At 43.0% G+C, this 63,866-nt stretch overlaps 1 protein-coding gene and 1 long non-coding RNA gene across 2 annotated transcripts; one reads left to right on the top strand and one right to left on the bottom strand.

The window, feature by feature from the left end:
- The first annotated feature begins 3,166 nt into the window (after positions 1–3,166).
- On the top strand, positions 3,167–37,027 carry MINDY4B (MINDY family member 4B). Its single transcript, XM_057737799.1, has 12 exons — positions 3,167–3,279; positions 3,517–3,544; positions 5,191–5,358; positions 12,869–12,988; positions 13,695–13,786; positions 16,011–16,176; positions 17,056–17,121; positions 21,560–21,630; positions 23,232–23,304; positions 23,882–24,043; positions 34,771–34,951; positions 36,885–37,027. The coding sequence occupies exons 1-12, from the start codon at positions 3,167–3,169 to the stop codon at positions 37,025–37,027; spliced, it is 1,383 nt and encodes a 460-aa protein (XP_057593782.1).
- A 23,178-nt stretch (positions 37,028–60,205) lies between these two features.
- LOC130855902 (uncharacterized) lies at positions 60,206–63,549 on the bottom strand. Its single transcript, XR_009054390.1, has 3 exons — positions 63,354–63,549; positions 62,769–62,875; positions 60,206–60,576 (listed from the first exon to the last, which is right to left on the bottom strand). It is a non-coding gene; the product is annotated as an uncharacterized LOC130855902 (long non-coding RNA).
- Between the last annotated feature and the right edge of the window lie 317 nt (positions 63,550–63,866).

Below are 63,866 nucleotides of genomic sequence, written 5' to 3'. Positions count from 1 at the left end.
TAACTTAATCCTAAGGAAGAGCTTTCCAGTGGTAAGGTTAATTAAACACTAACAAAATTTTATTTAAGGAAGAAAAATCAAAAGGCTCTAAAATTCTGCTTCCAGATTTCTGTCTGTAAAGTCTCATATAAAAACAGCAAGAAGAAAGGTTGCGGATAATTTTACAAGCTGGTCAAAATGCTTGCAAGCCCAAGATTTTCAAGTTTGACCATAAGGATGAACTGAGTAAATACTGTAAAGATCAGTCATAGTTTTCTTGGAAACTATAGCAAATGTTAATAACATTAAATGTTTACATGTTAATTTCCAAGTTTGGAATAAAAACTAGTTTTTCTCATAAATTCATTGGTATTACTTTTCAAAATTATCAACAAAGACAGCAAACGGATTCAGGCACAGGTTTCTGCACTTACATAGTGTATTTCCTTTACAGGTGAAGGATTTCAGACCCTCCACCATCCCCCCTAACCCCCTGCCCCACTGCAGGACTGCAAAACTTCCCCCCTCCCCCATGGCCCCTGCTGTGTACCCTTTCCTTTTGCTGCTGCAGATCTATTGCTGCATGAGACCCTGTATTCAGCCCCAATCTTTTGATGCATCAGGGGCAGTCTTGGACTTCAGGTGCCATGGGGTGGCGGCAAAGCTATTAAAAAGTCGGGGGACAACCACAAATTCTACATATTTCTGTACCCCTCTCCCGCCCTATCTCTCCAGATCTGGCCCAAGATCCCCCAATCCCATCTTTTCTTTCCACCCTACTTCTTACACCTGGCTCCTGCTCTAAGTTTTTTGACAAAATGCCCAAGAGACTGGTGGCTTCCTCTGGATGTAGCTCAATCACATTCTTAACTACTGGTGTAGTCCAGAGACCAGCCCTTTCCATTTATAGAACTCTTATCAACATTTAACTGAAAAGACAGAGAAAGGAAGGGAAGTAAAGACAGCACTTTCTTGATTGAAAAGAATGGGACCATGAATTCCAATTTAGGAATAAAAGGAGCGAGAGGGGCTGGGCAAGGGACGCTCACAAACAATGATAAAATCTGGCAATATGTAGCAAAAGTCTTTAAAATAACCATATCATTTGATTCAGCTTTCTACTTTTAAGGGTTAAACAATGGAAAGATAAATAAGATCTACATGATTAGAGTGATATACCATTTTCATAGATTAGAAGTCTCAATATGGTAAAGATATGAAACTATCCCCATTTCACAGATGAATAAACTGAGCACAGAGAGGTTAAATAACTTGTCCGAGGCCACACAGCTAGTAAGTGGTGAAACCATGATTCAAAACTACGCAATTGGGGCCCAGAGGCCATGCCCTTTACCACTCTGCTCTCCTACCTGCCCCCTGTGCTCCCGCAGCCCCAAGCCACTGTTCTCGCAGCATTTCCCCCTCCCTATGTGCCTGTTTCCTCTGCTGCAAAAAGCAAGAACCACATCTTATTCACCTTGACATCTCCAGGTACCTGGCACACAGGAAATACTCAAAATATTTTTACCGAACCCAACAGAATGGTGTATTGGTAAGTTGTCTAGTCGATGGGGCTTAAGCTTCTACATTTACAGAATTCTCTGTAAACCAGGACACAGACATAGCCTCAGATATACAGACTTAATGATTCTTAAGAAAAATAATTTCCTCAGCTACTCCTCTTTCTTGGTTTGGGGTTGTTAAATTATTTAAATGGTAGATCCAGAATTAATTTTTTAATATGACTTTCTAAATAGGAAATTCCAAGACGTTTCTCACCTTTATATGATTTGAGAGCAAGGATCAAGTATTTTTTTTATTGTTTTCCTATAGTTGGGGTTAGGGGGCGCCCAATAAATATTAAATACTGATGCTACCATTAAAACTATAACATTATAAAGAGGAAAGCAGAAGAAAGCTTTTTTTTTTTCTTTTTAAGGAGGATGTATGGTTAGAGGAGGGAAATAAGAAAGGACTTCTTTATCCCTCTTATATTTACAATAAAAATACTGAACTTGATGGAAATTTATGGGACATGTGAAAATGAAATGGTTAAACAATCACCAAAAGTTAAAGAAACTGGAGGTAGAGCATTCCCAAGCAAAACTGTGGACATTAAATCCACCTCTGGTTGATGTGGTGACTTGCTGTGTTTCAATACATAACCAGTCCCCTGACTACTCTAGTCATAATAAATTCACATAGCCTCTTTGCTTTGACCTCTTAGCATTTCCAAGATTTTACAAAACTTAGGATCAGAAATGTCATAGAGAAAGTGACCTCCTGCTGAAGTCCAATTTAGGTCAGAAAAGATAGGAACCCTTTTCTGGTAACCAGTATTTGTTTTTGATAAAACCATTGTACTTCTCAGGGTTCTCCAGAGAAACAGAACCAACAGGATAAATGTGCATCTCCCTCTCTCTCTGTATATATACACACACACACACACACACACACACACACACACACACGCACACTGGGTACCATAGGTACTAGGTACTAAAACCTAGCAAGTTGACACATAAAATTAACTGTCACAACCATCAATATTCTTTATTACGCCAGTTATTGCAGCTGTAATTCATTCAGCTAACAGGAAGAGACATACTTTTAAATTTCTCCCCAAAGCAAATCAAACTAGTCTTTCTTCAAATCATGTAAGATTTCTGTGTACTAAAATCTATATCAAATATCTGATGGCCAGTTTCTTCCTTGGCCTACATATCATCCAATAGTAGCTGATATCACTTTTCGATATCAACATGATGGCTTTTATCCTCTTTGACTATGTATTTCCAAGGAGGCACCACAGAATAAGGTGCTATCACATTCCACAAGCATGATATCTCTCATCAATTAAATTATCCCAGTTGCTTTGATACAGATAAGTAATTGCAGTCCCTTTGTTTATAAATCTGTATCTTGGATTAAACATTCATGGCATCATCTACACACTGAAGAAAAACACAAAAGTATCCCACCTCTAATGAAAGTTTAATAGTGATCTGATAGCAGGGGCTTACAAAGAGCCCAGAGCCGCACCTGTGTGGCAGGATCGCCTCGCTGGTCAGAAAGTAGGGGTTGCACACACTTCACCTGGGGATCTGTGCCAGCCATCTTGCTTCACTGCCAGCCCCCTCTCTCCCATCTGAACAACTTCCTTCTCCCAATTCCTTACATTACCTAAATGGCTATGGAGACCTCGGACCAGGAACAAAGCTCCCAAGAGCTGGATTTAGAGGAGATAACTAGGAAGATTTCATTCCTGGACAAATGGAGGCAAATCTTTAGTTCTCACCGGTAAGACGTTCTCATTTTCTCATTCCTCTAGAACCAGAGGGATTTTGGGTGTTTAAGTAACCAGCTTTTACGCTTGCCATGTGAGAGGTCTCTGTTACAGAATTACATTTAAAATGCTTTAGGTATAATTGTTTGCAGAAAAAGCCATCCCTAGCAAGGTTGAGGTTGAGGAGGTTTGAGGGTGTAAGGGTTGAACAGAATGAGTCATTTTCTTGATGTCTTCTCTTTCATTCATAGGTTGGGAACGAATAATACAACTTCTCAGGTAATTACTTTTCTCAAAGCCAGTGTGTCTTCCTCTACTTGCTTCTTCAAACAATCACATAAACAGCATAATCTGCATTTATTCTGTTCACATAATGTCACTCAGGCACTAGGCATTTAGTGTGTGAAAACACAAAACTAGAAGCCCTATTCAAGATCTTTCCTTGTGCTTTCTTTTTTCATAAAAATCTCTTCCTACTCGTAAGAGCTACTTTTCATCATTAAAAGCACCATATGGTTATTATTTTAGAAAAAAATAATATGAGAATCTAGAGTTCCTACACTTGTGAAATAATGCTAGATTCTGACATCCAAGTGCTTCAGTGATCCTGAAGAAAAGTAGTTCTGAAAATAGTTATCACTGTGGTTCAGCTTCTGAAAAATTGTTTTCCTTCACCATCTTCAAATAAGGGAAAGATGACTGAATTCAGGTGTTAAAAGGTATTTTTAAATCTGTTATACAACATAAGATGAAAGATGGTTTTCTCTCATGTCACCTGAAAAGGTTAGAAGATAATGGACTTTGTATTTCAGATATTAATTCAATCACTGAACAAACAGCACAAAATATTAAGGTGATTTTCCTGGCCAATATATGATACAATCAAACAACTGAATTATTAATATTTTAACTATAACACTAACGCACCTTGCTCCAAATAATCTGTGATCAAAAGCCTTATTATTTTTGTTGAAACTCTCTTACCCAGTCTACATCAGATTCAGGGAGATAATACTTCTATTTATATAGTCCTGAAAGTATTAAATGGAGCTAGCTATCATTTGGGGGAATAGAATAGTCAAAAGATAAAACAATCTTTGCAAGGAAAATAAATTAAAAAATGTCAAGTTATGCTTTACACAAGGTGGGGGAAACCCCCTGCCACAAATGTAAAGGTTTTCCATGTGACTTACAAAATGCATCTTATCCCATCAGTAGTCTATGACTTAGATGCTGTGTTTCTGAGATAAGAAACCATCTTAGCCTCTAGGAATCCAGAAAAACTAGGAAGGCAGTTTCCTTCATGTTTCAGCTACCAATTGGTCTGATTTGTTTCATGACATTAGAAGTTAAGTAAATTGCAAGAAGAATTGATACTAACATATTTAAATGCTGTAAGAATCAGTTAAAAAAAGTAAAAACAGATTTTTTTTTTTCTTAAAGGTAGGGGGTGGATTTTTTAAGGAAGAAAATTATTATACTCACTTGCTAGGGAACAGGAATCTGAGAGAATTAAAAGGAGGTAACCTGACTTTGTTTATTGGCCCTTTAACAACATAATGAGAAATACCTCGTATAGACTGGAAAGATTCACTTATTGTTTATAAAATGTTGTCTTCTTAAAACAAGAGACAGTGACATTTACATTCTTCTATAAACATAATTTCAAGTCAAGGTCTTGATAGCATTAATTATGTTTCCATAGTTACACTTAACCTCTCTGAGTCACATAAAATTTAGGCGAAACCCCTTTGACACAGACACTGGGATTTTTCTGCCTCTTTTATTGCTATTTATGACAATTTTTAGATATCTTTAAAAGGGAGACAACATTTTTTGAACACATATTTCAGAGGGAGAGAAAAGAAAAAAAGGTCATCACCAGCTCTGTTTGCTTTGTTTTTTGGTGGTGGCACTTTACACAGAATCATGAAGGCAACCATGTATCTGCCAGTGAAACTGAAGATGGAACAGGAATACCTCAGCCAAAAGGACAAGGACATTTGCCATCAAGTAGCCTTTGTTCTATTCCCAAACCCTCTATCATCTCTTCAAAATCGGGCAGCTTTCCTATCTCCCTAGCAATGGCCATGGTAAGTATAGCTTGTCAATTAAACATGAAACGAAACGTAATCTTCCCCAAACAAAAAGGCTGGGGAATCTTATCTGCTGTCATGTGAAAGTATTATGGTGGATAAGACTACATACGATTGTTATTGGTAAAAGGAGAATATAATTAAAATGACTTATTTACGGTATTTTTCAAGGACACCGGTGATGTTATAGTCTTTTCCTCCCAAACCCTGAGAATCTCTGTTTATTTACTCCCTCAATTTTACAGTTAAATGTGAACGTGTGAAAGAGTTAAATTCAAATAATTCACCATATAAGGTAGGACAGGGCCAATGGTGAGGACTGCAAAGGTGAAAGACGAGGCAGATGTGGGAGAGAGAACCCTGCCCCTGTGTGGGCAGGAGGGAGAGAGATTGGGGTGGGAGGTGGGGGGGCGGGGTGGAGACCTTTCCAGGCTCAGTCCAGGGGCAAAGAGATGATCTCAAAAGAGAAACATTTTCTGGGGCTGCCCACTAATAGGCAGATTTGAAAAGCACCTGATGTTTGAGAATCCAAGTGGATCTGGAAGCTACTGTTCCCAGGGGCCATTTCCTCCATTCAAAACTCGACCAGGGCAGGGGCGAGGGGCTGAGGCAGAGACCCAGCCGCACCTCATTGCCTGGGCTGGGGGCAACGCCTTGGCAGATGGCCAAAGGACCAGCTGTCATGGTCAAAGAGGCATGGTCAGGAACTAGGGAAGCGAAGCCAGGGGTTGGCTGAGGCAGGGAAAAAGCACCAGCAAGGGTGAGAGATCCTTCCAGTAGGACTGTCCTCCAACGTAGCCCATTCAATCATAGTGAAAATCAGGGCTCCTCGGGACCATTGCTTCACATTCACCCCATTCCATCAACGTCCAGACTGCATTCTAGAGACTTAGGCAGAGACCTCTCCTTGGGGCCCTAAGAACAAAAGTCGGAAGAAGCACTTCCTTCCTAAGGACATGCTGCCCTGCAGCTGGGGACACTCGCAGAACCCACCCAGGACCAGCCCGGTCATCTGGGCAAAGACCAACATGGCCTGCAGTCAGGTCTGCCATGGACATAAAGCTCTGCAGTCTGTGCCCTGCAGGCAGGGTCCCGGCTGAGAGGGAGGAGTGGGGGCTGGACCCCCTTCTGGGGAAACCTCGCAGTCTCCACCTGCTTTTTGAGCCCAGGGGCCAGACTGGCCCTGACTACAGTATCTCCAACCCTCAATGGAGCCGTTCCTGAGGCTCCCCAGATGGGACACCACCACACCCAGGGACTACAGCCCCGTGGTCTTTTTCATCATGCATGTCCTCACAGGCTTCGTGAAGCAACTCTCTCTACCGCCGCAGTTGTGGTACAAATGTTCTGGGAGGCCCACATGCTCTTTCTCATGGTCACAGATCTTTCTGCCTCAATCCACCTTTCCTCTTGTGCTCAGTGCCAGATGCCACAGGAAGACAGGCCAGCAGGGCTCTCATGAGATGCTGCACCTCGTTCACTGGCTTCACAGCCCCCGATGGTACCTTGTGTCTTAGGTGTCTAGTTGATCACTCTCCTTTTGACTAATGAAGGCAGGTGATGTGTAATCCTGTTAAGTCTCCAGCCTCGGTGGTTATTCTCCCTACACTGTGCTACAGAAACAGTAGTTAGAGCAACTAAAGTTGTCCCTCAAAATCCTTGGGAGATTGGTTTCAGGAGCCCCTGAGGAAACCAAAATCCTCTGATGCTCAAGTCCCCTATGTAAAATGGCCTAGTACCATATCCGCAAATACAGAGGGCCAAGTGCATCTGTAATTTACTGTACAAGGTTTTTAATGAACAATCTTCAATAAACAAGTATTAGCCATTAATGAATTTCTATGGAGAATGTCACTTTAAAATTTACACATATCAGGAAACAGGCTACCTTTTGTATGGAAAACAGAGAAAACTATGATTCTACACTGGTACTGTATTTGCCTGTATAGACACACAGAAATTCCAGAAGACTTCCTAAAATATAACAGTGCGGGGAGGGAGATGGGTAGGAGTCCTGGGTCGGGGAGTCTTCTCAGCATAGCTTTTTCTGCTCTCTGGATTTTGAACCACGTGAATGGACAACCTATTTCTAAAAACACCATTATGCATTTTAAAAACAGGGGGGAAAAGGCATTCACAGATGTTTCCAAAGTCTCCTAGTTTCTCTCTATACTGTGGAGGCAGGAGAGTCCGGGTCTGAATTATCCCACTTGTCTGCAATCACAGATGTGATGCAACTGGAGACCTCTTAGGTGACTTTTCCCAGGTAATTCTCTCCCTTTGGAAAAGGCTGGGAGACAAAAGAATCAGACTTGATGGAGTGTTAAGGAAGTCCCAGAAGCAGAGAGAATTGATTTTTCTCTCAAAAAAATGGATTCTGACATATTCCCATTATGGGGACCAGATGATAGGGTGTCCTTTAAATAGCAGTAGCATTAATTAAACACACCCTGGGATTTCAAGATGATGAGCCTTGGGATTCTGAATACATGTGTCCAGGGAGGCAGTTTGGAAGCTTGACCAATTCTAACTGACATTTCAGCAGTGCAGCCGTCTGGCAAATTACCAGAGCGATAGGATCCTAGTACTCATGTGAGAGTGCCTTTCGCTGTCATTCTGCTGTTCTCATCTCCCCCCTCCATCTGGAACTGGGATGCATGGGATTTCCTGACACGGGCATACACTTCTTGCTGAGAATCTGCTGAGAAAGAAAGGGGTGGGCGAAGCATCCAGTGCCCCTTTGCTTTCCCCAGCTCTCCTGTCTCTCGCCTTTTGTTACCCTATTTCCAAGACCACAGCCTTCTTCCTTCCCCTGGCCTCACATCCCATAGTCTGTGTGGTGTAATGAATGGTGGGCAAGGCTGCTGGCTCAGGTGAGATGGCTGGAGAAGGGGAGAATCCTCTTCTGGACTCTTCCACAGCGATCCCCGCCCAGCTGCCGTTCCTCCCACCCGTGGCAGTGTCCCATCCTCCTCCACAGGCAGGCCCTTCTGCCAGACCCAGCCTGGAACACATTCCTGTAGCCTCTTTTATCGGCAGCCAATAAACAAATGCCTAGTGTATTTGCAATACCACCCAGCAGGATCATATTAAAACTGTAGTACTGGGAGATCGAAATATTCTGGGTGAGACCCAGAAGAATGACGCTCTAATACAAGGTAAACAAGCAATGGGCTGGCTTTAGGGGAGCAGGAAGCACAGCCTGGTAACCCCAGCATAGGTCTGGCTGATAGATGGTCCTCAGCAGATGCTTATTTAATTAATTCACTGCCTCTGGACGATCCCCAAGAAAGGCATCTCAGTTCAGGGTAGCGGGTGTCACTCGTGTGCCCCTTCGGAAGCACACTCTACCCCTCTCCACCCTGCTTTCTGCCCTGCAGCCTGAGCTGTACTCACTCCATCAATAGGGCTGCCTCCTCTGACCTCCTGTTAAGTTTGACCAATGATAGCCCTGGAGGGAGCCTGGAGAGAAGCAAGGGAATGAAGTCAGGTTGTGCAAATCCTGCTGAATCCCTCTCCTCAGAAGGCAGTACTCTTCCGGGACTCTTCTTCCTTCTGCCCCTCCAGGTCTAGGGGACATAACGACTTCTCAATCTTGCAAGCCTGGGACTCTGCATTAGCCATTGTGGTTTCCCCACATGCAGCCCACATCTTTCTAAATAGTCCCTGAATTAAACTTTCCTCAAATTAATCAACCTGACTCGAGTGCCATCTGTTTCCTGCTGGGACCTTGACTGGTACCAGTCGAAAGGCTTGCATTTGAAACCTGGAACTCCCATTTACTAGATACGTGACCTTGGGCATACCGCTTCACTGCTTTGGGCCCCAAGTCCTTTAACTATAAAATGAAAGGGCTGAAATAGACATTTAAAAATTCAACAAATACTTCTTGTGAGCCTACCATGTACCAGGTACTGTGCCAGATGCTGAGACACTGATGGTGAACGTGACCAGTCAAGAGACCACCACTCTACCTGACGGGCTAGTTTAGAAATGTCTTCTTAGGACTAATTCTAAACTTTGTGATTCCATGATGGTCCAGTAATTTCTAAAGCAGGAAAAGATTTAGGGAAGGAGTCTCAAAAGAGAATTATTCTACTTCAAGCTGTGGGGGTGGCGGGGAGGATGTGGGAGAGGACTGAATGGGGACAGGTGGTCACAGGGAAACTCTAAGCCCAGGGACAAGGGACAAGGCAGTCAGGGTAAGGAAATGAAATCTGCTGGGAAGAATGATCCAGGACGTATGTGTGTGTGCGTGTGTGCATGCGTGTGTGCGTGCGTGCATGCGTGTGTGCGTGCGTGCATGAGAGAGCACGCAAGAGTGTGATCATCCTCATCAGAGCAATCAAGAAAGGGGTATTCTTGGGAAACTAACAAAGAGAAAAAAACTACCACCGTGCTTGACTGTGTTAAATAACAACAATCATTACAGTCATTTATTGGGACCATTTACCATTTGTGTCTAGGTACCAGGCAGCACAACTTACATGTATCACTGACTATGTGTCAGGTTAATCTTGTTATAAGTTATATTGATATAAAAGTCAGTGTGGCGGGGAGGGACAAACTGGGAGGTTGGGATTGACGTATACAAACTACTGTGTGTATGTGTATGTGTAAAATAGATAACTAATGAGGACCTACTGTATAGCAGAGGGAACTCTACTCAGTATTCTGTAATGGCCTTTATGGCAAAAGAATCTAAAAAAGACTGGATATATGTATACATATAACTGAATCGCTTTGCTGTACACCTGAAACTAACACAACATGGTAAATCAACTATACTCAAATAAAAATTTTTAAGAAAAGAAAGTCAGTGTTACATCGTTAAGGTGAGTCATCTTTGTCGCCACGCTGGCCAGTGGGGGTTGGCTGGAGAGGCCTGCAGCCCCTCTGCTCTAGGCCTCCCCGAGGGGCATCTGGACGGCAGCGCTCCCTAAGTTGGAGGGGGCAGCTGGCAATAGAAAGGAGAGTTTGATTTGCCTTACTGAATTTTTTTTAATTGAATTTGAATTCTAAGCTTTCTTAGTCTCAACGGTCTTAGTCTGTCACATTATCCACAGCTTCTCCTCCCTTATTCCTGCCAGTCTCTGGTCTTTTTCCATCTGGGACTTTCTTCCACGCAGCATAAGACGTTCCAGCATAGACAGGCTGTGTTTTCACAAAGGTAGTAATAGCACTTACGCTTCCCACAGTCCTTTCCATACGTCTTCTCTTACAGTGATAGCTTTCCATTTCAGTGATGGGGACAGAGCAGGGGTTACCCCCATTTCAGGATAAGCAAAGAAAGTCTTAGAGAGATTTGGCAATCTGTCCCAGTTCACGTGGTCAGCAAGGAGCAGAACTGGGACTTCTCAACCCTGGAGTCATAAGTGAGCAGTTTTTCTTCTGTGTTGCGCAGTCTTGATGTCAGGGAAACACTTTCCGTCCATATTCAGTCCTCTGCTGGGGATGTCCTGGGCTGGTGGCCGTCTTTGGTTACAGTGCACACCGAGACCGTGTCTCCCAAGAGCAGCCTTTGTGCCTTCTGCTCCCTCTCCTTGACAGAAGCGGGACAGATAATTTTCCTTCAAGTGCAATTCCAGGCTCTTGCTCACTCTGAAATGCACCTGCCTCTATTTCTTTGTAGAGACAATCTTTTCTTTTGAGGGTGGGAGCAGAGGGGCCAGGAAATAAACTCCAGCCATGGAACCAGAGCCTGGTCTGACACGGGGAAGACTGTTCCAGATACATGCTTCTGTCCTTCTTGGAAACCATTAGAGCCTGCTCTGCGCACAGATGCGAAGAGATACTCTGGCTCTGGACCAGTTGGACTCTATGTTCCTTTTATCTGCACTCTTCAACTAGCTCCAAATACCCAAGTGTGATATTCAAAGTCCTCCAGGATCAGACCCAAGGTATTTTCCAGTCTGAGCTTCCCCTGACTTCCTGCCATGTGGCCCCGGAACACACACACACACACACAAACACACACACACAGAGTTCTGGTCCCACTGAACTACTCACTGTCCCTGGATACCACGATACTATGTGTGTGCGTTTGTAGATCTTTCTCTCTGCCCAGCCTTCCCTCCTTTACAAGCAATGGGCCACTGTGTGGTCTGTCATGGAGCGTGGGATGTGTGCCTGTGCTGGAGCATGGGGTGCTTTGCAGTATGGCAGTCACATTGAATAGCACTGAGTTCCCTCCTGGGAAAGTCACCCCTTTCTCCACTTGGCAGGCCAGGGAGAAGATCAGGTAAGGGGCAGCACACATTCGCACCTCTTTAACACCTCTTATCTCCCTTTCTAATTAAAAAGAGGGCAGGGCTCAGTCAGAGCTTTCACAGGCAACAGTTTCTAGCATAATTCAATAACATCATTTTATTTCTATTATATTTTTTATTATGGCAAGTGATTTTGATTCCCATTTAAGGACGTTGTGTAAAGTGTCCTTTAAAATAAATAAAGAAATGTTTTCTAAATTGTAAAAGAGCGGCCCAAGCTAATGAGAAATATTAATTCAATAATGATGGCACACAAAAGTGACAGCAGTCATAAGGATGGCACATGCAGGATTAAAGCTGGGGCGGCGGATCAGTGGTGTTCAGATGGATGCAAACCCCAGCTCTGCTTCAACTGGCTGGGTGACCTTAGGCAAATACTTTCCTGTAAAAGGAGGATAATAACGGTCCATTTCTTAAAGAATTAACATAGTGAATGCAAAGCACTTAGCCCAGTGCCTGGCACGTAGAAAATACTCAATAAATGCTAGATGCCATTTGCCAGCCTAGTTTAAATGCCACCTCTTCCACGAAGTGTTCCAGAGTACTTCAGTCAGAAGTTCCCTCTCCGTATCTATATCCCACACAGGACCTGGCACTTGCTTAATGATTAATATGCCTCTGATTATAAAGGGCTTCCCTTTTTGTCATGTGTTTGGTTCACAAAGGCTTGTACCCAATTTTCTGGGATTTTCTAAAAGACCCTCTCCAATCTTAACATGCTACAGAGTACCCAGAAGAAAACTTAAAGATTCTAGGGCAAAAAAACTGAGGCTGCTTGTTTCATACCATTTACACCACTACTGCACTCAGACTGGAATCAGAGTCCTGCCTATTCCTTTTGTCTGGAGCAAGAGAGAAAGCCCCAAAGATGGGAGAGCTAGGGGTTACAGAGTCATGGATAGAGGAGTGAGAGGCAAAAAGAGAGAGCAGCCACCATCATGGACCGTAAGGGGGCACAGGGAAGAAGGCTGGCAATGGAAAGTGAGACAGACACAGAGACAAAATTCGAATGGGGACAAGATACAGAGTTGACACTCTCGAGACTTCAGGATGAAATGTCCTACGTGAACCTGACACAACCTTTCGCACCGGCCTGGACAGTTACAATCAGAGAATAGACTCTAGGAAGGGGAGAGGCCCTCCTCCATGATTTCACCACCTTGCTTAAGGCTGTTTGCTGAGGGCTGTGTGTAGGAAGAATTCTCTTTGTTTGAACCATTTATTTCCCCTCTTATCAGAAACTGCGCCAGAGCCTCTTTGGAAATACAGTCCAGGTCTTCAGCTCTGACTGGACAAAGGCCTATTTCCGGTTTCATGATCCGTTTTCTGACCTGGCTTTTGCCTTGGAAGTGGGAAAGGTAATAGCAGTGATAATTTTTTAAAGTCCTAATCCCATGCTCCCTGTCTGTTTCCTTCCATCCTCCTCCATACGAACGCATGTTTTCCCTATCATCATACGTAGAAACACCTTGATAATTTAAAATTTAACCTTAAGTGATAAACTATTGAAAATTATAACACGCTATCCAGGATGTCACAAAGTCTCACACTCCTTCCCACTCTCTTCCAAATTCTCATTTTCCTGGCTATTCTCTCCAAGTCCTAAGCATCCCTAAGAATTTAGAGGCTGCGGAAGAGATCTAGGAATTTCTTTCTGACTTGTTTAAAACCTCAATAATTCATATCACTGATCACAGAATTTCAAGAGCTAGCCGACTAGTTCCTTACCTCCTGTAAATCTAACAGCTGGATATGAGACAGGGGCCCAGTGAAGGTAGGTTGGAAGAAGACAGACATCCCGGGGTGCCAGTCTACAGGGCTCTTCAGAGTAGCTAGTCACTGCAGATTCTAGCCTGGCCACAGCCCACGGGGAGGGACAGCACATGTAGAGAACAATGTCCCTTTGCTAAGCCTAGGGGCTGCTGCACACCAGAAGGGAAAAGGCTGCCGAGAAAAATAAATGGTGACATCCATTTCTGAGACTTCTCCTTTATAACGTGGGCCCTGAGGGTTCCACTACCATTGTAAAGCTCTGCTCCTAACTATTCACCCTCCTTATTTCAGGGAGGTGCCTCGAGCATTCAGATGGCTGTACAAGGATCCATCATTAAATACTTGTTGTTTACAAGGAAGGGAAAAGACGGCAACTTTCACAGGTAAGAGACCTATGAGAAGTATTTGGAAAGAATTACCAATTTCATGCGAACATTTATAGGCTAAATAATCAGCAAGGAGGATCCCTTGGGTCGTCTCAGGAGGGGGATTTGCCTCATAAGAGAGAAACGGCGCTGGCTCTCCCAGAGGGACGGAATTTCGTGACTGGGGAGGGCTCTTCCAGAGTCCCTGTCAATGTGCAGTTGCAGGAATAGCGCCGACAGGTTTCATGCTCCACTGCAGGCCACCCTGACCGGGAAAACGAAGCCCCCGGCCTCCAGGGGGGCTTGCTTGACAACTTTTGATAGGAAGCCCCAACCTAGCAGTTCCAGAGAGAGCAAGAAAGGGATGATGAAAAACCTAATGAACAAAGGATTCATCCTCCTACTTAATCGGGCTGACAAAGTACAGTGTTTGGTAGTTGCCTATTTAAAAAATCAGTTCAAATTATTTTGTTCTGAGATGCTAATAAACCCCTATCATGTGCAAAGCTCTATGGTTGATATTAGAGGAAACAGAAATAATTAAAAGGCATCTACCTACCCTCAGGCAGGATAACGTATCACCCAAAACAGGACCTGAATGTCTAATCTATTCTAAGATCATGAATTGCCAGTTTCCTTAGAAGCAGAGCCAGAGATGGTAATTCTTTATGCAGGTGATTTATGAAGGGGATGAATGCCCTCAGGAGAAACGCGTAAGAGCGCAGGGAAGCAGGCTAGGGAAGGAGCAGACGCAGCGGAGGCATGTGTCTGCCGGCGATTCGAGCCCCCGCCTGACCCACGGGAGCTCTGGGAGGCGACCGCCCCATCTTCAGATAAGGTGGTGTGGCCTCGTCACCTCCCACCCCTGTGAGGCATCCGCTCTGTGCCCTCCTGTGGAAAGGTGACATGAGTCCTAGGGGCTCCAATTCTTCAGAGACAGTTGAGAAGTACCAGCCACTAGCAGCAGCACCCAAAGCAACCGGGAGACATGTCCACCAACTGAGAAAAACGGATCTCAAGGAATCTAGGTGGAACACACACAACGTTTGCTACACAAACAGAAAGCATTCAGCACAGCGCCTGGCATGTGGCAGGTATTAAATAAATGGTAATGAGTAACTGCTATTATCGACCTGCTCCATGAAGCCTTCCTGAACCTTCCCGATCACGAGCTCTCTCTGCTTCCTCTCTCGTCTCCCAGCACTTTGTTTTATTCTCATTCTACCTTGGACGAGGGGTTTGGAGTGTGAGGCTCTTGCTGCTCATTTCTGTGTCACCACAGAGCTAGGTGGATCCTATAAATCATGGCTGAGTTCACTCACTAACCTCCATCATGTGTTTCTTCATCAGGACAACAGTTGTCCGGGGTAAACCCTGAGAAAATGAGCATAGGAAAGGTCTGGGACGTAAAGACTGGCTCCCGTTTCCAGGGAAGTCTGATGCACTGGGATGACTCAGTGTAATCGAATGGTTAAGAACAATCTAATGTTTACGTCAGGATGCACACTGCCTGCATTCAAATCACTGCTCTACTGCTTTAAAGGTGAATGACCAGGGGCAGATTACTCAACCTCCCTGTCTTACTTTCCTCATGTCTGCAAATGGGACTAGTAATATCGATAGTACCCACCTCACAGGCTGTCATAAGGATTAAATGAGGTAATATGTATTAGGTGCTTAGAATAATTCTGAGCCCAGTGAATGCCAGGTGAGTGTAAACTACAAGTTAGTAAGGGTAACCTGAAGTCTGCCTCGAATGATTCATAGCATGTGATCAGGCAGGAAGGACAGACAGGATGTGCCTACTAAAGGCAGATGTGTACATGAAAAAAAGCATGGAGGTGGAATGCAGAAAATATGTCCAGGGGACTGGTCCATCTGGGGCAGAGGGTTTGCAAAATGAAAATCTGGGAGACAAAACTGGGAGGATTATTTGGACCGTGCTTGGGAAGGGCCTATGTTATCTGGTTAGAGTTTGGATGGAGCCCGGCTGGAGTTCGGGAGAGAGGACAGTGTTGAGATTCAGCGGGGGTGGTGTCGCACAGGGTGGGACTGGCGGAGAAACAAGAGGATGAATGCTCTGGGGTGAGGACGAGGCCCTCCACGATGTTCTCACCGTGTAGGCTGATGAAGGAACCAAACAGAACTCCCATAGTCAGAAGGGTTCATGAAAGCGGAGGCCCGGGCCCTCAGCCGGGTGGCGTTCATCGCCATGTGTTCCTACCCTCCTCGTTCGCTGAAGGTTGCGCTCGGTAAGCCAACAGGAGCAGCAGCGCGCACTGGCCGCCGTGCTCGCGGGCATCCTCTGGGCCGCAGGAGCAGCTCAGAAGGCCACCGTCTGCCTCGTCACCGAGGACACTCACGTTGCCCCGACTCCCGACTACACCGGGGATGGTTTCACTGAAAGGGTGAGTGCACTCCTGCCCGCGCGGCCAGACAAAGGGTGATGAAGCCTGCGTGAGTGCTAGACTCACCATGGACATGGAGGTGGAAGCCCATCGATGCTCCTGGGTGGACCTCCATGGCGTAAGCATCTGATGTGGCCAAAAGGACCTGCCAAAGAGGCAAGGATCGAGGGTACAGGTAATTCAAGCAGCCAAACAGAGATGCCTGCCGTGAATTTCTCCTTCCGGGATGCACCATGATCAAGAATATTCCATACCCCACAGAAAAGAAGCAGATTCACAGACGCAGAGAACCAAGTAGTAGTTACCCGTGGGGAGCAGGAAGGGGGAGGGGCCACATGGGGTGGAGGATTAAGAGGTGCGCACTATTCTGTATAAAGTAAGCTGCCAGGTACATTGCACAACACCGGGAACACAGCCAATATCTTACAATAGCTACAAGTGAAGTGTTACCGTTAAAAACTGTGAATCACTATATTGTACACCTGTAACGTATATAACATTGTATATTAACCATACGTCAATGAAAAAAATTTTAATTTTTTATCCCATGCCTGAAATCATCATAAACTGCATTTCCACAACCACTCTTTTACACTTGACTAAATTCTACCTATTCGGGAAAAAACAATCTGTTTATGGTGTTCCTCCTCAAGATACCATATTGGTTTAAAACTGAGGAAAGTGAAAGTGAGGCCAGTAGCCACCCAATTTTACCATGTATGTTTTACATGACCTTGTGTAAGATAATGTGTCAGTTCTTAGCAACATGATTTTACCGTGAAACAAAGAACTCGCTTGAGGTAATAACAGTGAGTTGACATCTTCTAGATGTAACTTTCATCTTCCTTTTCATTTTTATCTTCTATTTCTGATTTATAGCTCCAGCTGTTTGAACTTTTAGAGAAAGAGGCCACTGAGAAATTCATCTATGATCATTTACAATGTGTAAGTGTTTAAGTGTTGAGATAATTCCTTTATGTTGAACTGATCTTACAGGAATCTTCTTCCTTTTATAAAGTGTATTTCTAATGATGCTTGTTAAGAAAACCAGGTCATTCTGAGGACTAAGAGAGGGCAGAATGAGAGAAAGAGAAGCCCGCCTCTCCCTCCCCACAATCTAGAAAGAGGCCAGATCACACACAGGCCCACTCACAAATGCCTCTTTCTCCTTGGCTAATCAAACCCAGAGAATAATACTACAGTGGGCATATACAGCAAGCCTGCTTTTATGGGAAGAGAAAATGTTATAGCAGCCTTGCCTCATCTAAGAACACAAAAATGGTAGTCTAAACTGCCAAAATGCTCATTCGCATTGGCTCAAAAAAATGACTTTCATCTGAAAAAGCTGGTTCCCTTTCGCCTCTTCTATCAGCACCTTCCATGCAATGCCCTCCCCGGCAATGACTCTTCCCCAGCCTGTGTAGGAAGGACACAAAGTAGGGGACAGTGATGGTGGAAAACGGAAGGTGCTTTTTTAAGATTACTCTATGGAGAAAGAAATGAGACTTGATTTTCTGAAGAATCGGAACCTTACAATGTAGCAGAGCACAATTAGCAGAGTACCCGTGAAGCCATATAAAGGTGGCCTCTATGGAAAGGGGAAATGTGACTCATGAAACTCACAGCTCCATTCCTTTCAAAAGGTCACATGGATGGAAAACTTGGGCACACACTAGCTACTGAATATATGATCTTGGTTAAACTAGTTACCCCAGACTTACTTCCCCCACCATCTCTCAGGTCTATGTTGTAGGCAGAAGAATGACCCCCTGAAAGGTGTCCGTACCCTACCCACTGGAACCTGTGAACATCTCATTATACAGTAAAGTGGAATTAAGGTTGCTAATTAGCTGACTCTAACATAGGAAGATTATCCTGGACCACCCGGGTGAGCCCAGTGTAATCTCAAAGGACCTTAAGTGTGGATGAGGAAGGCAGAAGAGAGGGGAAGAGTGACGTGATATGGAAAGAGTACCACCCACTGTTTCTGGCTTTGAAGATGGAAGATGGGAGCCATAAACCAAGGAAGGCGGGCAAGGCTGCTAGAAGCTGGAAAGGGCAAGAACAAAGATTCTACCCGAGAGCCTCCAGAAGGAATGCAGGGCTGCTGATATCTTGATTTTAGGACAGTAAGACCCATTTCAGTCTTCTGAGCTCCAGAATTGTTAAGATAATAAATCTATATTATTTAAGCTACTAAATTTACGGTAATTTGTTACAGCAGCAATATGAAACTAATAAAAGCTGCATGATAGATGTTTAAATACCTGACATTAATGTTAAACTAGAAGCCTGCTTAGGGACCTATGTTGTAGAGGGAGATGCTTCATGGGGCTACACAGGGAGGAGCTGTGTAAGAAATGACCCTGCCAGCAAACAGAGGCAAACCCTTCCCTCTCTGTCTTCCATCTCTTCAACTGAGACCTGGGAGAGTCTGATTCAATAAGAAAGTCTTTCACATCTGCAAGGGCTTCTTAAGTGTAGCCAGAGTTGCAAATAAGATGATTAGAGCTAGAGCTATACATAGGTTTTGCCCCTCAAGGACTAAGAGCTGATAATGGGGACATACTGTATAGCACAGGGAAGGCTACACAATACTCTGTAAAGACCTATATGGGAAAAGGATCTTGAAAAGAGTGGATATACGTGTATGTATACCTAATTCACTTTGCTGTACAGTAGAAAGTAACATAACATTGTAAGTCAACTATACTTTATCTTTTTAAATTAATTTTTAATTAATAAAAATTTTTAAAAAGTTAAAACAAGAGTAAGAGTTGAGCTGGAATACGTAATAAACAGAAGCAGAATCAGACTGCATGGTGCAGGGCTTGGCACAAGAGCTACCCACGGCACACAGACCCAAGCCGACCGTTGCCACAGCCATGCTGGGGAAGGGTTGGCACCATTTCCTGAGTGGGGGTGGATCTTGCTGCATCGATATTCCTCTGAAGGGCGTTCCTGAACCAGGGGCTGCATGTGTGATTAGCCCTCATCCAGACCTTTACCAAACGCCATTCACTATCAAAATGCAGCAGTTCTGTGCCCCGTCTTGAGGCAGCGATCACAAGCAGAGGTCTGAGGGTTACATGTGGGCAGTAGGCCTGTTGTTATTATGGGTTGAATTGTGCCCACCCCCCCAAAAAAAAGGATATGTTTAAGTTCTAACCCCCAGTACCTGTGAAAGTGTTCTTATTTGGAAATAGGGTCTTTGCAGGTGTAATCATGTTAAGATCAGGCCATGCCGGATTAGGCTGGGCCTTAATCCAATGACTGGTATCTTCATAAGGAAGGAGAAATTTGGTCATAGACATCGACACATGCAGGGGAACACCATGTGGTAATGGAGGCAGAGACTGGAGGGATGCGTCTCCCAAACCGAGGACACCAAGGATTGCCAGCAGCTGCCAGAAGCCAGGAAGGTACAAGGAAGGATCCTCCCCTAGGGCCTTCGGAGAGAGCATGGCCCTCCTCTGATTTCAGACTTCTAGCTTCCAGAACTGTTTCAAGCCATTCAAATTTTTGGACATTTGTAGGGCAGGGCTAAGAAACTAATACATCTGTCATATAGGATCTACAGCATTAGCTCATATGGTATTGTATTTTTAAAAATTTGAATCAGTGAACTTCAAAAATAATCAGTCAGTGAACGTAAAAAGCTAAATGTTTAGGAATTCCCTGGCGGTCCAATGGTTAGGACTCCATGCTTTTGCTGCCAAGGGCACAGGTTCAATCCTTGGTCGGGGAACTAAGGTGCCGCAAGCCGCCCCTCAACCCGCACAGAGCAGCAAAACAACACAAAACAAAAAAACCGAAATGTTTAGGTCCTGCCCCCACTACCCCAAATTAGAAAATCTGACCACACTAGGCCTTCTTTCTAGCACGTCTTCAATTAGCTGCTATAGGGAGCAGTGACTCCCATTAGACAAGTCGTGATAGACTGAACGATGTTACCTAACTGGTAAAAAGGACTCTGCAGATGTGATTAAGTTCACGATCTCAGGTGGGAAGATTATTCTGAACTTTTCTGGTGGGCCCAATTAATCATAAGGGTTTTATAAGAGAAAGAGGATGGCAGGAGAGATAGAAAAAGGGATGTGATGAGGGCAGAGAACAGGCTACATGATGTGGGGTCACAAGCAAGGAATAAGGACAGCTTCCAGAAGCTGGAAAAGGCCAGGAGACATCATCTCCCAGAAGGAACACGGCGGCCAGCAGCTTCAGTCGAGCCCAGTGACAGCAGGGCTGGGTATCTCACCTCCAGAACTGAGACGATGGACTCCTATTGTTTTAAGCCAACGCATCTGTGATCATCTGTTAAGGCAGCAACAGAAAACTAACACACGAGTGCGTCTCCCGTGCCTCAGCCCCTCTCCCCATCTCCCTCATGCCCTGCAGTACAGCCATTTGGGTTCCCGTCTGGCTCCTGTGGGCACTGAAATTTCTTCTTCCTGAGGGTTCAGCCCCACCAGGGCACAGATAGTGAAGGGGACAAATTAACCCACAAAAGGAAAAGCACATGCATTTTAGCAGAAGCCTTCCTGACACAATGCTTTTGAAGAAGAGGCTTTAACCCTGGGCACCTTAAAAGTCAGACAAGGAGCTTCTTTTCCACGAGTAGAGTATTGACACAAAGCTAAGATAAGGCCAACCAATGAGAGGCCCTGAATGAGGATGGATTTTATCCTGGAGCTCACCTTCAAAAAGTTCAGAGCAGAAAAATAACCTGGCCAAGAAAAGAGACAGGGAGATGTGCATTAAAGAGGGACAGATAGTAATTTCGCTGTGGTTCTAGTACATTCTAAGAACTAAGGTAGGTACTGTGCATTGTTTCATTTAACTTTTGCAACAATCCTAGGAAAACGGTATTTTTATCTGCAATTGCAGATGAGATTGAAATGCAAAGTAAGTTGGAGTTAGTATGTAGAACTGGTTTTGAACTCAGGTTTATATAACTCCAAAGCTGTTTCTAGAAAGCTTCTCTGCTCCCCCTGAGTATAATGGGGTGATGAGGATGGATGCGCTGACTGAGGGAGGCTGGACAAGGACCAGCCAGAGCAGCTCCGAGGGGCTGAGCCAAGATGGACGCTGGAAAAATGGAGAGGAAATATACACTACATCTTAGCCATGATTCAAAGAGAATCACATGATAGAAGTCGAGGAAAGATGGGTTAAAAACCAAGAGAATAATGGTGCCATTGGCACGCCTGAAGCAAGGAAAGAGGATGCATTTGAGAGTGAAGATGACCTAGGGAAGCAGAGAGAGCTGCCACGGTCCTTTCGGCAGCTAGAAAAAAACCTCTCAGGCTGTAAATCCTTGAATTCATGCCCATAGATACGAGATGTGCTACGTTTATGTGTTTTTCCTTTGTTTTCCAAATAGTTCAAAGGAGAAAGAAGCCATGGTGTCATCTTGTTTCTTTACAGCCTGATCTTCTCCAGAACATTTGAAAGGTAAATTCTACAAATACTCGCACAGCTATTTCCTATATCTCTGGGGTCACATAAACAATGTTCTCTTGTGTTGGAAAATATTTTCATGCCTTATTGGAAACATGAGTGCAATTTTTTTTCTAGTGGATGCTCTTCTGTTGACGCATCCTTTTCTGCGGTCAGTTTGGCCATATTAATGGGAGAATGGATATCATCAGAAAAGTGTGAATCTACTTTTCTAGGCTAGCACTACTTTTCTATTAGGTTCCTTTTTCTTGTGGTTATAAATATTGGCAGACATCACCCAAGCTTATTTACAATTTTCATAAATGAAAATATTTTATGATCTCTATGTACAATAAAATATATATCCACAAATATTTATGTTTTCCCTACGAGACGCAAGCCCGGTGGGAAATACAAATAAGAGGATATGGCCTTGACCTCCTGTACGGTCCAGTCTGGGAAAGACAAGGGTACCCATAGAGAGCCTGGGCGAGTCCCAGGTGGTGCCTGATGTGCCAAATGAGGTGCAAAGACGATGAATCATAGTGGATTCCAGAGGAGGAAGGGGACCCTATGGGTAGGGTGGTCAAGGAAGGCTTCTTGGAAAAAGCTGACTTTCTTCTGGGCCCTGAAAGAAGGGTAAGCTTTTGAGAGTCAGAGAGAGAGAAAGAGAGGGCCCCCAGAGAAGAGGAATTTCAAGCCTTAAAGCAGTTTTCCCGAACCTTGTCTTTTGCATATCACCATCATAATTTTATGATCTATATTATTATTTGCTTAACAATTCCCTTAATTTAACATGCATTTAAATATCAACTTCTTCTTAAACCTTAATGTCCTTTAAATCATGTATTTCCTGTGCTGAAGAAAAATGTATTAAGCACATTACTGTAAAAATTTTTAAGTGCTCATATCTAACATCATGCCATGCTTTAGGAAACACCTCCCTGAATTACATCTGATGCTTGACCCACATCTTTATCTTATTCACAGAGGTACTTGACCTTCCAGTCCTATGAATAGGTTCATTCAGGAACACATACAGCTCACATACTCGGCATCTCCCTCTGGGTGACAGCAGGCGTCGCCTTCCACCTTGATACTGTATTGTCCTGGATAGAACCCTGACCCCTGGTCCCCAATGAAACAGTAGCGGCTGCAGCCAAGAAATGGGCTTAGCTCCAAAGCTGGTGTTTTCCACTTGAACAGTCTGTTCAGCTCTGCCTTGGGCCAGCACTCTCTGGAGGGATCACGTGTCACCACCCTAAGCCAAGCGTCCCTTGGCAGTCAGAGCAAACAACTTCTCTGTTGAGCCCAGCACCCACACAGAGCCCACACCCAGGGATTCTAACACGTGAGGTCTGTCCTTTCTTCCTCCTCTCTCACCATTTATCACTGACTTCCCCCAATGGCATGTGAGCTTGCCCAGTCACCTCTACAGCCCCAGTCCTAGAAGCTTTCCAGGTGACAGGTGGAAATGTACCAGACACATAGGAAGGACAGTGACCAGGCGAGCCCATGTTGCTGCTGCCCTGTGCTGGGGGTTAGAGGGAGGAGAGGCTGCAGGTCCCTGGAGCAGGCATCGTCTCTGAGTGCTGATGGCTCCTCCCGTTCTGCAGGCTTCAGAAGGACCTGGACGTCTCCACCACTCATCTGCTACAACCAAATGCTGGAGGCTTCCTGTGCAGGCAGGTGGGTTGGAAGCCTTTGCATTTTTATTGTAGAATTTAAGCTTTTCTTTTCCAATTAAGCATATTCTCTCCTTAAGTGAAGAGTGATCAAATGATCTTTGAAAGACAAAGAAGATGCTCCCCTGAGTCTGTTATCACATTCTGCCTCTCCACTTTCCATTACGGTCCTTTCTAGTTTACCTCTGAGAGCCTGCCCTCCCTGAGATTCTAGAAACAGTAGGAAATATATTGACAAGACCCCCCCAGGAATCCCTAATAACTGAAAGAAAAGCACTATAAAAACATCTTTGCTTCATGCATCTTAAATCACAACTATGGAAATCAAAGTTTATAAAAAAATATTAAGGGAGGAAGGGCCCATGGGGAGTTTTGGGGCAAGGCTCAAGAAAACAATCAATAAACTCCTGTTTTAACCCTACCAAACAGTTATGACTTGAGTTTTTCCAGAATTATATATTGTGGGAGTCCATTTTTTTCACTAAAAATGGTAATTTTTATGATTATTAAAGGAAAAAAGAAAGTAAGTCCTTGTGTCAACGCTACCTGAAATGTAAATATTTATAAAATATGTCATCTAGGCAGTTTTGAACATGATTTTAACTGGAAGAGCAAGTCCACATGTGTTTAACGGCTGTCAGAAAGGAAAGCCTCAGGAAATGTTATATGGGGTTGTGACCCACAGTGACATCGGCTATTTGCAGTGGGGTAAGGACACCTCAGAGGATGATAGATTTTCACAGGTAAGTGTGTTCCAATTCTCAACCACACCCCCCGTGTGTCACTATTTGGACATTTTAAGTCTCTATATTAAGGCAATTCAAATCCGAGCTTACTTTTTCCTTTACTACTTTCTTGTGTGCCTCTCACATGCACATACAGACACACACGGAGATTTTTCTGGGTCTAAGTGGAAATACCCAAGTCCACTTGCCTCATATTTTTATTTATATAGAGTGTAGGTAATATAAGTAACATGCAAATAATTTTTAAACAGTACTTGAAATATACAAATAAAGTCTGCTGGCATCCGCACTCATCAGAAACCAATACTGTCAGCAGACAATGGGTATCTTCCCAACCGTTTATTTACACAAACATGTATGCATATATTCTACTTATTGCTCAAAGCTTTAAAAAAAAGTCACTGAAAAAAAAAAGGGAACCCCACTTGTGAAACACCTCTCAAAAAGCTTTCCAGCTCAGGGGATTTACAACCTCTGACAACCAGAAAGTAGACTGTGCTATTGAAAAGCACAACCAGAGAATTAAGTAAGATGTGATTCTGCAGAAACAACCAGGAGAGAGAGTGAGGAAGCAAGTATATCCACCCAAACCACAAATCAGATGCTTCTGTGATATTTTCACAAAAATTTCATCCTAAAACCCAGGGAAGGCAAGGCAGATTCTGTGAAAAGCAACACTTCTCTGGAGTGGCCCTGAAACTAGCTGGGATGGAATTCAATATGATGGTGACAACTCCCCGGCCCCAGGCTCACCGTCCACCAGCACCAAATAAGGCCCCATTGCTCAGAGCCTGTCCTGCCCTTCACTCTCCTGGTTCCAACTCAAAATCCCTTTGAACGTACAGGGCTTTACACTTTATAAGGTTGTTTTAAATCCATAGCTTCATCTGCCTTTCCTCCTTACTGTTGGCTCCAGCTACAATGTGTTATTCATGAAAGCAGCATCTCACAACACACACGTCTGATGGCATCAGGAATGTAGCATCTGACTATAGCAGAATTAGTATATTGTGTACAAGCATGTCTTAAAAGTTTACTTAATATTCCTTGAGTTTGAAATCTAGTCCATCAGAGAAGAATGACACCAGAAACTAACATAACATTGTAAACTATATTTCAATTTAAAAAAAGAAAAAATGAGAAGTGACAGATAAGCGAAAAGTAAAAGAAATGAACCCAATCCCATCACCCAGGGTCAATCCTCTCAGAAATGCTTCCTTCTCTTTCTCTTTCTCATATAAATATGCTCTGTTCTACTTTTCTGAACTCTTCCTTTCTCATTTAACACAAACATTCTTATATGTCAATGAATATATGTCCTTCACCATATTTAATGGATGCACAGTATTCCACCGTGTAAACGTGAAAGACTGTACTTTGAATAAGCCCTAGGCGAAGAATGGATTTGTTATTACCATAAAGTTCTTAATCACCTGTTCCAGACAATTTGGGAATTCATCTTAGAATTTGATGTATATAATGACAAGGAAAACTAAGTCAGAAATACAGGACTTATAGATTTCATTTTACATATTTTTCTTCTCTTTCAACCACGCATGGTCACTTGATGTCCATGGTCAAGCACTCTGTATCTATCAGGGCCCAGTAAAATAAGCCAAGGCAGCCTGGTAGGATACAATGGGGGCAAGTTTCAAGGAGTGAGGTTGCAAAAACCACAACAACAGTTTTAGTGCTTTGTCTATTATTACAAAGCTCTTTCACAATATTATTTCACTATATCCTCATTATAAACTACAAAGATTTAAGCCAGTGTTTCTCATAGCTCTGTCATTTTAGTAGGTAATTCATAAGCTTTGTCATATCTTCACACCACCTCCACTGTTATTTGCTTAATATTTTCCTTTAAATCAACTCACTTTTAAAATTTGATCCTAACCTTTTCTGTAGTAGTAATACAAGCTATGGACCTGATATGCTAGTTTTTTCCACTACATATTTAAATAAATAAATAAACATGTCTTGTTTTAAAGTTCACACCTTGTGCCCTGACTTTCATGCCACATGCCACCAAGGGACACGTGGACCATACTTTAGAAACCTGGTCTAAAAGTGAGGAAGTTGGTGTAGCACGTGAGAAACAGGCTGTTCTGGGAACCAGGAGACTTAGCTGGAGGCCTTGCCCTTCCACTCACAGCAGTGTGACTTGGGCCAGTCACTTACCTGCTCTGAGCCTGCTTCCTCGTCCACAGACTGGTGTCCTAACACTTGCCCCGGAGGCATATGACTGATGTGAAGAGCAAACAAAATCACGAAGGCTGAAGCCCGTTGGAAAGCCCAAATGACCTCGATACACATAAGGTTCTACAACAAGGACTAGCAGGAACAGCACAGTGTTTTACTCAGCCATGTTCCTTCAGCATCTATTGATTGTGAGACTGTGTCCAATACAAGGATGAGTTATACACGGGCCAATACCACATACATAAACTGATTGCTACAGGAGGGATAGGCAGTAAAAGCTAAAGAACAGTGATCTTGGCACTGGCTGCACATTGAAATCACATGGAGAGTTTTGTTTTTTCAATCGACTTTTTTTTTTTTTTTTTGGTGCACGGGCTTCGTTGCTCCACGGCATGTGGGATCTTCCTGGAGCTGGGATCGAACCCGTGACCTCTGCATTGGCAGGCGGATTCTTAACCACTGCGTCACCTAGGAAGCCCCTCGATTTTATTTTTTTAAAGCAGTTTTAGGTTCACGGAAAAATGGAGTGGAAAGTACAAAGATTTCCATATATCTCCTAAATATGCATGGCCTCCACATCATCACTGTCCCTCACCAGAGTGGTACATTTGTTACAACTGATGAGCCTACACTGACATATTAACATGCGAGTCCACAGTTTGCATTATGCTTCACTCTTGGTGTTTACATTCTGTGGGTTTGGACAAATGTATAATGACATGTATCCACCATTATAACATCATATAGAGTAGTTTCGCTGCTCTAAAAATCCTCTGTTCTCTGCCTCTTCAACCTTCTATCCACCCCTCAACCCCAGTAACCACTGATCATTTTCCTGTCTCCATAGTTCTGCCTTTTCCAGAATGTTACATAGTTGGAATCATATAGTATGTAGCCTTTTCAGATTGGCTTCTTTCACTTAATAACATGCCTTTAAATTTCTTCCATGTATTTTCACGGTTTGATACCTCATTTCTCTATAGCACTGAATAATATTCCATTGGAATATTGTGAATAATATTTCATTGAACAGATATTATTCCACTGATATACCATGGTTTATTTATCCATTCACTTGCAAAAGATACCTTGGTTACTTCTAAGTTGTGGCAATTATGAATAAAGCTGCTATAAACATCCATGTGCAGGTTTTTGCGCAGATATACATTTTCAGCTCCTTTGGGTAAATACCAAGGAGGGCAATTGCTGGATCATACAGAATGTTTAGTTTTGTGATAAACAACCAAACTGCCTCCCAAAGTGGCTGTACCATTTTACACTCCCACCAGCAATGGATGAGAGGTCCTGCTGCTCCACATCCTTGCCAGCATTTGGTGTTGTCCATGTTCTGGATTTTGGCCATTCTAATAGGTGTTCAGTGGTATCTCATTGTTGGCATTTGTTTTTTTGTTTTTTGGCATTGCCCTGATAATATGATAGTATATGATGCGGAACATCTTTCTATATGCTTGTTTGCCATCTGTCTATCTTCTCTGGTGATGTGTCTGTTAGTCTTTGGTCCACTTGGAAAGCTTTTAAAACTATCAATGCCCAGGTTAACCTCCAGAATAGTGTCAACTACATGTGTGTAGGACCTGTGTGTTCACACACAGCCCCACACTTAGAAGGCCCTGCACTTGGTTTGATGCTCTGTTGTCACTGTCTTAAAATTCTTAACATTTTTTAAGCAAGGTCCCCCACTTTTCCATTTTGTACTGGATCCCACAAATTGTATAGCTGGTCCTACCCAATGACGGGTTTATCTGGCCTGGAAAGCACCTGAATTTTTTAAGTCCTCGGGTGATTCTAACGTGCATCCGAGGTGAGAAACCTCTATGCTAGAGCAGGGTTGCTTAACCGCAGCGCTACTGATATTTTGGACTAGATAATTCTTTGTGGAGGGGGCTGCCCTGTGCATTGTGGGATGTTTAGCAGCACCCTGGCTTTTACCCACTTAATGTCAGTAGCACGGCCCCCCACCCCCGCCCCAGTGTGACAACCAAAAATGTCTCCAGAGATTGCCAAATGTCCCCTGGGGCACAAAATTGCCCCGACGGAACCACTGCTCTAAAAAAAGGAAAAAAAATAAAATCTCGTTAGGCTTAGCTGATTAAATTCATGATGTACAGAATTGGAAAACTAACTATTTCAATTGAAATTACAAGAAGGATTATCTTCTTTCAATCAATATCAGAAAGGTTGACAGCTTTCTGTCCCTTTTTTACCATGTGCAAGGCTTTAGGGGCACGTTTCAAACCTTATCTTAAATTAAAATTAAACAGGTGTTTGCTAAATAGCTACTAAGCTGCTCCAAGAAAAGGGACTATATCGAAGGCTATGCGCCCCTAAGAGAGAGAGTGAGATTGAGAGAGAGTGCCTCAAAGAGTCAAGAATTCACAGCAATCCAGTGTTACCATTTTCCCTGGATCACATTTCTTTCAATACAAGTCGGCTCAGACCAATAGTGCTACTAAATCATGCTCTAGAGAAAATTACCTGCAGAGCCTAAAATATCATCCAATAATAAAGTGGATGTTTGTGGGGACCTTAAAGTCAGTTAAGAGGCCGAGGCCTAAGGTTAAAAAATAATAAGAGCTTTCCTGCTGAGAAGAGGGCAAAATGTACCCGACCTCAGGACCACCATCCAAATGCCTGCTCACAAATTGGAAGTAGGGCAAAGGATAGCGACAGGCTGGGTTAGCTTTAAAATCTACATAGAAATCACATCTACAAAGCTTCCATCTTTTTGAAAAGTGACTAATGTGGCTTTTCATCCTTCCTTCTTAGAGTCAGTGTTCTCTCCCCAGGGAGATGCCTATGAATCCTGCCCTAGGTGAAAATTGCCTGAAATTGTACACTAATGGCTTTGAAACCCGGAGGATGTTTATTATGTTGTCTCTGACATGCACTTGAAGCTTGGTTTCAGAACAAATGTATTAAAGAGCAAATACAGGCCAGCGGGTAGTTTTCTTACTTGAACAGCTAGGATATATGACTATGTTAGGCATCTACATGTGTACATATAAAGTTTATTTAATCTGAAGGTGCTTTTTTATTCTTTCTATAGCAGCTCATTATATTCTGGGACAAAAGCAACCCATAACTCATCTATCATTATTAAAATAATTTTTATATGTAATGATTTTATATATATAAGAATTTTATATTTTCTCATCATCCCTGAAGATAGTATTTATTCTTTAAAACTCATCCATCCCTGAAGATGGTATTTTTTAAAGCTCATTTAGTCATTACAGTGCTAACAGCCACTTGTGTAGAGCACATACTGTGTGCCAGGCTTTCTCTAAGCCACTGGTAAACATTTCATTTAATTCTCATTTCCACTCAAAGTTATAATCAGTGTTATTTCAAGAGCTACCATATGATCCAGAAATCCCATTCCTTGGCATATATCCAGAGAAAAACATGGTTTGAAAGAGTACATGCACCCCAATGTTCACTGCAGCACTGCTTACAATAGCCAAGACATGGAAGCAACCTAAATGTCCATCAACAGATGAATGGATAAAGGAGATGCGGTACATATACAACAGAATACTACTCAGACATAAAAAAGACTGAAATAATGCCATTTGCAGCTACATGGATGAACCTAGAGATTATCACACTAAGTGAAGCAAGTCAGACAAAGAAAGACAAATAGTATATGATGTCGCTTATATGCGGAATCTAAAAAAAAAAGATACAAATGAACTTATTTACAAAACAGACTTAGAGAATGAATTTATGGTTACCAGGGAGAAACAGTGGGGGAGAGGGATTAATTGGGAGCCTGGGATTGACATGTACACACTGCTATAATTAAAATAGTTAACTACAAGGACCTACTGTATAGCACAGGGAATTCTGCTCAGTACTCTGTTAATAACCTAAATGGGGAAAGAATTTGAAAAAGAATAGATACATGTATATATATAACTGAATCACTATGCTATACACCTGAAACTAACACGACATTGTTAATCCACTACACTCCAATATAAAATGTAAAAACTTTTTTTAAATTAGTACAAGTGCAGTGGCTGTTGTTCGGTCATTCATTTTAGAGATGAGAAAGAAGGGTGTAGGAAGTTGCCTTAGGCCACCAGCTCAGGAAGTGTCAGAGCTAGGGTTCTGACCCAAGATCCATCTATGTTCAAAGGCCCCTTCAGCCCACTGTGCCACGCTGCCTGTCATGATCATCTCTGCTTGTTTTCTGATGAAGTGGTAAATACAAAATGCCAGTTCTTGGCATTATATCTATCAGAAGTGCTTTTGTAAACAATCACATCAATGTATTGATATAGAGATGTAGATCTGTATTATATAATTTATAAGACTGATCATAGGTACACTGATGCTGGACTACAATGGTTAGACTGGCAAAATCATGGCTCGGTTTTAGAATGCCTGACAGTTGTGCTCCACATCTAGAACTTTGTCCATTGACTTCTAGGTTAAAGCAGTGGTGAATCTGAGTTGATTGTGAACTGCAGGTACTGGTAGCACACATCCTTTCAAGTATCTGTCACCCTTCAGCATGTGTCACATGCATGCTAGAAGGACAAGCTCAGTGGCATTCAGAGATGCACTAACCAGAAGCCCCATCTGACTGAGTGCATAAAGATGTCTAATGTTCCATAACATTTTATCATAGAACTTCTTGCAGAACAACAGTTTGCTCAAAAAAGAGCCAGATATGGTTCTAGGACAATGCTTTAAGTATCGCTGGATTGAGGACCGCCACAGTCACTCCCCTGATCTTTCTGCTGGGAGGCATGGTGACTCTGCCCAGGACCCATGAATATGCCAAAAGCAAATAGGTTATAAGCATTTTAGGGGTATTTAGGGACTCCTGCCTAGGGTGGGTGCTCTAAATCAGAAGATTATATGTAGACACTGGTAATAGAAACCTAGTATAAGAAGGTTTCTAAGTTCAAAAGAAAATCAACGTGCTGCCTGACAGATTCTGCTGTCGAGGTGAAACCCCTCCTGTACCACTGCATCTGTCTTCCCAAAGTGAATCTCTTCTTACTCAGAGATAAAATTGCAGAGATTGCAAAAACGCATGTCTTTCAGTCTCAATGTCACAGCCCAGTGGGTGAGATTTAAAAAAAAAAAAAAAAAAAGGAGCTCTCATTAGATGACATGGCAAGTCCCCTTAGAGCCCAGAAGACTGAAGGTTCCTGCAGCACACAGCCAGCTCCCCACAAGATAAGGCACTATTTTGAAGCCTCCCATCACTTTTCTATTTGAAGGTACAGGTTTGAGTGTGAGGTTCCAATACTTAAGTGAGAACAGAAAGCAGCTGGAGTCTAACACCATCTGGAAAGCCTTAGGAGGTTCACATTAGCTTTGCACCTGCCACCGAGAAGAAAAATCAACTTTGATTTTTAGAAGGGACCGAAGCCATTTAGGTCTTGCTGGAATTATTCCCCCGGCAGCCCTGGCAGAGCACATCACCATCTGAGTCCTACCCTCTTCCCTCTTTACATTTGTCCTTTAAAGAGACTGATAGGAAGAAATCCAACCCTAAAAGTACCAGATGAAGCTCCACCCACTGTTCCTTACTGCTGAGTCGCTGAGGTAGCACCCTGCAAACATGACAACATCCCTGCAAACGCACTGAGAGAAGTTACATTAACTCATGTTCCAGGTGGCAGAGATGAGAGCCAGACCATGAACAGTCATGCACATGAATCGTCACGGGGAATCAATAAAGAAAGCACAACTTTCCAACACCTTTCCCCCGTTTAGATCGCCAGATGGGGGCCTTGGGACCTCAACATCAAGTTCATTATGCAAAGGTATACTCTAAGAGCCACTGTTCTAGATGGCGGTGTAAGAAACAATTATATGGACTCCATCCTCACCCTCTGGGGCTTAGAATTTGTCCCACCCTCCTTCCTATCTTAATAACTTTAGCTTAAATGATACATGTGATGGAAGGCTTGATTGCTGCATGTAAGGCTGAACCTACCGGGCTTATTACACAATAAGTGAATTTAAGGAGAAAGGTATTTTATTTATAGCACTACTGTATCACAATTTAATTTCCTTTTTACCATGGCAACATGAGGCAACATGAACAAATTCTACATTGGTGGAATCTCACCAGTAAAACATATTTATAATCCTCCTGTGGGGGAGATTATATGATAAATTGTGTCTACCCCAAAGCAATACAAATTCTTAACTGAAGATTCCAGTCAAACACTACATGGTGCACTGCGGAAAGAGAGGAGTATAATATTTGGCTGGGTTCCACTGGGGAGGTGCTCAGTGTTGATTTTGCAGGACTCCCTTTAAACCAGGTGTATTCTCAGCTGCAATCCGAAGGCTCACCTCTTGGAGTTAAAACCCCAAATGCTATGTGTGACAGACATTTTCCTCTTGACCAGAATCTCTCAAGGCAATCAGGGCTCTGCCTGCTCAGTGTGCGGTCTCTGAATGGTCACTTTGGGTGCTGGAGATTGTTATATTTATGAATACTTCATTTTCCTGCTACTTTAATAAAATCTTGAGTCGCTTTGAGTTCAGGAAAGAAAACTGTTGCATTGTTGCACAAAATCACAACAGTGTGGTGTCCGCACCTCACAGACTACGAATCTGAGCGCCAGTTGAATTTTGCCTACAGTTACAAAATTCCATGAAACAATATCATATATGCCTATAGTCTATTACACCCACCCACTCATCGTTTACAGGAACTTTCACTGATTTAAGATCAGCCAGAACATCCACCTGAAGTTCAAATGGAGTGGCTTTTTATTACAAACAGCCCTCAGTTTCCTAATTAGTTTATCCATATTTTCCAACCTTAGTAATTTCAAGTCCTGCGGATCATATTTTGATTACACATAACCTTAGTACAGAAGGTACCATCACAAGACGGTCTAAGAAGGAAAGAGCTTCTTTTATAACTAATGAATGGTGACAATGTTCTCTGGAACTTGGGGGTGGTTTCTGGAACGTAAACACACAGGCTGCTTCAAGGGCACATCCTCTGTGTTTCATTTCCAAGGTAGCCAGTGGGCGACTTGCCCCACACTGGGTGTGTAAGAGGCTCATGTTATACTCAGTCCAGAGTGGCCAGGGCTGCTGTAAGCAGATGCACAAATCCTGCTCCCACTATGAGCATATGCATGTTGGGGTGCTGGGCTCGCACCCCTTTTTTCAACTATCAACTAAAACTGAGGTCACCTCTTTTAAACACAGTAATATAATTTTTCTCTGGTAGCTAAGCATAAAGACAAAAGCACCTCTGATTCACCCACTCACCCACAACTGAAGAATTTAAACTCTAAAAAAAGGAAGGCATTTGAATAGAACCATTGAGAAATCAAAATGTCAAGTTATTAGCCTTTAATACTTGGGTTTACAAAACACGTGATCATTTTTTCAAAGCTGGATTTTCCACACAACAGAATTTGTTCCTGAAGACACAGTACAACTCGGAGGACTGAGAAGAAAAGAAACAGAACTGAATCTTTCTGTTATGGGAAGACGCGCCCGGGCTGAGCATCCAGCGCTCTCCCTGGCATCATGTGGAAATAATGGGGGTTTCCATGTAGCTCCTGTTTATCTAAGTAGAAAAAAAATGTTTTAACATTATTGAGTTTCAATGGCATTAATAAAATGTGTTTCCCTGCCTCTTTAAACCAAATGGGAGATATCATTAAGAAAAATACACCATAGTATGATGATACCCTCAGGGGCTGCTGAAGTGTGCAGGACCCTTTATGCGGGGCCTCCCAGAGCGGCGCTTTTGTGAATCTAATTCCCTAGCCTGAGAATTCAAGGCTGAATTGACCGTTGCCTGCAAAAACCAGATAACAAGCTGATTAAAACGGTGAACTTAAAATTATATGTAATATTAAACTAGTATACTCAGCTCTGAGTACCTCTTCACAATTGATGTCCATGCTCACATGCAGATATATGTATATCTGTGTGAGTGTGAGAGTGTTTGCGTGTATGTGCATGTCCCCCTCATTTCCCAGAAGCTTTTTTCTGTATTCAAAATATTCTCTATTTCCATATGCTAAACAGTCTCTTTCTCCTACGTTCTAAATGGTTAGTGCTGCCAGAATGACCACCTGCTGAATGAAATATTGTCCTATCTTGGGAACGGGAGTAAATACACTAGCCAACAACAAAGACCAAGGGCAGTTCTCCTGTTCCACCCCTACACTTCTATTTCAGTTTATCTATTCATCTTCCACCTCACTTCCAAAGCAGGCTGAGGTGGTTCCACCTTCTCCATGAGCCCACCCTCAAAGTGTTTTAAAATAAGATCCATGAAGAGAAAAACTGCCACATCACCACCACACCATTCATAAATGTAAATTCATTCATGACGAAGCCTTCATTTGAAATCTTCCTCCACACACAGTGCCCTGCACAGTGACAAGCATGAACTCCAAGCCTCCGAGTGGCTTTTTGATCCTGATGATGTATGGGCATCTGTCGCGATGAGGCCAGATCTCTATGTTCATCCGTGTTCTCCTCTCCCCTTGCAGGTGGGCAGCATGCTGAAGACGCCCAAGTTACCTATCTGGCTGTGCAACATCAACGGAAATTACAGTGTCCTTTTTAGCACAAACAGGCAGCTCTTATCAGACTGGAAAGTGGAGCGCCTCTTTGATCTGTACTTCTACAGTGGCCAGCCCGCCCAGAACAAGCCTGCACACCTCATCATAGGTGAGCATTCCAGACCCCAAGTGCCCAGAGCTTTAATGTGCTCAGGGAGACGCTGCCGCGGGTTCAGGAAGATGTGGAGGCGTGATCTCTGAAATGAACCCTATGTATCAATCCCATGGGCCTCACCTAAGCACTGTAACCTGGGAATTCTAAACCTGCTTTAAATAAGAGCAGGGGGTCTAGAAGTAGCACAGAGGAACCAACGACTTTTAGGTAAGAGAAGAAACAAAAGTTGGAGAGTCAGATCTCCAAAAAAGTCTTTCCTGGGGTCTCCTGTCTTTGAGCACAAGGCATTTAATACCTGAGGAAAGAACTAGAAAAACAAAGGGACTGTGAGGGCGCGTGCGGGGGTTCCGATTGGTCAATTCTATCCCAAGACTGAGCATCAGAGGATCAATCATCTCGGGACAGATTAACGAAACCGAGAGTGCATTTGGGTTCAGATTACTCAAGCAGCATTTTTGAGGCCCACTGAGTGCCGGCCACTAGGAAAGCAATGTTAATAAAGGCATAGTCCCAGCAGACCTTAGAGGCCCCAGTCCAAGGGAGACCACACAAGCCATCTGATTTCAATTCCCACCATATTTTTTTTAATCTTTTTATTTTTATTTATTTAATTATTTATTTATTTATTTATTGGCTGCATTGGGTCTTCGTTGCTGCACACAGGCTTTCTCTAGCTGTGGTGAGATGGGGCTACTCTTCATTGTGGTGCACAGGCTCTAGGAGCGCAGGCTTCAGTAGTTGCAGCATGTGGGCTCAGTAGTTGTGGCACACGGGCTCAGCTGCTCTGAAGCATGTGGGATCCTCCTGGAGCAGGGATCGAACCCATGTCTCCTGCATTGGCAGGCAGATTCTTAACCACTACGCCACCAGGGAAGTCCCCTCACCATATTTTTTTAAACACGTGAGGAAAAAAGACTAACCTTAAGATGTCTTTAAACACTAGTTCTTTGGACAAGGAAGTAAACGCGATGAGACTGGGAGGCTGTATCAGCTACCTCAGCACCATGGATGGAGGCTTGTTGAACTGATGTCTGACTCTGCATTTGGCATCACAGGCCTAGCATTAGGCAACTTTTCATTATTATGACTAAATTTGGAAAAGTATCTTAGTGAGTATTTTATCTGTGTAGCTCCCAATTCTTTTCCTTTAAATATGAGAAATATATATATATATATGTAAACGCCCATTTCATTTAGTGGGACATTAATAATACATTCTTTACAATACATTATTGTTTCTACTTTACTCTCTTCTTTAAGGAAACCATCTTTTGTTGGTTTTTTTTTTTTTTTTTTTAGCTCACATTCATGGCAAGCATTCTGTTCTGGACACTGTTGAAAACTTTACATACATTATCCTATTAAATTCTCCCAACAACCATCTGAGGTAGATACTATGATACTTATTTTACATAGCAGAAACTGAAGTGGCCAAAAAATGATGTCTAATTGAATACATGAGGCTGAGAGATGTTAAGTACCTTCTCAAATGTCATTTGAAACAAACCTGGGCCTTGAATTCAGTTCTTGACTACCTCACGAGAATACTTTGCCCTTCACCCCAAAATGCAAACGTACTCTTAGAAGCATTGAGAAGTGATAAGCTCTCTCTTTTCTTGTTTTTCCTGACAGCATCCGGTGACCTACACCTGCCTTTATGTGTCCCATCATGGTGCTGGACCATGCCATTACATGACATCAATATTCAGTCTCCAAAATCTACAGCAACCCAGGTTATCAAGGACATGTTTTGTATGGGGCATGTCTAAACACCATCTATTAGAACTTCCCCTCTGCTTAACCAGTTCTAGGAACACAGCTTGCTGAGCCCAACTCCTGCCCGCTCATCCTATTTTCATTCTTTCCTGGCTTCCTCCAGAATGGTATATGTAGGCTGGGATCTAAATGCTGGCTGTTCCTCCCTCAGATACTCACTCCCACCACTGGGAAAAAGTCCGACATGAAGATGAATACAGACCAGGAAGACGGTTTTCTCCAGTGGAGATGGTCATCAGAACCAAGTGGAGAGAGGCCACAGTCAACTGGAATGGAACTGTCCCCTTTTTCTAAAGAGAAAGCCAGGATGTGCAATGAAGTCTGAAGTGTCAGCACTGCTGGGATACAGAGCCTAATGTGGGGGGGGCGGGGACCATTTCACCTCTACATTCCTCATTCAGAAGCCCCACAAACCATCCCCCACCCCCTGCCATGAGCAGTCTCTTCTTTCTTTTGTCTTTATGAACTCCCTGCAGTTGCTATCGGTGTTGTAGGAGACACACAGGCCACTCACTGCAGGGTCTGGAAGCTATGTCCTCTATAATCACTTGGATTGGTTCCTTCATTTTTATTCAAAAGAGAAACTGAAGTCTCTTTCCTTCATGTTCTTTCCAAATTACTCTCTTCTCAGTGGGATTCTCCCCAGGGATTATGGAATCAGGGAGCTAGCTTTCATTTGGGGATGAAGTCATCAGTAATACATCATCCGATTTTTAGTTATGGCAAGAACTCAAGCCTTCTCAAAAATTTCCTGGTATGAAGAGCATCCCTTTCCAAGGTTACATTTCAAGTGCCCGCATTAGCAAGTTCTTGTCATTAAAATAGTAAATGGGCTTGAAGTGGGGGCTGTTCCTGGTAGGCTGGCTATTGCAGCTGGCTGTGGGTTCAAGCCATCAAGCGGAACACACAGAAGGAGACAGTCTTTCTATCAGTGCTACGTTTGCTTTGTTTCTTTATAAGCTGGATATAAATACACAGACAAACAGATAAGCTGAGAAAGAAGTCTGATTCCTAGACAAAATAAAATTATATACAAAAATAAAATCTCTTCTTATGTCATTGCTCAAGGGGGAAAACAATTCTTTTTAGAATATGAACTTTCCCTGTCCTGTTGAATGCCTGCACACTTTCTGAAGAAATACACAGAAAAGACACATATTCTTTCTAAAAGAAGCACACGGGAACCATCTAGACCTTTTTCCCACTCGCCCCACTGATCTACCAATTCATTGACGTAGGGTTTTGTATTCTCAAGCCAAAGGTTAGTTTGCAAAGAACAACTTGTCTGCACCCATTGTCCAAATTAATTTGTTAAATGCATTTTCTTTTGGCTCAAACAATAATGTTTTAACTTAAGGAGCATGTAGAAAATGAAACTTCAAGGTGAATAATAAATTATGTCATAAGAGAAAGCCAATATGGCTTGGATTGCTGATTACAGTATCCTTATCACTGATGCTTTTATTTGGGATTTTAAATACATCAGACAAATGAATGGTCCCTACAGACCCTCAGCATATTTCTTAGTCTTAGTAATATTGTGCTTTTCCTGAGGCACAGGCCTGTTTTTATTTTATGGACACTGATTTATTTCTAACTAAATCTCCCTTTTGGTATGGACTGCTGGAAAGCTTGGAGCCTAATGAGAACCACTGCAAGTGCATCGGTCAGAAAGCTCCTGATCGCAAGTAAAAGATCTCACTAAAAGTGTCTCACACATTAAGGACATTCCTTTCTAACAAGAATGGTCCAGCTAGGGGTCCATGACTCTCTTAGATCAACCACAGTTCACCGCCAGGACTGAGCACAGGACCTCGAGACCAGAACATAATCAGGGCTCCACAGAAGAAAGAAGGGCAGGACGACCCTTGTGCAGACAACCAGCAGTGTTGCCTGGCAGTATATTGGTCCTCACAAAAGGCATTTTTTTAATTGGCCTCATTTCTGAATCTATTTTCTATTCCTACCCTATTTTTCTTTTGCATTCTTAGTTGATTTATAATTTATGTTATTTTGCCATATTTTATATGTGGTTATAATGTCTTAAATTATTCTTGGAACAAATTTATTAATAAGTAAAACAATAAAGATTTAAGAATATGTTTTGTATATTGTTGTATAATAATTTTGATATAGAAAGGCATTAACCACTTTTTTGTATGTCAATATTCAGGGAAAATGAGTGTTTATTTCATCTTATAAACATGGCACACAATAATGTTTGATTCTTTTTTGTAACGTGGAAACGTTATTTAAAAGTAGCTAGAAATTTCCTAGGACTAGCAGGTCACCTTTGAACTATCTGTGTTTTGAGATAAATGATTTTAATTGTCCTGTCAGTTTCTAAAACACAAAGCAGGAGAAAGCTATTTGCGTGAAGATAGAGATAATAATTTTTTTTAATAGTTACATAGACTGAATGTGCTTTTAGTGGGTCCATGCCCCTGAGGAGATGGCAGGTACTTTTGGTATGTCCCTCAAAATTACTGTTTATTCTTAGCGAAGATGCATGTATCATTTTGTCAAGTGTCTGCTCACCCATGTCACAAGACCAGGTGGGACCAGGCCACGGGGCAGGTGGGCCTGAGATTCCTGGGCCAGGTTTGGCATCTCCAGGTTACGTGCAACCTTCCATCACACCTGGACCTGATTTTCTTTATAAGTAAGTAACACAAACTATGGATATACACTGTGGACTGTTGTAATTGCCTTGTCAGGGCCTCAGAGACACAACCGTTCACTCATTCATTCAGGGAACTCTTAAAACATCTCCTAGGTACCAGGCACTCGGCTGGGTGCCGGAGAGATACAGTGAGCAAAATCAGCCATGGGCCCTTTCTCTGGAGCTCTTTTTGAAGCAAAGTCATTCATCAAGAAACCACTTTAATGAATATGAACTTGGAAACTGAGATAAGCGTTCAGAGGGAAGGGATTTCTGATGTGTAATCGCTTATAATAAAGGCCTGGAAGTTCAGAAAAAGGCATCTCTGAGGAACAGACAGTTAGGCTGAGGTTGGAAGGCTGAATGGAGATAAGCAGGGGAGGGGCAGAGGGACAAGCAGGTGCCAATCCCTGTGGTGGACACACTTCAGGAACAGAGAACCAGCGGGGCTGCCGTGCAGAGCACAGGGTGGAGCGTGGCTGAGAAGCAGCTGGAGGGGCAGGGAAGGACCCACCACGAGGCACGGTTAGACCAGGAGGCGTGGGCAGCCTTGGACGGTTTTCATTGGCCTGGGAAGATGTGCATTTTGAGAAAATGTCCCAGTGTGGAGAGTGGATTAGAGAGCCCAGAGCAGACACAGAGACTAATTAGAAGACTACAGCAGGGGTCTAGACGAGAGATGACCGGAGCAGAGGAGTGGCTATAAAGTGGGCCACCCAGGAGGAACCACACGGTGGGTAAAGCAGACAAGGCCGAGAGACTGGCTGCTGAGGGCGGGAGATGAGGGAGAAGGAGGCATCAGGGACGGCTTCTAGGTTTCTAGTTTGAAAGTTGGATGGAAGTTTGTGCCTTCCTTGAATTTAGAAATACTAAAAGAACAGCAGGTTTGGAGGGGAGGAAGTCCCAAAATTCGTTCTTGGATGTGAAACATTCACGTGGAGAGGTAGAAGAGTGGGTTAGAAATAAGGATCTGGGCCTCAGAGGAGAGGTCTGGGCCACATAAACACATCTGGGAGGCACGGATGGTGAGGAACATGATGGTTGGGAATAAATTTGCCTGAGGAGAGTATGAAGTTAAAAGAGAACTGGGCCTGAATCTGAGCCCCAAGGAATTCCACTGTTAGTGGTCACATAAGTTCTGATGAGCCTGGAAAGGAGGCAGAGGGGGGGCAGCCTGAGATACAGGGGATGGCCCTCAAATGATAACTAAATAAAAGGTATTTGCAGTCAGTGACTATGTCAAAACTCAACCAGAGAGAATCGATTTTGAATAAATACAGCCAGTTAGTTTCAGGATAGTCTGAAATTAATTCTGTTGAATGTGTTCATATCCCATCTCTTTCCAAAAAGGACTTGGGGCAAACTGGTAAACTTTCTGGAGAACTTGGTGTGACTTTTTTTTTTTTTTTCAGTTATTAAACCCAATTTTAAAAATTTCTCACTACTGTCCACAAGATGGTGCTATGAGAGTGACTTTTTCAATCTCATTATCAAAAATAATTATCGAAGTAAATGTAGTCAATTCAGTCACACATGCAAAAAAAAAAGCAAATAATTATAAAATTGAGGTAATGGATATTTAATCTTTGTGATACTTAGAGAAATGGTGTCACTAAGCATGATGGGTAGTACTGGTCTCCTAGGAGTCCTCCTGTGTTTTACTCCCATGGGGGAAGTAGGGGCAGTGCAGCAAGAACTAGAAATGTTAGCTCTAAAATACCTCCATTTGCATTGTCTCCGTCCTGGTGCAGACACCACTGGACCATTAAAATAGCTGCCCAGGTGTTCCCCTCACCTTCTCTCTTGTCTCCCTTCTGTTTTTCAACGTAACAGTCAGTTATCTTTTAAAAATTTGAAACTGATCATATTAAAGTCATTTTTATGGACTTTGGACAAAATGCCAAAATTTTAACATGATCTCCAAGAGCCTGGGGGCTTTAGCTTCTGATTCATCTCATGCCCCTCTCCTGCTCATCACCGTGCTCCACTCAAGCCAAGCATGCTCCCACCTGAGGGGCTCTGCTCCCTCTGCCAACAATGATCCTCCCTCCAATCTCGCTCTGCAGATCTCTGCTTAAAAACCACTTCCTCAGACAGGCCTTCTCTGACACTATCCCCCATCTAATAGCTCTCCCTTGTTTGTCTCCCTTAGCACCTTGTTCTCCTTTATATCATTCACTGCGGTGGTTTATAATTACAAGTTTATTTGTATGCTTATATGTTAACTAACTACCCACTAGCCCAGTGGTTCTCAAACTTTTTGGTCTCAGGACCCCTTTATGCTCTGAAAAATTATCAGTGACCCCAAGAACCTTTATCAGGATTATTCTATATTTATCCCATTAGAAACTAAAGCTGAAAATTTGCTTATTTGTTCATTCATTTAAAATAACAATAATAAACCTATCACATGTTAATCTAAAATAATATCTTATGAAAAACAACTATATTCTCCAAAGGAAGCAGTGGCATTACTTTACATTTCCTTAAATCTATTTAATGGCCAGCTGAATGTGAGATGGCTATATATTTCATATCTGCCTCTTATTTCAATATGTTGTGTTGTGATAAACTTTTAGGGTAAAATACATGAAGAGAATCTGGCCTCACATAGATATTTAACTGGAAAACAAAGGAGAAATGTAATAGCTTTGTGACCATTCTCCTTTGATACTACACCAAAACTCTACAAGCAGATATTTCTTAAAGGTTAGTTGTAACGTGGAAAGTGAAACCATATCAGTGAGCTTTCCAAACTCTGTTATATTAAAATCCCTTGGTGTATCTTGCACTTTTAATGCATCTTTCCCATGCATTAGCCGTTTGGAAAATACTGGTTTGTTGAATTAAGAGGATCGGTAAATAGTGTCATATGTTATAACGTCATATCAAAGATTCACGGTAGTTACTAATGAACTGCTGCTACATGAAACAACATGGAAGGAGCTCATAAACATAATGTTGAAGGAAAGAAGCTAGACAGGAAATAGCATGTGCCACACAGCTCCACTTATACATAGTTCAGAAACAGACAAAACGAATCTGTGGTGATGACGGTCAGGAGAGTGGCGGTTACCTTTAGGAGCAGCAATTAGGAAGAGTATGAGAGGGTTGTAGGGTGCTAGCGATGTCATATTTCTAAGTCTGGGTGCTGGCGACACAGCTGTGTTCACTTGTAAAAATTAATCGAAATTATACCTTTAAATTTATGTTCTTTTCTATATGTATATTATAATTCATAAAAAGATTTTTATGAACTAGGACATTAGAGGATAGACATATAGATCAATGGAAGGGAATTACGAGTCCAGAAATAAACCCGAAATTTCATGGTCAATTGATTTTTGACAAAGAGGACAAAACAATTAAATGGGGGAAAGAATAGTCTTTTCAACAAATGGTGGTGGGACAACTGGATAGTCACATGCAATAGATGAAGCTGGAGCCCTATCTTACACCATACACAAAATTTAACTCAAAGTGGGCCATAGATTTAAATGTAAAAGCTAAAACTATAACACTCTCAGAAGAAAACGTAAGACTAAATCTGTGATTCTGTATTAGGCAATGGTATCTTAGATACAATACCAAAAGCACAAGCAATAAAAGAAGACTGGTAAGTTGGACCTCTCAAAAATTAAAAACATTTGTTCTTCAAAGAACACCATCAAGAAAAGACAACCACAGACTGGGAATCATGCATCTTGATAAGAGACTCGTACCCAGAATATATAAAGAACTTTTGTAACTCAATGATAAGAAGACAATTCAGTTTTAAATGTGCAAGTGGTTTGAATAGAGATTTCTTCAAAGAAGACCTACAAAATGCTAAATAAGCACACAAAAAGATCTTCAACATCATTATCCATTAAGGAAATGCAAATCAACACCACAAGAGATACTACTTCACACCTACTAGGATGGCTGTAATCAAAAAGATAAGTATTGATGAGGATGCTTCATTGCTAGTGGAAATGTAAAGTGGTACAGCCACTTTGGAAAACAGTTTGGTATCAACAGCTCCTTAAAATGTTAAGTATAAAGTTACCATATTACCCAGCAATTTCACTCCTAAATATGTACCCCGGGGTGGGGGGGGTGGGGGGGGGACACCTACGTCCACACAAAAACTTGCACACAAATATTTATATCAGCATTATTTATAATAGTCAAAAAGCAGAAACAACTCAAAGATCCAACAACTGATAAACAACATACTGTATATCCATACCATGGAATATTATGCAGCCATAAAAAGGAATGACATACAAAGATGACCACATCACAGATGACTATAAATTAGATGAACTTCAAAAAATTATGAGAAATGAAAGCAGTTAGTCACAAAAAAACACATACTATATGATTCCATTTATATAAAATGACCAGAATAGACAAATCTATAGAGGCAGAAAGTAAATTAGTGGTTGCCTAGGGCTGGGAGAAGGAGACGGGAGGCCTAGGCAGGGAGGAGGGGTGGAGAGTGACTACTAAAGGGTACAAGGTTTCTTTTCTGGATGATGAAAATGTTCTAAAATTAGATTATAGTGTTGTATACTCTGTATATATTTACTGTATTACATACACTAAAGAACATGTAAACAGATGAACTTTATGGAATGCAAATTATATCCCAATAAAGCTGTTTGTAAAAAATAGCTATTTATAAGGGGTACTAACACCATTCCTTCGAAAGGGGCCATAGAAAAATAATAAGGATCTGATAGATTTGCGAGACAGAAGTCTTTGCCTCTGACCAATGCATTTTGAGAGGCATGACTCTGTCTGGGGAGGCAGAGGATGAAAATTTCATCACCATCTCCACCCCGCCATATAACCAACACTGTTCCCTAAAAAGAAATTGGTATTTTGGCCTGTTCCACACCCTGAAATCACACCCTCCCCTACTTGATTAAGCCCCTTCCCCTCTGATTAGCTTTTGCTTTGAATGAGATTATAACCCCACGGGGGAAGGAGGCAGTGCAAATGGCCCCTTCCCCTCCCAGAGGACCCCAGCTTCACGGCACTCTTTCCCCTCTCTCCCCTGGGTGCTGGAACGGCTGATAAGCATCCACGAGAGATGTGTCGCAGGGAACACACAGGTTACCCCTCAGCAGCAGCCAGGGAAGCCACACTGTGCAACAACCAATCAGACTTGACCGGGCAGAACGACAGGGCAGCCCTGACGGGCAAAATGCAAGTGACAGGTGAGCAACCTGCTTGATTGCTACTTAGAAGGAAGACAGATTCACTAACTAAGCAATTTAAAGCCACCAGCGAGGAAAGAGATGTGCAAATGAGCTGGCTAAGTGAATTCAACTGTCACCATAGAAAGTAAAACAGCCCCTGGCTATTGGGCGGTTCACAAGACAGTCTCAGGGCGCAACCAGCACCAGGTCACGGGGGAGGCGGGGCGAGCATGCGCGCCGTGAGTCATTGCCAAAAGGGGAATCCAGCTATACTTCAGAGACTGAATTTCCAGGGTAATAAAAAGGCAGAATGTTGTTACATGCTCACAGCTGTAATCACTGCTTAAAGTCATTTGTATCTACCCCGGCTACTGGCATGTAAAATGAAAAGCCAATTTGGAGTCTTTTCTATAGAATGAGATTTCCCATTTCGAAAAAGGAATGGTACACCACAGAAAGTACTTTGCTCCTTGCCGTGATCTAGGTCACTTTGCCCTGCATGCTCAGGTTGCAGCTGCTAGCATAATGGAAGGGATGAAATCATTATCCAAGAATTTAAGCGATCCAACGAGGTAAGGCGTGACAGATCTCCTTGCTCTGCCCCTCAACGTGCTCCCCCTTCCCAGGAACAACCAAACAAGGTTGTGTGAATAATTGCCATTCTGACCTACACACCATACCTGGACTGGATTTTTCCAGTTTCTTCTCCCCAAAATCCTTACAGAGGTTTTTGATAGTTTTGTTTACACGGAGTCTGCTACTAAGTAAATAACCCTTTTTATTTGGGGGGGGAGGGGGTTAATGTTAATTTTTTTCATCCTTTTTTTAAACTGAAGTATAGTTAATTTACAATGTTGTGTCAGCTTCAGGTGTACAGCAAAGTGATTCAGATATATAGATACAGATAGATAGATATAGATACAGCTATATTCCTTCTCAGATCCTTTTCCATTATAGGTTATTATAAGACATTGAATACAGTCCCCTGTGCTATACAGTAGGACCTGGTTGTTTATCATTTTGTATATCGTAGTGTGTTTCTGTTAATCCCATACTCCTAATTTACCTCCCCACCCCTGCTATCCCCTCTGGTAACCATAAATTTGTTTCTATGTCTGTGAGTCAATAACTCCTAAAGCCATCTAATCCCTTCCATTCTTCTCCGTGCCTCCTTTTCTCACACTGCCTTATGAGTCATCTTTTGGTCTGAGAGGTACATTTAATCAGTCATTTGATGTTGACAGAAAGGTATCTTTTGGTGATCTAATCAAGACAGTTCCCTTTTTTGATTAAAAGGATAGGGAATGAAGCAGGGGTGATGCTGACAGGTGTGTGTGTGAGAGACAGACAGAAAGACAGACAGAACCTCCAGAGTGTCTCAAGACAGACTGGTAAGGGGCAAGCTGCCCAGAGAACTAAACTGAGAAGAAAGAGAACAGCACAGCCCAGTAACTGTGCACATGTTTTATAGGAAAGACAGAACAGATACCTGCTTAGTCAGAAAAGCTGACTTCCTATAATTAGTCTGCCTTGATATTTTGCACCAGAAGAAAATAGCATTCCCTCCTTGAGCTCCAGTTTTCTCATTTGTAAATAACTACAACCTACAATCTATATCCAAAACTACCGGGATGACAGCAATTACCTTAACTACTTTAGGGTCCTTCAGACAACTGTGAAACAATCACCGAGGAAAGAAAAAAATACTTCACACTTTAGCGGAAGTTTAATCGCTAAGAACTTGGCATACGTTTTGACACATAATGTGTCCACATCCTTTTAAGGACAGGGTATTAAAGGCTATAGATAATGTTTCCCAACACTGACTTAGGGCCACACTTTGCCAATTGCTATTGCCAAATTTTAAAAGTGATCATTTCATTCATGCAAATACCTTGACATAAACTGGACATTTTTAGAACATCAGTAAACACTCGGAACTGCCCATGAGAAGACAGTAGCATTGTGGTGTCAGGCAAATGATGACCCCAAATTGTCTGATATTCAGTTACAAGGGGCACCTGTGTGTGCAATTTATAACTGTAGGAAACAGCTTTTCCCTTAAACTCCACAGAATGGAATTTAGTGCAAGACGGCAGAGAGGCTGAGACTTGTAAAAACGCCACTATCTGCACTGACTGGGTCTTTCCCCCAACGCTCCTGCACCTGAACATTCTGCCGGCTGGCACGCCCCACCTCCACCTCAGCCGCACACCCTGGGAAGCTCTCATCCCTTCCTTCCAGCATCCAGGAACAAGGACGCACCCACTGCAACCTTCTCATTGGGCAAATCCCAAGAGCCCCCGATACAACACAGGAGGTTCACACAATCAGCACTCTCACACTCCCACCGGCTCCCATGCACGCTTCTTTAATCTCTGTTTTAAATTCCCCACTTGAAAATATCTTCAGAATCTAGTATTGTTTTGGAAATGCTATTTACACAGCAAGAGAGAATCACAAAGAAGGCACACGACGAATTTCCAGGCTAACTCACTATATTTTTTAGCTCATAATCAAAATGATATTAAATAGATGGCATTTAAATTGTGTTAGGTTCGCAATATGCTTTCCCACGTATCAGCTATTGTAAGCTTCACAACAATCTTGAAGTTGGATTTAGTAACCTGTTTTGCAGGTAAGGAAGTAGATTCAGAGAAGGTAAGCAAGCTGCCTGAAGTCTTGCATCTAGTGAACTGCAAGGCCAGGACTTGTAGCTTCTGGTTCCCTCCAGGACTCCCCCCCCCCACACCCCCCCCCCCCATGCCCATTAATGCATGTGCTACATTAGTTCAAGGTACACTGCTCACTGGGTCAGGGAGGGAGGGATGGGGGAGGGGGCCCAGCCCATCTTTTCTAAGGGCCCTTAGACCAGGGTGCCTGGCACTGCTCTCAGTTCACTGCGTCTGAGTCTTGAGGGCTGATAGAAAGGGGGATTTCAAGGCTGAACTCTGTTCTGACATCTCCCTGACCTCAAATAGTGCCCTTCAAGAGTCCACAGCAGGATAATGAACTTCTGGAATCTTTCTGAAAGATGCTAGGACTCCTGTTTCCTCCAGAAAAAAGTGAATGCTGCCCCAGCAGGCCACTGGTCCTTGTTGCCAGCACTCATTCATTCATTGCTTCGTTGTTCATTCACTGCCTGCCTCTCCTTGCTAGGTTGTTAGCTCCACAAGGACAGGGATTTTGTCTGCTTTGTCCACTGATAAACCTCAGCACTTAAAACAGTGCCTGGCACACCATAAGCTCTGAATAAAAATATGTTGAATCAATACACAGAACCTGTAAGTTTTTCCTATTTTGACTAATCACATCTTACCACCATGTATGTTTAAGGCCATGGGCAAAATCCCCAGAAGACAAGGGAAACGTGCTGGAGGGAACTGCCCCAGAAGGGGGTGCTCTCTGCACTAGGGACCCTGCTAAGTTATGGGGGGTGGGGGGAGGAGAGGGAGGAAGGAAGTGCTTCAAGTGATGGGCACAGTTTTTAAAACCTAAGAAACACAAAAAATCAACCTCTTCTAAAATATCTGATAAGTACCAAAAACAAACTGGATACCAGAAGCCTTATTTCAATAAGGTTTAAAGAATATATTGTTTGGTATGATCTTAGTTTTTACATATATAACATGGTATACTTTAGTTACTTATCTACTTACTGACTTATAAAATGCTTCCAGCAGTTCTCTGCAGGCAAAGATGAAAGATGCACTCAGCGCAGATCTCCGTCCTGCCTGGTCACTTGAGGCAGTGGTGTCCTACAGCTGGCAGGACTCCCAGGGCAGAGTTGCCAACTGTGTGCCTCAATACCCTACTCCAAGCCCTGTGGCATCACCTAAATAGGCTGAAATTGGTAAGAATCTTTCCGTTATAAAAACTGGCAAACAAAAAATTAGGGCTTTTTATCTTTTCAGAGATCTGTTGGTTAAACATTGACCAATATACCACTGCTTGAGGGGTCCCGTCAGTAACAGAAGTGTGGGTGGTGGCCACCCATGGCCCTGGAGAAAAGGGTATAATGGGTCTCTACCTTTCATGGAGCTTAGCAAAAGCTCCCCCTCTGCCTAGTAAGTAGGATTGGAGGATTGTGGGGATGGGTAGATCTATAAGCATGAAATGCCCAGGATCCTTCTGGGTAAGAAGGTACTATAATGCCCCACCCCTGCTTCCTGAAATCCAAGGTGGCAAATCTTGTTAGGAGAATCATGGTGTGATCCCAAGCAAGACCCAGTACTATCAGCAAAGGGCAATGAGGTCATGATATAAAGTTACTCTGAGGAAAAGGGGGTAGTTTTTTTTTTTTTTAATTTTTATTGAAATATAGTTGATTTACAATGTTGTATTCATTTCAGGTACACAGCAAAGTGATTCAGTCATCTATATATACATATATCAATATTTTTAGATGCTTTTCTATTATAGATTACAAGATATTGAGTAGAATTCCCTGTGCTATACAGTAGGTCCTTGTTGTTTACTTTACATGTAGTAGTGTGTAATGCCAAACTCCTAATTTACCCCTCCCCCCCACCTTTCCCCTCTGGTAACCATGTTTCTTTTCTTTTTCTGTGGGTCTGTTTCTGTCTGGTAAATAAGTTCATTTCTATCACATTTTGTACCATTTGTATCAAATATAAGCAATATCATATGATACTTGTCTTTGTCTGACTTATTTAGTGTGATAATCTCTAGGTTCATTTACGTTGCTACAAATGGCATTATTTCATTCTCTTTTATGGCTGAGTAATATTCCATTGTGTGCTTCCATGTCTTGGCTATTGTAAATAGCACTGCTGTGAACACTGGGTAGAGTTCAGAGTTGGTCCAGACTCAACACAATGGTCTTGGGACAGGCTACTTCCCAGCTGTTCCATTCCTCAGTTGTTTCATGCTTTGGGACTCCATGACTGTGATCTTGAAGCTAACACGTGTAATGCTTCAGAGAGTACCAAGGTCATCTGTCCAGTAGCACAGAATGGGTCTTCAAGAGCAATTCTATGATGCAATGAGTGGCAGAGGAACGGTCACATTTTCTGGTGGTACTCACGCCTGGCTTCTGGAAACAGGACTAAGCCACTCTATCCCAAGGAAGCTCCTGGAGTTTTTCAACAAATAAGGGTGGTGAGTGGAGCATCCTATAGAACAGAATTCCAGGGGGAGATTCTGGGCTTCTTGCTAACAAGGTAGCCTGGATGCTCAAGCAATCACATGATAAGCAGAGAACATTTTATATGTACATATAGAAGAAAATATATTCAGGTAGTAAGAATGATTATCAGAAGATGATAAGAGTTGTGGATGATTTTCTTTACACTTTACGATTCTATAAGAAAAGTAAATCATACACCCATGTGTCTTGCTGTTCAAGTTCCTCCTAATGGCAGGAAGATGCTCCAACACCCGGAGGGTTGCCCCCTTAGGGCTAATAAGGGAAACACCTGGATAGCACCCTCCAGTTCAGACCTTTCCAGGATCTGCTCCACTCCAGGCACAGGGGAGAACGGCAGCATGGGGGCTCTGCTGTGGGCCAACTGTGGGGCTTGGGAAGGTGATGGGCTGTCACCAGCCTCAGCAGGACAGGGAAGAGAAGCACAGTCACAGGCAAGATTCACAGGCTCCTAGATGCAGACGACACCATGAAGGTCACCTACCCCAGCCGCTCCCTGGCATGGTATTCGGTGAGTGGGGCTGTGGCTGATCTTTGGTCTTCTTCTTAAATTTCTTTAATGTCATGTTCTCACAATTAAACAAAGAAGAGGCAAAAATAAGACTGTCAACAGGTTAACCTTAATAAGATATCCTCTGGGTATTATTTAAAGTAGGGACGCTAAGGACCTACCGTATAGCACAGGGAACTATATTCACTTTGCTGTACACCTGAAATTTTCACAACATTGTAAATCAACCATACTGCAATAAAAAATAAAAATGTAAAAAACTTTTTTTAAAAAGTAGGAATTCCAAGTCACGATGAGACTCATGCTTTGCTGAGTCTCTGAGGGAGATTTTTTTGTGTGGGTATGGGGTGGGGCAGAGGGACTTTCATCCTAACATTCATTTGACTCTAGAGAAACGTGTCTCCACTCCTGAAAGCCGTGAGGGACACGGATGCCCACAGCTCTACCTCCCTGCCTTCCCTCCCGACCCAATGCCAATGACAGCTCCTCTGTGAGAGACAGAGGCCGGGGCAGGAATCACTGAACCGCAGCCTTTACTAACTCTCTCTCTCCACGCTAACATGGGATCCATGAGATCTAAATTGAAATGTGTGGTTGAATGGCTTTCTGAAAATGTCCTGTGCCTCTAAGTCTCTGCAGAAGTTACAGTCTCCTTCGGTGGGGGGTGGGTACCCATGGGGATGGCTATTGTGCGTCTCAGCCCTTCAGAGAGGTAACACAGAGGAGAATGGATTTACGCTGCTGACAGAATGGGAAATGGGATTTGAGGAAACAAGGTGTTCTCCAGAAGGCAGAGTCTGAGAGACAAAGGCTTCTGCGTTTCTCCTTTATTTAGGGGTGGCAAGAGTGAGGGACATGGGCAGGGAGGCAGGGAAGGAGAGGTACCGCTCAAGGGTGGGACACATGGAGGGCACCAAAAGCTTGACCTCCTGCCACTCCTCTGAGAAGCCATTTAACATGTGCCTCAGGACCGTTCACCTGGGCGAGAAAGGGACAAGTGTACCCAGCAGCCCTCATCTCAGGTTGAAGGTGCACGCCAGGGGGTATTATCTGCCCTGCACGTCCGGCTGTGTATGTGTGACTTCCCACACCTCGGTGTCAACAGGGAGGCCTCAGAACAGAAGGCAAGAGACCTGAGGTGCAGGCATGAAGCTGGGTGCTGTCAGATGGCGCCTGCATAAAGCTTGGAGACGCCCAGGCAAGGCTGGTCACCACTGCAGCTGCTGGACCTGGAGACATGGCTGGGTCACCACCTGGATAACTCCCACACACGCCTCAAATTCAGATCAGACGCTCCTCCTCTAGGAAACCTTCCCCGACAGGCCACTCCTCCACAGTTCCACCACATCGATTCACTTAATACTATGTACAGTGACAAATGATTCCAGCCAGAAAACGATTAAAGCCTTTAAAGTCTATAAAATAAGTGACTGTGTAGTAAACTAAAAATTCAACACTCCACACGCTGTTTTACCTTAACATGCCCAAGACAGACTCTCCGGTGATTTTTAAATTCTTGTTCACTGTGGCAGAAATTGATAGTTATCCCCAAATATTCATTTCCCTCCTTCTATAGGAATACAGTGACACGAATAGTTTTTATCTGAGCAGATGGTCTCCCAGAATGTATTTCCCAGGCTCCCCTACAGCGAGGGGCAGCCACGTAACTCAGTTTCAACCAACGGTACGCGTGCAGAAGTCACGAGTGCGAATACCACGCTGGGCCCTGAAAGGCAAAGAGTGAGGGCTCCGCTTACTCCCCGCTCTCTTGCCACTGGTTTGAATATGGGTAGACACTGTGGAGATGCCCCACCTAGGCCCACACGGTCGAGAGCAGCTCCTGCAGGACAGCGGATCAAGAAGACTGGAGGCTGCGACCCTTCGCCCTGATGCTGCCTCCCCCAGCCTGGACCCTTGTATCCAGGCTGTTCAGTGAGAAAAAGGTACACGTCGTGCATTCACTGCCTACAAGAAAAAACTGTACTGACTACCTTACTATGTACTTAGGACTTCCTAAGTTCTGGGAACTCAGAGTAGGACTGTGGAGATAAAAGATGTCATTCTTACCTAAAAGAAGCTGTTAGCCTAGTGACAAGGGAGACTATAAGAAATATCACACAAACACACACACACGTGTGACAATTAAGTACAGGTGCTGGGAGAGTGCACGTGAGAGGGCTTCCTGAAGGAGGTGACGTCCATATGATTTCTAAATAAGGAAAGGCGTCCGTGAGGAAGAAAGAACAAAAGGGACAGCATAAACCAAGACAGTGAGGCAAGAGAGAGCGTGGCGCCTTCAGGTGAGAAGGCGGTGGAGCCCAGCAGTGACGGGAATGGGCTCGGGGGTCATACTGCTAGGACTCAAATCCTGCTTCTGTTGAGTAACTCCTGGACCTTAGGTGAGTCTCTCAGCCTGTGTGTGTCTACCTCGTAGAGTTGTCGTCAGGACTAAGCAAGATAACCCATGTGAAAATCCCCAGCACAGTGTTTGACTTGTAGTACAGAACAGGCTCAGTAAGTATTAGAGTAAGAAAAAGGAAAAAGTAGGTATGACTGGCACCCAGAGAGCCGCGTGAAGAGTTATCAGAGAAGAGGCTAAAAGGGATAGCCCGTGACCAGATCATCAAAGACTGTGGGTACCATCCAGAAGCCTAAGGGATTTTACACAGAAACTTCACACAGTCAGAAGGATTTCTGCCTTCCAAGAGCCCAATTTGGTGGCAGAGTGACACAGAGGTCACCGGCGTCGGTCCTCCTAAATGAATCTTGGCTTTGCACAAAGAAAAGCATTTACTTCACACATCACCCCCCGCGCCCACCCTAGGCAAATATTTTGTGTGAACTGTAGACAGTGAAAATGGCTGGACCAAATGGTATACACAGATGACCAACCTGCTAATGACAATTCAGCAGGCCTTCTGGGGGGGTGTCCCTGTCCCTGTCTCAGAGGAAGACTTTTATTGTTTTTGCCACCATTATTTGATAACAAACTCAATTTCTGCTTCCTGTCTTGCTAAGAAAAGTCTCCATGGTCAGATGACCAAGAATATCACTTTCCACCTGAATGGGGGTAAGTCAATACAGGGGGCTGCCTGTAGGTGGGGTAAATTCACGGAAGCTTTTCTCAAGACAGAACCTGACTTACTTTCTTAGCCGGATTCTTCCACGCAAGCATATCCAGAACACACTCACAACCTGGCCCAGCTGTTTACATCCCTCAGATGACCCAAGTGGATGTGAGCTCTGAACAGCGCTCTGGGAGCAAAGCGCCCCGCGGGGCTTTCTCTGCAACCTCCCCACCCGGTAGTGGACGGCCCAGCCTCTGTCAAGCAACAACTTTCCTTCCTGCCGAAATGGTGAGTGCCAACAGAACTGTGATTCTTTTCCTTAAATAAAGAATACCAAGTAAGATATGCACAGTTTCCTATAAAATATCTGCATATCTGCACTAAGGGGGAATAAATAACATATGCAGATCCTTGCTGGAAGATGGGGGGAGGACTTTCTTTCCAAAATCAAATCACCCTGAAGCAAGACTTAATGGGATTTTTCCATGAGTAGTGAGCGTAAACAAATTTACCAAAATCCTGAAAGCTTCCCAGGAAAGACAATAAAATACACTAGGGTACCACATCCATTTTCTGCAAGGGTAACCAGTTAGGTCTGCAGAGCCTCAGCTACAAAGGCATAGGTGACCCCTTGGTCTTTGGATTTTACCTTTTATAAATAATGGTGATCAGACACTGAAGAAGAAGAAAATTACATGAAACACACCAGGAGACTCACTGGGAATTCTCTGCCTCTGAAAAGCGTACATTCATCTATCATAGGCTCACTTCTGATCTCTCCTGTTCTCTGGAAGCCTCACTTTTCAGACGGGAATTCACTGCTCAGTCTCTGAATTACTAGAGACCGGGTCTTCTCTGCTCGTTAGCAGGGGCGAGCTCCTGTTGTGTCACATGCATGGCTAATGTCCCATTATGCCTTCTCCATTACTTAGGTCTAATTATTCTAAATTAGTGTTTTCCCCTGGCACACCAAGGAGGGAGGAGCAAAACCTCTTCTCACTCTTTGAATGTCTCATCTATTCCTCACCCTCAAAACATTCCAGAGACAGGTGGCAGTGCTGCCTAGGACTCTAATTGCCTCTGACAAAACAGAGCATTGGAAGAATGACCTTTCAGAGGTGGGGAACAATGAAAATGAGGCAAATTCCAACATCCCTTTGTCACGAGCTTACCAAACTTTTCAATGATTTCTACATTTGAAAAGCAGAAATTGTTCATTCACAGAACAGGGGAAGCTACGAGACTATTGTTATAGTTCTTCAATGTCAGCTACTAGAACAGGAAAACGCCCAGAATAAGCAGATGGACGTTCATCCCATCTCCAAGTTATCTCTGAGGAATCCATGATTTATTATGTGCTGCCACTGTATTGAAGTTAATTATGTACATGTATTATTTCTTCTACTAGATTGGAAAGTCTGGGAGGGCAGAGATAACATCGATTGCCTCTTTACGTTGGGGAACAAGCTGAAAAATAGAATCATGCATATATAAGTTCACACGCACACACACATTGTATACCCTACAGCCCACACAGTGCCTTTCGCAGTACACGCTTAATTACTTCTTTAATTGTTTAAAGACTTAATGACAAAAGATATAAAACTGTTAATACAGGTCATTCCTAATATTGTCAAACAGAGCTACACAGAGATCTACACACGAAAAGTAGATAATTGGAAAGCACCAAAATGTTGATACTTATTCTGAGCGGCAGAATTTTTTGTCTTTATTCACAAAATTTCCAAGTATTTTTTATGATGAACATGTATAATTTTTATAATCAGGAAAATGTTATTCTAAAAATATTCCTGTAGCAAGCGTTGTATATCTAAATTGTTAAAAAGGATCCATGTATAATTTTCAAGATGCTGAAAGCATCTGAGCTTGCAGTGAGGGTGTAAGAGTTTAAAGGAGAAAGGGAGGGCAAGATGAAGATTACTTTACAGTCTGCGTTTCCCTAAGACTCCAAGATTTGCTGCCCTCTGAACATGACTGAGTAGATGGTATGAGAAAGACCCCCCCACTCCTACCATCAACACAAAGCCACTGAAGCCCTCAACTGCAGATGATTCAGGCTTCCTACCGTGGAGGCCTAAGGCCCGGACACTGGGAAGGTGATGGAACTGGAAGAATGTTAGGGATGGGCACCCAGCGCCTGGGTCTCCACTAGCACAGATGCCACTTCTGTGCAAGTTACAGAAAACTCCCCAGAGGAGTTACATGAAGACCCTTCCTTGCCAGGCTGCAAGCTTGGCGAGCCTGGGGCTAGACTTCTTCCCTACTCTCGCACCCTGGCACCTGTGCACAGGGCATGAACTGCCACCCTATGCTGACACCTGGCCAGAGACACAGGACATCAGGGGATGCTGAGGTCCCACGCCAAGCTGTAGATGAGCAGTCTTCTCACGAGTGTGTGGACCTTTGCAGATAAACAAAGACCTTCCCAGAGAAACTAGAACAGGGATTATTTTAAGGCACCTGATTCCTAGACCTTCTGCTTGCTTATTTACTCTGCTAAAACCAATCCCCCTAGGAGAGAGGGCTGCATCACAATAGCCCCCTCCCGCGCTAGCCCTCACCTATTCCAAATCTCACAGTTGCACTGCCATGGAGTATAAAAACCTCTGAAGATATAAACCGGGTGTCTTTGTTAATTAATCAATCAGAAACCCATAACGCCTACCTTTCTTTGTCTTATACACCTCTAAGATTAAAGGCAAAACTCAACCTTCAAACAGGCCAGCTGGTGTCTGGGTGCGCGAAATTCAGAACAGTGAAAGCCAATGGATTAGGGATTCTGTTACATAGAACTATAATCTTGAAATGCAACTGAGTATTTTGGCTTGTGTTGGGATGTGAATTAAATACATGGTCCAGTGGAGGGTGGGAATAATAATTTTTATTTAACAACGCTCTATCCCTTCTCTTTGAATGTGAAAATATTTAACTTTTTATTGTGAAAAATTTCAAACATACAAAAATAGAGAATAGTGTGATAAACCAAGTACTCATCACCCAGCCTCAACAAAAATCAGCATCTTTCTGCCCTTGTTTCATGTATTTCTCTACACACACATACACAGACATACGCACAAACACACACTTTATTATTAGCGGGGAAGGAATATTTTAAAGCAAACACTATACCTTATATATCATATTACCTATAGTGCTTTCTGTACATATCTCAGCAGATATATCTTTCTATGCCTTTCTCTAAATATAACCACAATGTCATTATCACACCTAACAAAAATAATGATCCCTTAAAATCATTTAATACCTACGCCATATTTAAATTTTCCTAAGTATCTCAGAAATCTTTTCTTCCAGTTGATTTGTTAGAATCAGGATCCAAACAAAATTCATACACTGCAGTTGACAGCATTCAATCTATTTTAACTTAAAACAGTTTCCATTTCTCTTTTTTCATTTCTGACACTTATCGAAAGAAATATTTTTGTCAATTTTGCATCTTGGAAGATTGGTTTTTATTTTTTACTTTTTCTTGTCTTGAGTTTTGTCTTTAGCCATCTCAAGAGGTAGCTGCTTTCTCCCCCACATCACTAACAGTTGGAGGAGGTGTCCTCTTAACACATTGCTGCCACTTTGAGGCCAGCGTTCCTCCCTCTTCTCTGAATCCACAGCACTGAATCTCATATATCAATCTACATCACCTACTAACCCAACACACACCCCAGGACTCTCCTCCTCACTTCTCCATGAGTTTTGTTTCTCTTGGTGCAGTTTTACCTTGCATTTCTCTTATTTTGGATAAATCTAAACATTTTCTCTTCTGACTAGAAGCAATTCGCAATTCTTTTTCTGTGGACTATTTGTTCATATCTCTTGTCCATTTCTTTTTTCAGCCTACTTTCAAAGGATGAATCATCCAAGAGAGAATTTCATGACAGCAAAGCAAAGAGAGCATCAATTAGAAATCCTGAATGCTAAAAATAATTTTTTTTCATGTATTTAAACACATGCAAATATTTTCTGCTCTTCTCAATACTCATGCTGGAGTATTTGTCATTAGCTGGAAAGAAAAGCAACTTTGAGCAGCCAAAACAGTAGAGATTAGTGATGCTGATTCTTTTAAATATAACAAGAATATTTTCTAGATTTGTCAGTTTTTTAAGACACACTGGAATAAATTTATAGGTAACATTTTCTCAGATTCAGTGTATACTGTTAACAGTCTACTTAAAACGTGTCATTATATACCATGAAACATTTAATTAGAGTAAAATCTCATTTATTTCATTTCATAAAATGTTTAATATTTTAAGTCTCTTATTAATAAAAATAAAATTATATGCTAGCTATAGGACCAATTAATTTTTAGTGTTATTTACCTTTCTCTTTTATAAGTTTGATTATAGTGTCCAAAAAAGATTACCAAAGTTATTTCAGATTATTATGCTAAATTCCACTATAATTACTCTCTAAGACAGAACATCAGGGTTCCTATGTGCTCCCACACTTAATTACAGGAGAAATACCCTGCCTTTATCAAACTACATACTGGCTTCAACAACAAAATAACTTACAATTTAAGCCACAAATTGCATTGCATTACTGCAAATATTTTTAAATGGCACACTGATTTTAATTTATTTTTACAACTTACTATATCAAGTCAGTTTCTATCAAAGAAACAAAACCACTAATATGGGGTTTGTCACAGGAACTGGACCCCATGCAATTTGGGGAGCTGGTTAAGGAGTCTCTGTGTGTTAGGGTTCTCCAGAGAAACAGAACCAATAGGATGGATATAGATATACAGATATAGATAGCTATACATACGGATAAGAGGAGATTTATGATAGGAATTGCTCATGTGGTTATGGAGGCCGAGAAATCAGTCCCATAACTGCCATCTACAAACCGGAGAATCAGGAAACCCAGTGGGATAATCGAGCCTGAGTCCAAAGGCCTGCGAATCAAGGGCTCATGGTGTAAATCCTAACCTAAGTCCAAACACCTGAGAACCTGGAGCACCGAATGACCAGGGCAGGCGGAGATGAACGTCTCAGATCAGGCAGAGAGAGAGAGAACTCACCCTCTGCCACCTTTGTGTTTTATTCAGGCCCTCAGTGGACTGGACGGAGCCCACCCACACAGGGGAGCGCCGGCTGCTTTACTCAGCTCGCCGATTCCAATGCTAATCTCTTCCAGAAGCCACAGAACTCCCCCCTACCCCCACCCCGGGGAAATAATATTTTCCCAGCTATATAGGCATCCCTTAGCTGAGCTAAACTGACACAGAGAATTAACTATCCCGGTAAGGGTTTGTCTCCCTGACCGAAGCTGGACAGGCAACCAGGAAGGGAAGATGGATGTAGAGCAGGGAGAGCAAGAACAAGCTGGAACCCACAAAGGCAGACCCAAACGTACGTCAGCTCTTGTTGCCTCTGACCTTAATGGTGTCCTGCGGAAGCCCGGGCCTTTCTTCATGCAGCGGAACACACATCTCTGCCCGGGACCCAGCCGCCGCCTCTTCCCAGCGCGCTGCACCAGCGGATGAACGACGACCTGTGTGAGCTGCAAAGTGGCGGCTGCCTCGCCTCCTGCCGCCGGAGCCCCTGAGCGCCTCCCGGGCGGTGCACCGAGCGGGGAACCGTCTAGGAAAGGGGATTCTAGGCCATGAGTTTCAGCCTAGCCAACCTGACACGTTTCAAAGCCACGCAGTCTTGTCAACTCGGCACCCACAAATGTGGCCTCAAACCATAGTCAGTCTCCAAATAAGGACCAAAGCAAAGTCACACGGTTGCCCCAAATCGTACAAGCATCCCACAACCAAAATCCCACCAACGCTTTCCCCAAGAGGAGACGCGAAGTCCCCTTTTTTGTTCTCCGGTGCTGTTCATTCCTCTAGCTGATTCACACGCCCCTATCGCCATCCTGTAACTTACATACTGAGATATAAAAAACGTGATAAAAGGATAAAAGAAAGGGGACAATAAGGGAAGAAAAGCAAAAATATTTGGTCGATATATATCAATATAAGAAAGAAATACCCGTAGTACATTTTTTCAACTGAGCACGAGTTTTCAGTGCGTACCTTTACCTTGCCCTCAGCAAACACCGCAGCGAATTGTGGTTCCTTGCCCAGGTGGGGTGGATAAATCACGTCCACCGGGTCCACGTGATCCAAACAACAACGTCACTGCTTTCCTAATCTACCTGACAAGTTAATTCTCAGGGGTTGTTATAATATCCCTTAAAATACACAGAGTTCAGATCATTAAATACCATTGCTGAAGCAAGAGTCCTTCCACGCCCAACTTCTGATATACATGAATAGATGTTCTCATTACTCATATCAGTAAAAATAAAAATGGGAAAGTATTTGATGCTAAAGCTTGTCTCGTTCTAGAAATAATATTCATCCAGATACATGAATTAATTGAAAAGAATCATTTTATTCAGTTTATTTTTAATACAAGCTTATTTTTTCTTTGGCACATGTTTATCACAATGCATCATACATTTATGTTCTAATCCACGCTACACAGAAAAATAACTATACTGATAACCCATGCTAAATGTTTTTAACATTTGGAGCCTTAAGGTAACAGGAAATAAAATGAATTATAAAACTTTTATTTGCATACATATATTTGTTACAGAAAATACAATAGCACAATCAATAAAAGACTTTCGAGCATAAAAATATATTACATTAGAATAAAATTTTGTAGGGTAAGTGAAATGGAAATGCAAGTTCAAGGAGAAAAAAGTAAAGAAATAAAATGTCCTACTTTAAATATCACAGAAGAGCTTTTACAGGAAAGAAAAGCTTGTTCATGCGTTTTTAAAATGAGGATAGCTGGCACTCAATCATTGTATTTAGATTCCATTGGATATATTTAAAAGATTGATATTTCAGTTTTATAAATTTACTTGCTTATTTATTTATTTATGGATTTATTTTGGGCGGACTGGTGCCTTCGTTGCTGGGCACAGGCTTTCTCTTGTGGCGGGGGGCAGGTGGGGGCTACTCTTTGTTGTGATGTGCGGGCTTCTCATTGTAGTCGTTTCTCTTGTTGTGGAGCACAGACTCTAGGAGCATGGGCTTCAGTAGTTGAGGCACACAGCCTCAGTAGTTGTGGCTCATAGGCTCTAGGACACAGGCTCAGCAGTTGTGGCACATGGGCTTAGTTGCTCCCCAGCATGTAGAATCTTCCCGGACCAGGACTTGAATCCATGTCCCCTGCATTGGCAGGCGGATTCTTAACCACTGCACCAGCAGGGAAGACCAATACATCAGTTTTAACTTAAAATGTTAAAAATTACTACATGCCCAGAAATTAAATCCTTTGCTATTATATAAATCTGTAACAAAAAATTTTAGATGTCAACTTCGAAGTGCTCAATGGGTACATAATTTCTCAAAAAAGTTTGCTTAGGTATATCTAAGCAAAAAATAACAATTATCAGCTAACACTTTCTGAGCCGCTACTATTTACCAGGCACTATACTAAACGTTCTCATAATTTAATAGTCTGGTGGCAACCATGTGAGGTAGGGATTATTACCCTTATTTTGCAGAAGAGGAAGCCAGGGTGTGAGAGGTCTCATGTCATATGTAGTTTACTTTAAAATATTTCAACATAAACCGTGTGCTATAAATATACGTATTAGTTGGTTTGGGCTACACCCTTGTGACAGTCATGCCCTAATCAGGAATATACACTCCAGGGGTGGTTTGCTGGCATTTAATCAAAAGGCCCCACTCCGGAGGGAGCTGCTATAAGCTCCTCAGCTATTTTTATCTCTCACCAGCACTTGAAGTTTTTTCATTAGCCTAATGGATATTAAATGTGAATTTCCATTGGTAAAATTAACAGCTTGTTCAACATACATGGATGAATAACATAATTTAAAGAACCCAATGGCACCAATGGTACATAAGAAACTTAACCCTTATCAATGACCGCCCCCCCCCCCCCCAAGGCTGATCAACCCCTGTAAAAGGTCCTGTGTGCACCTGCTGATTCCAGAGGATTGTTGACTCCCACAAAACAGCTCACAGAATCCTGGCATAAAATATAGCTGCATTGGCCTCAGAGGTGAGTTTTATGCAAGGAGCACTCTGGGGAATCAATAGCTGGGCTTCCATCAAGCTCACTGAACAGGGACTATGCATGTTTTGTACCTACTTGCTAGTAAATGTCTATGTGTAGCAGAAGTCAGCCTGAGACCTCTTTTCCTTGAAATTCAGTAGTGGGGTTGCAGCAGTTCATGCAACATGGTCCCCACCACCCCAAATACTGAAGACTGCCCAAAATCCACCAAGAAAATGTTGTGCTTTGCGTACCTAGATTAGGTATGTTGGCGTAAAAGGTTCAGAAACCTGCTCAAGGTCACACACCTGGCAGTGATAAACTAGGATTAGAACCTGGGTTGTCTGCCCTCCTAGTCACCTTGTTCCACTGCCTCCCATGGAACTCACGGTTGCAGGAATGGAACGTGAGGTCAGGGTGCTAGGTGGGTGATAGATCATCTTCAAATGCCTCCTTCCAGGCAAGTTTGAGGCTCAGTTGTGGTTCTCTCCAGAAAAACAACCGTTCAAGAAGCGGGCCTCCGCACTATGCGGCTACACAGAGAGCCACACAGAACTATGGCAAGTGTGGCCCAAGAGGGAAAACGCTCATTCTTGGGGTGTTGCAAGCGGCCCTCGAGCAAAGACAGCTGCTGTGACTTAGGCTTTTTAAAATTCTTCATTCTCTCCTCGGAGTCCCAGCCCTGATATGAAGAAATATAGCCGGTTTCTTGAAAAGCCTGCTCTTGCTAATACCTCAAACATGAAATAGCTTTTTCTTTTTTCATCACTGAACCCCAACTGTCAAATGCTGACTCTTCTTTCCCTACTGGCTAGCATGACATCTTGGACAGATCTAGCTTTCTGATTATCAAAAGTTATTAAAAAGCCCATGCAATTTATACCTCCCCATCTTATGTTTGAGGCAACATTTTCACTTTTATAACCAACCAGACTGTGACTGCAGGGCTGACACAGGGAGAGGGGGTGGTCTGCTGTCTCTCCTGCTTCCACACAGAGTTGGGAGATCTGGCTCCCAACTCACTTCATCCAATCCTAACCCCTCACTACCTGCACGTGGCAGTCCTGCCCAGAGCTCCTTTCTCCTGGGGTCCCCCTTCACCAAGTGGGCAGTTCTCTGGATGCCCTGGGAACTCTCACATCCTTATCTAACCAGTCAGTGATGTCTGTCCCATGGCCATCCCCGCCTCAATTTCACATCCCTCTCCAATCTTCTTTTGCCCTAATCACATAGGTGGAGGGCAGTTGAACAAGTCCAGTGCCAAAGGTGAGGTCTGATCAAGGAACTATGACTGGGATTGGCTAAATAATGGCCTCCCAAGATGTCCACATTGTAATCCATGGAACCTGTGAAAATGTTACCTTACATGGTATGTACGTCTCTTTGACTTTGCAGATGTAGTTCAGTGAAGGATCTTGAGATGGTGAGATCATCCCGGATTATCCAGGTAGCTCCAAGGTAATCACATGGGTCCTAATAAGAGGGAAGAGGGTCAAAATTAGGAAAAAGCCATGTGATGCTGGAACCGGAATGAGAGAAGGAACATGCCAACACCTTGACTTTAGCTCACTGAGATTGATTTGACTTCCAAAGCTGTAAAATCATATATTTGCATTGTTTTAAGCTACCAAATCTGTAGTTATGTGTTATAGCAGTGATAGAAAATTAATATGATGACCAACCACCCTTCCTGCAGGACCCCTGTCTTTACAAGTAACTCCTTAGGACCCCTTCACTTGACTTTAAAGTTGCATAGAAATAGACACAACACCCTCCCGCCCATAAGTTGATGGCTCACAACTCCACTTTGCTTTCTCCGCTGGTTCCCCCACCTCTCACCCTCACTCCTACCCCTGCCAGCTATCTTTGGCCTGTAGATGGGGAGGAGCATAGGGGGTGATAGCTGAGGTGGGCCAGTGATTGACCCCCATTTTTAGAGGCTCCTTGGTACCTTTCTCTGTAGAATCCTTTGTTTATGGCTTTGGCCCTGGCCATCAATTCCCAGGCCAAGGAAAATTCCCACTCAGTATCTTGTTCACGTGGGGGTCTGGTCCTGAAGCAGTAGAGACCACAGCACTTTTCTCTGAGGAATCCGATGTTCTGCAGGGTTAGATCCCAACCCCTTGCTCTGCATCTGGTGCCCTTTTCAGGAATTCAGGACTCTTCATTATGAGAAAGAATTAAAGTGCCTGTTAACAGTGCAGAATGTTAACTCATTCCTTGTAATTAGATTCTAAAGGACCAACAATAAGGCCTGATTTCCTTTTGTGCTTCCAGTACTTTGCTTCACCTCATGTCCAGCCCACAGCAATTAAATCCATCGATTAGATCAAAGGCCACCCAAAGCTATGCAATGTGTGTGCCTAGTGAAATTCATTCTACCACTAAAGTGGTTTCCTAGGGCTACCCCCTCACCCTTTGCCCTTTACTGAGCAGAATATCACTTAGGATGTATTTGACCACA

Source organism: Hippopotamus amphibius, chromosome 6, assembly GCF_030028045.1.
Source record: "Hippopotamus amphibius kiboko isolate mHipAmp2 chromosome 6, mHipAmp2.hap2, whole genome shotgun sequence".
NCBI lineage: Eukaryota > Metazoa > Chordata > Mammalia > Artiodactyla > Hippopotamidae > Hippopotamus > Hippopotamus amphibius.
The sequence above is the reverse complement of the archived record's forward strand: the minus strand, read 5'-3'. Positions and strand labels throughout refer to the sequence as shown.

Bases quoted from the DNA above. Each gene is read 5' to 3' on its own strand.
- MINDY4B (XM_057737799.1), top strand. From the start codon at position 3,167: ATGGCTATGGAGACCTCGGACCAGGAACAAAGCTCCCAAGAGCTGGAT. The intron at 3,280-3,516 runs GTAAGACGTTCT...TTTCATTCATAG, and splicing joins CAAATCTTTAGTTCTCACCG to GTTGGGAACGAATAATACAA. The intron at 3,545-5,190 runs GTAATTACTTTT...CACTTTACACAG, and splicing joins CGAATAATACAACTTCTCAG to AATCATGAAGGCAACCATGT.